The sequence below is a fragment of the Hemibagrus wyckioides genome, linkage group LG02, assembly GCF_019097595.1.
Source record: "Hemibagrus wyckioides isolate EC202008001 linkage group LG02, SWU_Hwy_1.0, whole genome shotgun sequence".
Taxonomy (NCBI): Eukaryota; Metazoa; Chordata; class Actinopteri; order Siluriformes; family Bagridae; genus Hemibagrus; species Hemibagrus wyckioides.
The window spans coordinates 5,022,745-5,094,833 of NC_080711.1; the positions used below are offsets into that span (position 1 = coordinate 5,022,745).

The 72,089-nt window shown below is 40.4% G+C and overlaps 2 protein-coding genes and 2 long non-coding RNA genes across 5 annotated transcripts; 3 read left to right on the plus strand and 1 right to left on the minus strand.

Moving 5' to 3' along the window:
- Positions 1 to 19,873: 19,873 nt before the first annotated feature.
- arf2a (ADP-ribosylation factor 2a) lies at positions 19,874 to 32,435 on the minus strand. The gene is made up of 5 exons (XM_058412940.1): positions 32,303 to 32,435; positions 23,761 to 23,918; positions 23,011 to 23,121; positions 22,771 to 22,895; positions 19,874 to 21,621 (listed from the first exon to the last, which is right to left on the minus strand). Exons 2-5 carry the CDS (start codon positions 23,906 to 23,908, stop codon positions 21,460 to 21,462), a joined length of 546 nt encoding a protein of 181 aa, XP_058268923.1. The 5' UTR covers positions 23,909 to 23,918; positions 32,303 to 32,435; the 3' UTR covers positions 19,874 to 21,459.
- A 7,710-nt stretch (positions 32,436 to 40,145) lies between these two features.
- LOC131365096 (uncharacterized) lies at positions 40,146 to 42,853 on the plus strand. Its single transcript, XR_009206558.1, has 3 exons — positions 40,146 to 40,246; positions 40,429 to 40,507; positions 40,632 to 42,853. It is a non-coding gene; the product is annotated as an uncharacterized LOC131365096 (long non-coding RNA).
- Positions 42,854 to 42,904: 51 nt separating this feature from the next.
- LOC131365086 (uncharacterized) lies at positions 42,905 to 47,252 on the plus strand. Of its 2 annotated transcripts, none has more exons than XR_009206556.1 (6): positions 42,905 to 44,715; positions 44,806 to 44,946; positions 45,046 to 45,151; positions 45,601 to 46,208; positions 46,332 to 46,508; positions 46,953 to 47,252. It is a non-coding gene; the product is annotated as an uncharacterized LOC131365086 (long non-coding RNA). The 2 variants fall into 2 exon arrangements; XR_009206557.1 differs by lacking the exon at positions 46,953 to 47,252 and adding an exon at positions 46,604 to 46,694.
- A 15,492-nt stretch (positions 47,253 to 62,744) lies between these two features.
- Positions 62,745 to 69,195, plus strand: LOC131369968 (myosin heavy chain, embryonic smooth muscle isoform-like). Its single transcript, XM_058416900.1, has 8 exons — positions 62,745 to 62,807; positions 64,969 to 65,021; positions 66,906 to 66,996; positions 67,182 to 67,659; positions 67,748 to 67,934; positions 68,171 to 68,261; positions 68,457 to 69,027; positions 69,116 to 69,195. Exons 1-8 carry the CDS (start codon positions 62,745 to 62,747, stop codon positions 69,193 to 69,195), a joined length of 1,614 nt encoding a protein of 537 aa, XP_058272883.1.
- Positions 69,196 to 72,089: the final 2,894 nt, after the last annotated feature.

The following is a 72,089-nucleotide window of genomic DNA, read 5'->3' on the forward strand; positions in this document are numbered from 1 at the left end:
CTCTAACCTTTCCCCTTCTCTGTCTCTTCTGTCAGTACACACACAATGGTAACACGCTGATGAGATTCAGCACACTGGGGCAGGAGAACTGTCTGTAGTGTACTGCCGGATATTACAGTCATGCAGCACATTAAACACACACATACACACACACACATGCATGCAGTTCCTGTTCAAGCCAGGCGTGAGAACAGCAGGAAACTTCAAGAGGTGTATTGATCTCACCTCCGCCTCCTCACGCTGTGCCCCACACACACACACACACACTCACACTGATACTTTAACAGCTTCCAGCAGCTCGTTGCTGCATGTTAATGACGATACACGTGAGAGAGATCATACGTGTGTGACGTGTGCCACGGCGTGTGTGACTACACACCAGCAAACGTGAATCTTCTTCATTTTTAATTGCCATTATTTAGAATTTACAGATCCTGGATTCTGATTGGTCTGAATGTGATGATTCATTTTCTTTACCACCCACATCGAAAAATAGTTCCTGCTGCCTCACAGGTTTATATATAGATTGATGCATATTAATGCTAATATGTTATGGTTGCTATAGAAACAGATGTTTCACATGGAGGTGAATGGCGGTTGTTTGACAGAAAGAAGTATGTGCCATAATAATAGGGGAAAAAAATGGATTTAGGAAATAAAAACATGTAACGGTCATGTGCAGCTTTTTACATCTATGGAAGGAGTCTCCAGTTACAGAGTGTAAGTCAGTGTGTATTTTCGGTGTTTTATTAACAAAATTATTGTCAGTGCCTGGCATCAGAGAATGGAAATGAAAACTGGGTCAAAACCAGGAAACATGGAGACAAGACTAGAATTTCCTCTTGGAAAATATTTTAAACTACTCAAAACTTTAAGACAGATGATGTGATGGAACAATGTGATGGTTTTTTCGCTGCTTTAACGTAACTGACCCGTTAAAAGAGCTTACTTGTTTCATGAACATTCTACATCATCAAATATAACCATGAATGGATAAAAATACATTTCTGAATAAATAATGCAGTGTAATTGTTGAGAAGCAGCTATGAATAATGGGAAGAAAAACATTACATGAGGTTCTCTTCAAGCTGTTTGGGATTTTGTCCAGCTTCTTCCCATCAATTCTGGGAAAAATAGAGTTTTATATGATATCTGATCAGCGGCCTTTCTGTGTGGAGTTGTGTGCATTTTACCCCCGTGCCTGCGTGGGTTTACTCCGGGTACTCCGGTTTCCTCCCACAGTTCAAAAACATGTTCATTAGGTTGATTGGTAATTCTAAATTGCCCATAGAAGTGAGTGTGTGGTTGTCTGTCTGTATGTGTGGCCCTGTGATGGACTGGCGACCTGTCCAGGGTATACCCCTGCCTTTCGCCCAATGTGCGTTGGGATAGGCTCCAGAAGATCCCCATGACCCTAATTAGGAATAAAGCGGGTATAGAAAATGGATGGATGGATGATATCTGATCTCCTCTGGTGATTACAGTGGAGGCGGATGACTGACCGCACCCGTCTCCTGCCTGAGCCAGTGATGCTTTCCATTAGCGCCACGATACTGTCGAATATTTCTCCATCCCTCCTCTCATCCGATTCACCTCGAAAAAAAAAACATATATAAACGTTTCAAAACATTTTCTCATACTACAAGATTCTTCCATCAGCGTATAAAATTCATTATTTAGCAGATATAACAAACTACTATCCTGTATCGATCCGCAGGTACAGATATATTTCTTTTCTGTCTAAATATTAAAGCAGCTATATCTAGCAGACATCTCGAGCTCTCCTAAAGCGCCGAGCGGATCTCAGCACGACGGCCCAGAGCTCTCGGTTGCCATGGCGACTGGGTTGACGGGGAGCGGTTGCTGTGCGTTTTTTCGGGATGGCGGGATGAGCGTCGATAAGAAAAAGGAAAAAAAAAAAAAAAGAAAAGAAAGGAGACGTTTCAGGAGGTTGATGTGAGCGATGGGGATGAAGGTTAATGAGTAGTGAGATGTGAAAGCTTTATTTTTTTATTGTCGCGCTAAAAACAGGAGAAGAACATTTTAGATGATGTGGTAAGACTTTATACGCTCGCCTCAGTTTCTGGAATTAATGTGAAGGGGTGGGGTCATGTTTATGTTATAGAGAGAGGATGTTAATCAGGTCAAACCAATGATAAGGTGAAATAGAAATAGGAAAAAAATAAATAAATAAATAAATCTCTAATTAAAATTGAACTAATGGTTGTTTTTTTCCTGTTAGATTTCCCATTCCATTTTTCTTGCTGTATCTAATTATTTTAATGATGAATTAATTCCATGAAGTAAATTTCTATCAAACCCTCTCAACATCATTGTGCATGCTTTTTAATACTGACCATTATATATATATATTTTTTTTTTTTAATGAAAGACTTCGGTACCCGTTCCGTTCGCCGCATCTGATTTTAATAAACATTGTTTTGCCTTGCTAATGATGAATGTTAGATACGGCGTACGCTTTCAATTGCATTGCCCAACTCTTTTGCTCCTAAATTCAAAAGAGACGGCCTGCTAAATTGAGCACAGAAAATCAGTCATCCGCTGCTAATTAGTGAACAAAACATGAAGGTTAATGAGAGAGAAAGAGAAGCAGCAATCTGCACAGTACCGGAGCAGTAAAGTACAAACATAGACGTTTAAGAGGTGGTTAAGAATGCAGTCAAGATTTTTATGAGGAACGGTGTGTTAGTTGGTTGTGAAGAAGCAATGGACTCACACACACACACACACACACAATCTATACAGTCTCTAGAGTGTGTCTCGCGTGCCTGCCTGTGGTTACATGTGGGAGTAGACATGTGATGGCTGATCTGAGGAGACGGGTAGTCGATCAGAGGCAGACCATTAAACAGGCGGGAGAAGTGAGTACACACACAACCACACACACACACACATACACACACTCACAAAAGCACACATGCACATACACATACTCACACGCATACACACAGAGGCACACATATACACATATACACATGCATACACATATTGCCACACTGATACACACACACACACACACACACATGCACTTACACAAACAAATGCATACACGTTGGCACACACAAACATACACACACACACACACACACATACATACACACAGACCTATGCAGGCCCACACTTACACACACACGCACACACACACACACACACACAGAAGCACACATACACATAGTCATACTCACGCATACATACATAGGCACACGCACACACACACACACAAGCATGCACACACACACATACACACTAACCCGCACATACACACATGCATGCACTCACACAAACACATGCATACATGCTGGCACACACAAACACACACACTCACCCACACACACAGACCTATGTAGGCCCACACACACATATATGCACACACACACACACACACTCATACTGAACACACTCATACTGCACTCATGCAAACACACACACAAACACACACACACAAACACACACAGACACACACACACATCATATTAAATTTCCCTGCTCAGATTTCTTTATTTCTTCACAGTATTTATGATAGTTATGATGACTCTTCATATCTACCTTCTAGAATTTTTTTTATTGGTTTCCACAAAAGCACTGGACGCGACAAAGTGACCAAAAAACAGAAAGCTGAAATATATGAGCTTTCTAGAATTATTATATCAGTGAGGCGAGTATATCAATAAGCCAGTGTTTGAATGTAATGAAGAATGAAATGCCGTTAAAGGAAAATAATCAGTGATGCAGAGGGGTGATGGAGGCTGGAATTACACTGCAGTTACACTTACCACCCTGAAGCTGATTATTTTCCAATTACAGCATATCCTGAGCTGCTTTAGAGAAACTTTAGAGAAAGTGTAATATACATAATGTACAGTAGTTCATAATGTAATAAAAATAATATAATAGCAGCTACAATAGGAGGCTAAACAATAATCCTACTCTAGTTTATTTACTCGATTGAGAACAGCCATAACATCCTCTGGCCTGGTAGAGCCGCATGAATTTTTTATGCTTTTATTCTTGTTAACATTAAATATTATTTTTAGATGTTTTATATATATCTATATATATATATATATATATATATATATATATATATATATATATGCCTCGTGACCCTGTGATAAACCATAGCGGCTTAATCTGTGTCTATTTATTTTAATAGAACTTTAAAACAGCCAGAACATTAAAACCAATATGATAAAAGTTCCACTTGTGAAGCCGAAGCAGCTCTGAATTGTGAGGCATGAACTCCATAAGACCTCTGAAGGTGTGCTGCGGTATCGGGCACCAAGATATTATCAACAGATCCTTTAAGTACTGTAAGTAGGCAAGGTTTGGGCTTCCATGGATTAGACTGTTTGTCTTGAACATCCTGAAACATGTCTGGATGCTTGATTAGGTTGAGATCTTAGAAATTTGAAGGCCAAGTTAAGTCTTTCTCATGTTCCTCAAACCATTTCTGGACAATTATAATCTAACCTATCTATCTATCCCATCATTCATTCTCGTGTCAAGTTAAGTAGCCTTTATTTTCTCACATATACATTACTGCACAGTGAAATTTTTTCTTCGCATATCCAGTCCCTGGAGGTTGGGATTAGAGCGCAGGGTCAGCCATGATGCTGCACCTATGGGGGGATGGGGGCCTTGCTCAAGGGCCCAACGTTGGCAGCTTGGTGGTGCTGGGGCTTGAATCCTGATCTTCTGATCAGCAGTCCAAAGTCATAACCACTTCAGTGTGTATGCAGTGCACATGCCCATGTCCACATGATGTCAAAGAAAACAAGATTCATCAGACCAGGCTCTTGCTCTGTGGTCCAAATTTGATGCTCACATGCTCATTGTAAGAGCTTTCGGTGATGTTCATGGGTAAGAATGGGCACTCTGACCACTTTGCAGCCCCATACACAGCAAGCTGCAATGCACTGTGTGTTCTTACTCCTCTTTATCAGAGAACTTTTCAGCAATTTGTGCTACAGTAGATCTTCTCTCCTGAACCATTTTTGGGGAAGGTACTAATCACTGCATCCCGGGAAACAACCTAAAGACCTTCTGTTGGCTCCTGGAGATGCTCTGACTCAGTCATCTAGACATTATTCATGTTTTATTCCCCCGCAACTTGTGATACGTTTTAACTGACATGCAGGAGTTGAATATCATGATGCATAGAAAAGCAAGACAGGATGAGAATAATACACTCTGTGAACCAGGATCCCTGGTTCGATTTTGAGCCTGAGCTACCGACTATGCAAATGTTCTCTTTTGTGCCTATGTGGGTTTCATCCATCTCCCGAAATCATGCCACACTAAATTGCCAGTATGTGAATGTGTGTGTACAATGGTGCCCAGTATATTACTGGTTTGCCGTCCAATAATGACTTCTCACCTCGTGTCCGATGCTCCAGAAACAGGCTCTGAAAGTATCCAATTATTCACTGGATAATATGCAGTCTTAGGCTCCAGAAATAAAATCTACCACATTAAATAATGAAAGAAGCGTTAAGAATGTTCCAGAGGGACAAGCAAAGAAATCAGGAATAGTGTAAGATGTTTATGAAAAGAACCACAAATGTTATAATAAAGGGACATTTCTAAATTGAAGTGAAATCTTGAAGTCTCCAAGGTGTGACTCAGCATAGTAGTGCCCAGTTTCAGTCCCAGTCCTTTCCATTTAGTTTTAGACAGATGAAAAAAGATTACCAAGGCAACCGAGCCGAGGTGAGCCGGAAAGTCTCTGTGGTCAGTGATACACTGTCTTATCTCCAGTCACGTCCACGTTTGTAGAATAAGTGGCATTTGGTGAATTGCCAATCGTGGCAACACAGACATTCAATTCCGGTAAGCATGGGAGCGCATTTGCTGCTTTGACCCCACCAATTTCGCTCTGACCCGAATCTGGACTCAGCCCATTTTGGCTTTTTCCTGATGAGTTTATTGCATTTCAGTTAGAATTGATTAGATTTTAAGACATTTTTTTTGGGACGCTATTGAATAAATGTGAACTAAAATGAATGTGTAATGTGTAATACCTGGCTCTAAGGATTCTCAAATCTGATTGGTCGATATTGATTTTCAATCCACAGGAATCCATTTTGCTTTATTTTACAGCTTCGTGGTAACATTAGAAGCTGCGTTTTTGTTGTTTTTGTTGTTTGACTTGGGAAAGAGAGAACGGTGACTGTAATATTTATAATAAATGATAGCATGAGCTAACTTTCTTTACAGATGATCCGCAAGATTAAACAGAACTCTAAACAGATAAAAGCTATGATGCGTCCTTCTTTAATACATAGAAACTGTAAGCATTGCAAATTGCTGTGGTGAAAAAGGAATAATAATAATAATAATAATAATAATAATAATAATAATAAAGATTTGTTATAAGAAAATAACAGTTCACTCTCTAAGAGTTTTATTGCTTAATTATCAAAATCTTGTCATAAAACTCCTGTAAAACAGTTTCCAAGATATTAAGCAACATAAACAGTTTTGTAATATTTTGTACTAATACTCTTAGAGTTTCCACCCCCTTGCTTCCTGTCACTGCTGTTGTATACAACTCTGACTTAATAGGTTTCTCTAGAACGGTGCATTTTTCATACTTTGGAACGAGCGAATTATGCAGAAATGTTGTATAATCTGTGGAATTTGTCGTTAAATGATGTATTATAGGGGAGGCAGAGGTAGCGGGATGCAAACAAAATATATTAAGAATAGCTTCTGATGGATGGATGGACAGGTGGATAGATAGATGGATGGATTGATTGGCAGACTCAGGAGGTGGGGAGATTTTGCCCTCAAGAAAATGTGCCCTCTAGTGGAAAGAATGTAATGATGTGCAATAGTGGCAGCCTTTCAAATGAAAAGAAAAAGTGATGCACTCTAGAGAGCCGTTATGTGTGAAAAACATGACAGCATGATGAAGTGCCATAATGGCTGCTCTTCCAATGGAGAAAATGTGATGCAGTGCCCTATAGGGTTCCATACATGCTAGAAAAACGAGATGACGTGCCCTTTTGAGTCTACCTGTGTGTGAGAAATGTCCTCTCCAGAGTGCCTCTGTATTAGAAAATACAAGAGTTAGTGCTCTCCAAGCGCCCTTTATTTATTTTCGCCCTCGCCACACAGACAGCCTGTGTAGGCTACTTTAATGAGTTAACTTTAAGATGAAGATTTTATCACTGTGAAGGAAATTTGTACATTTCACTCTACAATTTAAACAAACAAAACCTTGTGAGCAAAGCTGAACCCACTGGGTGAGTAAATTCTCAAAAATAAATCCCATTCTAAATGATATATAACATTGATACGAGACAGAGTTTATAACGAAATAGGAAAAAATGGCTTGAAATATTTCCTCTAACCCTCTAACAGTCACATCACACTGATCATATGCAGACGGTTAATGAGAGTAATCCTAACGGTATAAAAACTAATTAATATTACAGTCACAGTGACGTCTAGTGGTGAAAGCCGGTATTGTTTTTCTTTTCTCTTTCTGAAACGTTTTGTTTTTGTTTGAGAGCTGTGAAGATGAGCTAGAATGTCCCCATATATTGCTTACTTGACAATATCCACAGTTTAACAGGGCATTGTTGAAAATGGTGGACAACTTGAAGAACAACTTTGATGATGAAGCACAACTTCTTCATTCTAGTTGCATTTTTTGCAGGTAGGACAAACACATAGAACGCTGTTTTGAAGTAAAGGAACACTGAGTGAGCATACACCATGTGGAGGAGTTAAGAATCTCCAGACTCAAATCACAGACCCTCAGAATAGGGTGCCTCGCACCTCCTGGGTTAAGGATTTGATTTCTTGCCTCCAGCCTTTGTGAGTGGAGTTTCCTTCCCAGTTATGCATCTCATGTATGATATGTTTAAGTTTGGCTGATTGGCATCTCTCAGTCATCACCTTCCTCGGAAGCTTCAAAAAGAGCTTCACTGAACGGCGCATTTTAGAAAATATGATTATTAATCATTGTGAAATGGTTTCCAGGTACAAAATGCAAAATAACGCAAAGTCTTCATGACAAATGTAACTTTCCTTATCTGTCTTGTAGCTGTCTAACAAATTGCAAGGATGTGGAGAAAAACCTGAGAGGATGTGAGAGGTTTGGCAGCTGCACAGAGTCACAGTCCCTGATGCAAACCGCTAATGCTATCCCAGAGCAGCACTCGACATCCTCCAGCTCTGAGATTCAGGACTCAGAAAGTGACGAAAGATCCACATTCTCGAGTCTCCTGATCTGAACCCTGAATGTATGTTAGAATCCTCCATATGGAGAAAAACCATTTTGAAGCAAAACTTTGCAAGCTATGTTTAATCTTGTGTAGCTAGCTAACTCATAGCTCAGTAAAATTAGCTGTAGGGAGACAGATAAGAATGGTACACCATGTGTAAGAACATAAAAAGAGCAGTAAAAGGGTTTTTTAGCAGATATAGAAATAAAGACGTGTAATTCTTTTATTAGTTACTCATATTCAAGGTGCTTTACCATTCTCAAAGAAAAGATAACATAATATAATAGCTGTTCATAACACAAGCCTCATTCTTTACTCGCAGGAGAGGTCAATGAGCATGAAGCGCTTTTGTACTAATTCAATTTCAATTAAAAAAATGATTGTCTGTTCAACCACTGCATTTAACAGTACCCTAGAGTGAGCTACCCAGCTGGGGGTTTTATTCTGTTGTTATCTGCATTGTATATTTTCCATTTGGTTGTGCAAATGTTGTCACATTTCTGACATTCCGCTGGGAAAAAAATCCAGATTTGTTTTTGTTTACTGCTAAACACAAGTCCTGACTGGCTGTAGGCGTGCTGGATGGGCCGTATGTTCAGTGCCTATGTGCTGGAATTCCTACTTGGATTCTGATCTCATATACGATCATGTGAGAGCTCAAAAGGCCTAGCTGTCATAGTGCTATAGTGGAAAAGCATGAGGTTGTGCTATAGCAGATGCTTGCTGCAGTTTCTGTAGTTGCTTTTTTAGTTGTTTTTTTTTAAGGAAATGTGATTTTGCTTCTGGATTCATTCACATCATGGAATACAGCTGGACTGTTCACCATCTGTTTATGCTACCTGTGTAAACCAGTGGATGGATGGATGGATGGATGATTAGTTGGAAGATGGATGGACTGTCGGATGGATGGACGTTTGGTTGGATGTATGGATAGTTGTATGAATGGATGGATGGATGGATGATTAGTTGGAAGATGGATGGATGGACTGTCGGATGGATGGACGTTTGGTTGGATGTAGGGATAGTTGTATGGATGGATGGATGGATGATTAGTTGGAAGATGGATGGATGGACTGTCGGATGGATGGACGTTTGGTTGGATGTAGGGATAGTTGTATGAATGGATGGATGGATGGATGATTAGTTGGAAGATGGATGGGTGGACTGTTGGATGTATGGATAGTTGTATGGATGGATGGACTGTCGGATGGATGGACGTTTGGTTGGATGTATGGATAGTTGTATGAATGGATGGATGGATGGATGGCTGTTCTGATAGATGGTTGGTTGGATGGATGGATGGCTGTTGTGATAGATGGTTGGTTGGTTGGATGGATGGATGAATAGATGGAAGGTTTGATGGACGGTTGGATGGACGGAAGGATGGATGCATGGATGGATGGATGGATAGATTCATAGATGGTTGATTTGATGAATAGTTAAATGTTTGGATGGACAGTTAGTTAATAGATAGATGGAATGATAGATGGATGGATAAAGAGTTGATTCTTTATTTTTTATTCATTATCATATCTTAGTGGTTCAGGGGCTAAAAAATGACTAGCCTCCTTATAGCTGGAAGTGGTGACAGTTGGACAGATGGAGAAACATATATAAACATTTCCCTCAATCATCTCCAAACCTTCACAACCAACCTCTAAATTATAATTAAGTGTTTATTTGTCATGTATGTACATTACATATACATACGTCATGTATACATTACTGCACTTTATTTGTCATGTATACATTACTGCACAGTGAAATTCTTTCTTCGCATATCCTATCCCTGGGGGTCAGAGCACAGGGTCAGCCATGATGCAGCGCCCCTGGAGCAGGGTGGGTTGGGGACCTTGCTCAAGGGCCCAACGGTGGCAGATTGGGCTTGAACCCCGATCTTCCGATCAACGACCCAGAGCCTTAACCACTTGAGCTACCACCGCCCCATCACATCACACACATTCTCATCACACACATTCTCTCATCCCACTGTCACCGAGATCCTACAGGTCTTCAGACAGTAATCAAGAGTTACGTCCCAAATGCAATCCTTATCTACAGTCTCCTCTCAACACATCTGATTCAGCTCATTATTTAACAATCAAGCCCTTAATGAGCTGGAGGATAGAATTATAAAAAGCTATAAACTTAAACATGCGGTGCATCAGGTGCATCGGTGCGTATGTGTGTGTTCTCTGCGCTCGATGGCTCAAGGGGTGTGTTCAGGTCCGTGAGGTTAATGTAGCGTTAAAGTGGAGTGCTGAAATATGGGCACACAAGGTGAAGCTTCCAGAACCAAGGAACCTCACAAAAGGTCAAAAGCAATCAAGTTGAGTCATGGAAGTCCTGTGATTTCTGTACTTAATGACATCTGATTTGAACAGTTAATTACCGACTTTATTAGGTGCTTTAATGGGGGGATCACCAAACAGTGCTGGAGTCATCAGGACTAGAATTGATTTCCTTTGCTGTAGGGTCTCCTTGAACTTTCTGGGTTCCTGGAGCTTCACATTGATTTATGTTGATCTCTTACTTATAGTTTAATGCTACATTAACTCTTATGAAGCTCAATATCTCTTCTAACATGACAAAAATAAAAACCCCTCTGCCTCGAAGCCTTTGTCCGCTGTGAATATTGTGCAATTAAATTAATTCTAAACGAGTCTCATGTACATCAAATGAGTGATACTAAGATATTATGATATTCATTTTATTACTCTTATTGGAAGTGTGTTCTTTTCTCTTTATCTATCTATCTCTCTTTCGTTCACTTACTCTCTCTCTTGCTCGTCTCTATAAATAAGTAAGGTGCTGTTTCCAAGGTAACATCTCCTTGGTGACTGGACCACCTGAAATCTTGTTGTGTAGAAAATGTGCAAGATGGGAGAGAACTTTAGGGCCACCTGATAAGCTCAGATTTTCTTTTCCTTGCACACTGACACACAGTGCTGCTCTCACAAACCCTAAACAACATAAATCTAAGGAATAAATTCATTATCATGGCCCGCTCTCTCAATCAGCGCTGTTTTTTTTTAGTGTGCCTATCCCCATCAGTGATCCTCGTTAAATCACTGCATATGGCTAAAGCTTGCATCTCGAAGTGCTCTCGAACCTGGCAATAAATACTCAACAGACCATCGATAAAAAACATAAAAAGCCCTGAAGTGACAGCATGAAGGAATAAAGAGTCCTAAATTACAATGTTTTATTTTTATTTAAAGGGAAAGGAACAAGGGATGGTAGCGTGTAGCATCGTCGCCTCACAGCTCCAGGATCTTGGGTTCGATCCTAATCTTGGGTTATTGATTATGCACCTGTGAGTGGGTTTTCTCCAGGTTCTCACATTTCTTGCCACAGTAGGTGGAGGATTGTTTTGTGCATGTGTGTGTTATATACACTGACCAGGCATAACATTATGACCGCCTGTCTAATATTGTGTTGCCAAAATGCAACAAACTGTGATGCACTGTGTATTCTGACATCTTTCTATCAGAACCAGCATTAACTTTTTCAGCAATTTGAGCAACAGTAGCTCGTCTGTTGGATCGGATCACACGGGCCAGCCTTCGCTCCCCACATGCAATGACCTTGTCGCCAGTTCACCACTGTTCCTTCCTTGGACCACTTTTGATAGATACTGACCACTGCAGACCGGGAATACCTCCACAACAGCTGCAGTTTTGGAGATGCTCTGGTCCAGTCTTCTAGCCATCATAATTTTTCCTTTCATCAAACTCGCTCAAATCCTTACGCTTGCCCATTTTTCCTGCTTCTAACTTTGAGGACAAAATGTTGACTTGCTGCCTAATATATCCCAACCACTAACACGTGCCATGATGAGGAGATCATCAGTCTTATTCACTTCACCGGTCACTGCTCAGAATGTTATGACTGATCGGTGTACCATCGTCCCATTCTCATCCCAGATTCGCAATCAAGATAGACCCTGGATCCACAATGACCCTGACCAGGCTTACGTGCTTACCGATGATGAAAAAACAGACAGACTGTTTGTTGGCTAAAAATAGTTCAGGAGGCCGTTTACTTTGTCGTAATCTCTTCGATCATCAAGGTCATCTCGAATATCAAGCGGTGATACCGCTTCAGAAGAAGAAGAAAAAAATTAAACTGTGCTTTCTTGTTTCTTGTCACTGAAGTGATACAAGGGTACACACTTTGTACCTTTATTGTAACTTAAAAGCTGATTTTGAAGATACATTAGATGAGTTTTAGAGGGAAACTATGTTTTCTTTCGCAGGAAAAAAAGTTGTGCATAAAAGACCTACCCATGAGATACGTCTAGTTTGATTTTGTCCTTTGGATGAACTCTTAAAGGATGTCATTTTTGGAAATAGATAAAACCAAGAATTTATATACAAGTTAAAAAAAAATCCTTAACATAAAGCACCCGTGAAATTACTTAACTACACTGGGAAAAAAAAGGTTCCTCGTGGTTCTTTTGATAGTGTATAGGAACACAAAAGAAAGAGTACTTTATTATCTATGCACTCTTATGGTAAACTTTTTTCTCATTAATGCTTAACCTTCTTAGCTTCCTAAAGTGGCTTTACTTAATGATTCTGTTTCTGTTGTGAGTTTCCAAAGGTCCTTCTAGAGTTCCTACTCATTATAGATATCAAGCAAGAGCGTTTATTATCAAATATTATAATAATATTTCTTTGGGTTTATCAGATATGTAATTTCAATTGCTTCTTTAATTTTCAAAACCCTACAGCTTCAGAAAATAACATTTCCTTGGGGATTTTGTTGGATACAGATACGTGGAGATTGGAACAGTTAGAGATTAGGAACAGTTAGCAAACTGCTCACAGCAAATCCTTTAACAGATGGCAGGGTCAAAAACAGTCATGGGTCAATCAGGGAACCAACTGGTTCAAAACAGATGGAACTTTATTCAGATAATAAATCAAGTTTGTTAATGATCAAGTAAAAAAATAGTTTAAGGGATCTGTGAATAGTAAATGATATTTCTTAATGTGGTTTCATTTGGAATCATACAAAGAACCTGTAAGGGTTCTCTCATCAGAGGGACAAAGCAAATGACCACTGGGGTTCCAAAGGGTGATAAATGTAACCGATTTTAAGCTTATTGCATTTAGAGTGGAATGAAATGGTTCCTATCTTCATGATTAGGGTTCTCTCTGATAGGGGAACACTTTATTATAGGGTTCTAAATACAATTTCTTGGTTTAAATACAAGAAAAAAGCACCCTTAAGGGTTCTAGATTGAGCTGTTTTTTTCCTGTGTGCACAAAAATTCATTAAATAAATTAATATGGGATTATAATAAGAGAGACGAGCGTGGAATGAACTTCATAAATAACAAATAAGGATCTAAGCCTTAAGAGCTGTGCTGTTATGGGAAATTAATAAACGATGCAACATGTAGTACAGGTCAATGTGGGAGAAATGCATAAGCTGGACCATTGTGAAAAGTGTGTAGTAGGACGCCATCTAGTGGTCATTTGACGCTTTATTACCAGGGCATTGGTCTGTGAGTGGCTTCAAGGTAGGAATAAATTGAGTTTTAAAATGAATCCTAATCAAGATTTAAGCAGGTGTTAGGACAGTTTCTCATTTCTTGGTTTATCACCAAGTATGTAGACAGAAATCCAAATTTTGATTTCGATCCCTTGGGAATTTTAAGGCGGGAGGGGGGGGGTAGTTTGAGGGACCGTCTACAAGAGCAGAATGTGAGTCACAAGTGCTGAAGAAAGGCTTCATGATGAATCAGCAGATCCAGAGGCTTAGAAGCAGTATAGGTGTGCTAGGATCTGGCACTGTTCTTGCAGGCCGTGTAAAAACTCCCTGCCGGGTGTGTCACTCGCCTGATAATGAATATCTGTGTAGCGAAGACCAACAAGAGACATCAAACTTCGTAATTATATCGTTACAGTCAATCAATACAGAGCCGGTAATCTTAGATTCATCCCAAAGCTCAGTGGTGGGGATTAGAGAGAAGGACTGCCAGAGGAAAGTGAAGGAAGAAAAGGATGTAATAGAAGGAGAGCTTAGGAAAAGATACTTTAATGCTATCAAGATGGCGCAGTGGGTAGTGCTGTCACCTCACAGCTCCAGGATTCGATCCTGAGCTTGAGTAACAGTCTGTAGGGAGATTCATATTCTCCTCGTGTCTGCATTGGTTCGTTACGAGGTTTGCTGGTTTTCTCACACTTCTCACACCAAAAAATGATTAAGAATGTGTTCAGATTGAAATTTTATTAATACGTAAGCATACACAATCATACACAACATGCTGTGAAATGCTTTCTTCCACTGTCTATGAATTCAGAAATGGTTATATTCATACGTTGTTCAAAATCTCCTGATAACACAATTGCACTTGACCATATAGTTTACTGTTAAAGAAATAAAATTGTTTATAATCACGCTATCTGGTGCCCAGATGAGGATGGCTTCCCTTTTGACTCTCAAGGTTTCCTCCTCATGTCGTCTCAGAGAGTTTTTCCTCACCACCGTCACCTCAGGCTTGCTCATTAGGGATAAATATACATTTAAATTGACAATTTGATCATTTATAATTCATAAATATGAATTTTTATATTCATGTAAAGCTGCTTTGAGATAATGCACATAGTTGAAAACGTTATACAAATAAAAATAAATTGACTAAGAATCAAATTGATTTTTAAAAAATTACAATAAACAATATAAAAATTAAATGCAGAGTAGAGAAAAGGGAAAAATATAGAGTAGATAAATAAAGATACAGCCTGACTCATATATGGTATTCGATTTGATCAGTGTGTGTGCGTACAACACAAATTACCGAAGATGAATGAGTGAATAAAATAAAGACTACAATATGAGAGAATTTAATATCAATTGCAGATTGCAAGATTTGTTTACAGGATTGAGATTTGCATTTAATAAACTCCTGCATGTTGGTTAATGAGAGCAGTAGCTATATTGTTTACTTCACTTATGCCAATGAAAAGCAAGACACACTCCAGTGTGATTTACTGAGCGCTTTTATAATTCGGTTCCTGTACGACTGAACGTTGCCGATATCAGTAATATAAAACAATCTAATGACAATTCTCATAATGTAGCACGGTGTATTTTGCCCAGAAACTTCACTCTAGATTCAACTGTAGCTTCATGACAGATTGCTCTCTTTGAAAAGGCCAGAAATCCTGCGTGTTGTCTGATATTCACACAAAAGCCACAGTTCACCAAGCTAACCCAAATCTGTCAGCTGTCCATCAAATGAAAGCATCAGGAGAGACACTTGTGTATGCGTGAGAGTGTGTTTGTGTGTGTAGCTGGAGGCGGTTATATTATGAGCCCGCTGCAGATGACTGGGCCTGAGGGGTGTATTTCTGTGTCTCATAACCCCTCTGCTGTGTGTCAGGGAAAATCTGAGGTGATCTAAGATAGAAATACCCACCCAGGAGACACACACACACACACACACACACACAGTCATACGTACTGCACTAATAATGTTTATTCCACATCACTCTCAATTCTGATTTGGTCAGAAAGTGTTGATTCATTTCCTGTAACAGTAAATCTGACAATAGTTAGGCAATAGTACACTGTAGTACACAGGAAGTTGCGGCAGAGCTTTATATAGAAACTCTATAGTTATTCAATAAAATGAAAGATATATTAGCTTATAAGGCAATGTTTTCTGTAGGCCCCGTTTAAAGGTCTTTCAAAGAAAATATTCTAAATCTTGGATCATTTGGAAAATAGAACGACGCCTGTGGAAATAATAGTGGAGAGAGACCAGAAGAAAAATGGCCGCCATTTTGAAACTGTATAACAGGCTGAGTCACTACTGTGTTGATAAAGAGAACCTGCTCATGTCTTTTCTCAATAAACTCTGATTTTTTGGTATCCTAAACCCCCCTTTTTCTCAGAAGTATTCGTTTTTGGTTAGAAAAATTAAAAAAAATGGATTTTCCGGACATATGAAATTTGACACTGGTCTGTGTCAACAGATATGAAAGCACTTGCTAACAATGCTGCGAATATAATACAGTGCTTTGGATTTTTTTTTGGAAAGGTGTGGTCATTCAATGCACTTTGAAACATGGTTCACAGATTCTTCTGCACAGATTTTGGTTTCGCTGACTGTGTGAAGATTTTTTTGCCAACGTTAGCAATTGGGGGGGGGGGGATAAGAAGTCGCCATGAAGAGAACCTATAAGGCAGTAACACGTCGGTGCCACCTTGTGGTAAATTTAAGTATTGCAATGCAACTGAGTAGATAGATAGATAGATAGATAGATAGATAGATAGATAGATAGATAGATAGATAGATAGATAGATAGATAGATAGATAGATAGATAGATCATTGCAAAGTACAGGTGCATAGCAACGAAAAGCTGTTTACCACCTACCACAAGTGCAAATGGTAGAAATCATATATATATATAGTAGATACATACACTATATTGCCAAAAGTATTCGCTCACCCATCCAAATAATCAGATTCAGGTGTTCCAATCACTTCCATGGCCACAGGAGTATAAAATCAAGCACCTAGGCATGCAGACTGTTTTTACAAACATTTGTGAAAGAATGGGTCGCTCTCAGGAGCTCAGTGAATTCCAGCGTGGAACTGTGATAGGATGCCACCTGTGCAACAAGTCCAGTCGTGAAATTTCCTCGCTCCTAAATATTCCACAGTCAACTGTCAGCTGTATTATAAGAACGTGGAAGTGTTTGGGAACGACAGCAACTCAGAAAGTGGTACGAATGAAGTGGCCACGAAGTGGTAGGCCACGTAAACTGACGGAGCAGGGTCAGCGGATGCTGAGGCGCATAGTGCGAAGAGGTCGCCAACTTTCAATCAATTCAGTCAATCGCTACAGACCTCCAAACTTCATGTGGCCTTCAGATTAGCTCAAGAACAGTGCGCAGAGAGCTTCATGGAATGGGTTTCTATGGCCGAGCAGCTGCATCCAAGCCATACATCACCAAGTGCAATGCAAAGCGTCGGATGCAGTGGTGTAAAGCACGCCGCCGGTACTTGTCAAGCAAGAACGGTACTTGTCTGACTGCATTGTGCCAAGTGTAAAGTTTGGTGGAGGGGGGATTATGGTGTGGGGTTGTTTTTCAGGAGCTGGGCTTGGCCCCTTAGTTCCAGTGAAAGGAACTCTGAATGCTTCAGCATACCAAGACATTTTGGACAATTCCATGCTCCCAACTTTGTGGGAACAGTTTGGAGCTGGCCCCTTCCTCTTCCAACATGACTGTGCACCAGTGCACAAAGCAAGGTCCATAAAGACATGGATGACAGAGTCTGGTGTGGATGAACTTGACTGGCCTGCACAGAGTCCTGACCTCAACCCGATAGAACACCTTTGGGATGAATTAGAGCAGAGACTGAGAGCCAGGCCTTCTCGTCCAACATCAGTGTGTGACCTCACAAATGTGCTTCTGGAAGAATGGTCAAAAATTCCCATAAACACACTCCTAAACCTTGTGGACAGCCTTCCCAGAAGAGTTGAAGCTGTTATAGCTGCAAAGGGTGGACCGACGTCACATATAACCCTATGGATTAGGAATGGGATGTCACTTAAGTTCATATGCGAGTCAAGGCAGGTGAGCGAATACTTTTGGCAATATAGTGTATATATATATATATATATATACATACATATATATATATATACACATATATATATACATACATATATATCTATATATATATATATATAGATAGATATATATATATATATAGAGGGAGTTTGCATGTTCTCCCCTGCGTGCCTGCGTGGGTTTACTCCGGGTACTCCGGTTTCCTCCCACAGTCCAAAGACATGTACATTAGTTTGATTGGTAATTCTAAATTGCCCATAGGAGTGAGTGTGTGTGTGGTTGTTTGTCTGTGTGGCCCTGCGATGGACTGGCGACCTGTCCAGGGTGTACCCCTGCCTGTCGCCCAATGTGCACTGGGATAGGCTCCAGCAGACCCCCGTGACCCTAGGAGTCCTAGGAATAAGCGGGTATAGACAATGAATGAATGAATATATATATATATATATATATAGAGAGAGAGAGAGAGAGAGAGAGAGAGAGAGAGAGAGAGAGAGAGAGAGAGAGAGACTGTGAGCCAGACCTTCTCGTCCAACATCAGTGCTTGACCTCACAAATGTGCTTCTAGAGGAATGGTCAAAAATTCCCATAAACACACTCCTAAACCTAGTGGAAAGCCTTCCCAGAAGAGTTGAAGCTGTTATAGCTGCAAAGGGCGGGCCAACTCCATATTACATTCATGTGCATGTAAATTTGAAATGGCTCAAGAATTTCCGCTCTAATTCATCCCAAAGGTGTTCTATCAGGTTGAGGTCAGGACTCTGTGCAGGCCAGTCAAGTTCCTCCACACCAAACTCACTCATCCATGTCTTTATGGACCTTGCTTTGTGCCCTGGTGTGCAGTCATGTTGGAACAGGAAGGGGTCATCCCCAAACTGTTCCCACAAAGCATGAAATTGTCCAAAATGTCTTGGTACGCCGAAGCATTAAGAGTTCCTTTCACTGGAACTAAGGGGCCAAGTCCAACCCCTGAATTCACCGATATGGAGGGGTGTCCCAAATATAGTGTATATTTGAAATTTTATTGAAAAGTTTGAAATTAACACCCGCCAACCCGGCCAGATGCGGGTAAAAATCAGCTGTGGTGTGTAATGCTGTCAAATAACTTGCCAATTTGGCGTGTTACTTTCCATAAATTATATACACTCTTGGGGAAGTTCATGTAGGCCAAATCTGCACAGATTTAGTGCAAATACTGAACTCATGAATCATCATAATATATTAATACTACCTAAATGGCTTACATGAACATACCCGTCGCTAAGCAACAAATAACGGGGCGCTGGTTCATATGCATTAAAGCAATAGCAAAGACTCAAAAAATTGAATAACGTGGCAGGGTTAGAGCATTTGGTTAGCAGAAAAGACTGTTCTTAGCCTATTTTAGCAGACCCTACTGTAGGATTTTGTTTGTATAATATGATATTCAGATTTTATAATAAATTTATTTATACATAAAGCTGTGACATAGTTATGTAGGTAATCAAACCTTGGGGCTGTCCTGTGTGTGTGTAACGTGCCATGAATTACATGCGAATCAATACAAACCAGTTTTGTAATAGAGATCTCTTTATTATAGTGCATTTCTCAGATGTTACAAGATGGGTTAAAAAAAGCTAGAAACAAAAAAAGAGAAAGGAAAATCTAAGAAAAGGGGGGGAAAATAAAATAAAAACAATAACCATATGCACACTTTATTTTTGCAGTTTTTTTTTTCTTAACATAATTCTTCAAATTAAAGCTTCACATCAGAACATAGGGTAGCTAAATGAAGAGGCTAGCTAAAATACATCTCATTTACTTGCCAGACAGATGATGCGTCATTCAAAGAAATCAGTTAATGTCATCCATTACAGTAGACCTACAAGACAAGATCATTACAATAAAAGGCCCAAAAAAGAAATAAAATAAAACGAGTTTTGAGAAACTCTGATTAGTTTTGGTGTGTCCTATGAAGAAAAACAAACACAGAAAGAAGTGAAATATCTGGGGGGGGGGGGGGGGCATCTAGTTGTGGATCTGATGAGGGGGCACATTCACCCGTTCCTTTCTTAGAGGTCAGTGCAGGGTCATGACCTTTGGGTTGTTGGTTTGTAAGCAATGTAACATTTGCAGAAGCCTTTGGAATAGAGATAACAGAGGAAAAGAAACTGTCAGTTTGTCAAATATCACTGTTGGTAAGCTGGCTATGATGGATGAAAGATTTCTTTTTTTCTCTCCAAAGGAGCTGAGTGATATTCTGAGACAAAAGAAAGATGGGGGGGGGAGATGGAGCGTAAAAAGCAGAGAGCGAGCGGTTACACAGACAGGGTGACATGAATTTGCACGGATGTAAAGACCACACAGCCGACTGTCCAGAAAAGGCCGCCATTTTGTGTTTGACGCCGTTATCCTTGTTTTGTTTTTCCTTCCTCCCCCCAGTCTGCTTTCATTCCATCTGATCCAGTACACTTCACGCCCTCTATGATTAGTTACAGATTATTGATCTGCAGCATTTATAAGATGGTGGTTGTGACGTTACAAGGCTGAAGGTGGGGAAGAACTAATTAAAAAAAAGAAAGAAATGAAAATCAAGAGTGGAAGCAGCTCTAAAACAGCCTCACTACTCCTTCAGAGGTCTCCACTCGGTCTCAAAGACAGATGCTGACCAAACGTTGCCCTGGAGCATTAGTTCAGTCAAAAACGCTGTCGATGGTTTGCCAACCATGGATTAATGCAGAGTCACTTAATTAGGACTAAATGTAAATCATGCTATTATCATCCACTGACTGTTAGCTACATTAGAACACGAGGTGAAATATTTCAATATCTAGAACCGAAACCGCGTACTTCAGTCGAAATGCCGGGCGCTTTTTAGGAAGCTAGTCAGGCCTCAATATGCCTCAGGAAACAGCGATGTTCATGGCAACCTCATGAGCCTCGTTTCTAAAATAATGCAAAGAAGGATCTAGGATGGAAAACATTATTTTATTGTCTTTTTTCTTGCTTTTTTTTCTCCCAACCTGATGCAGGTTACAATGAGTTTCATCATAAGTGGGGCAAAAAACGGTGACAGCGACTCGTAACATCTTAGACATGCATGACTGTTTTTTATCATCAGAGGATGGAAATCAAGACTTATTTCAATATATTCCTTTATTCTGTGTGTAAGTAAATAAAACATTCAGCATCCTGGGTCATTCTTTGCTTTTGTGAAAACCGGGGAGATGAGGGATATGAAGAAACAGAGAGAGAGAGAGAGAGAGAGAGAGAGAGAGAGAGAGAGAGAGAGAGAGAGAGAGAGAGAGAGAGAGAGAGAGAGAGAGAGTGTGAGAGAGAGAGAGAGAAGCGAGCTGTACGAGGAGCATGTGCGTCCAAAGGCACAGCAGGGCTGCCCCCACTCTCACTTCTCACTCACACACACTTCCATTCTGGTATGTGTGTACACAAGTCAGCACTGGGGAGAGCCTCTAAAGTCTACAGAACCAAACAAAAGAAGAAAGGGATGGATAAAGTGGGTGACCGAGAGACTAAATCCAGCGCCGCCATTCTCACCGCACACACACATGCACGCGCACACACACACACACATCTCACACACACAGAGCGCAGAGAGCTGGGTGGAATGGATCATTTAGCGTTTTTCAGCTGGTTGGAGAGCCAGTCAAGGCCTTCGTAGAGCCCGTCTCCGCTGGTAGCGCACGTGGCCTGGATGTACCAGTTGCGGTGCCGCAGTGAGTGCAGACCCAGTTTATCTGTGATCTCTGCTGCGTTCATAGCATTAGGCAGATCCTGTTGGAGTGGGGAGGAGGAGACACATAAGAGAAACTTTAAAAGCTCCATTTTGATAAATATGCTGAAATGAAAATGTCAAACAACAAAAAAAAAGCACTGTGTGAAGTCACATTCCAGATGGTAAGGAAATGAAAAAAAAAGAGAAAGACTTGTTTGTGGCATAAGTCAGCTTGTGGGTGTATTTTTGCGCAGGATGAGAAACCAACAACAACAAACTGAACTATTTGTTTGTTATGTTCAGTGTGTATTATGTACATCATGTAAAGCAGGGGACGTTTACTTCTAGAGCAGACCTGGGCGCGCATATATATATATATTACATGCACACACACCTTTAGATATATATAAGTATATATACAATATATTGGAAAAATAATTGTCCTAGAGCATCAAAGCGCTATATCGGACCAAGGCGAGTTTATGTCGTAGCGGAGCGGATTACGGAAACTGTCCCTAGATAAGTAACTAGAGTTTTCTAAAATGAACTATGAACTATAATGAACTACATTATAGACATTATAGTCATATCCTCATGCAACAGGGTCAGAAAAAGTAGAATTTTTCTAGAATGTCAACGACTTTTCATTTTATTTATTTTAAAAGAAAAGAATATTTAATGTTTAGACATAATGAAGCATTGATGCTCCTCTTAAAACAAAGATCTAATCGTTCAAAACTAATGGCGGAAAAAAAACCCCTAATCTGTTGATATTAATATATTATTTATAGTCATGAATTCATCTGAAAAAGTAAAGCTTTAAAAAAGGTACGGTTGCTAGGTACAGTCAGGATAGTTGCTTATCCAGATATTTCTGAATATTAGTTGAAAGCACCGCGTGTATTTACAGAAGAGTGTGTTGTGTATGCGTAACCAATGAGCAACAAACAGCGCGACTTAGACCCACCCATGAACACCTATAGTTCTTGATGATTGGAGTCATTTAGCAATGGGTTTATAATCAGTTGGAAAAAGTGCTTCATGGGTTTGTATTTAACACTTCATTAGTGTGAAATATTTGGTGTAAAACACTGCCAAGAGTGTGCAATTATACAACTGTGTTACGAGGAACAACTCTGGAATGGTAAAAGAGCTAGCTCAATCAGCCAAAGCAATGGATCTGAAATGTCCCTCTCTCCCTCTCTTACCTGTTTGTTGGCGAAAACGAGCAACACGGCATCTCTGAGCTCATCTTCAGCCAGCATCCTCGTCAACTCCTCTCTCGCCTCGTTCACTCGCTCCCTATCGTTACTGTCCACCACGAAGATCAGACCTGACACACAGGCAAAGAATGAAGAATGAGACGTGCAGAACAAATCATCCCTTCATTTCAAACAAAGTGCGTGTGTGATATTTTTTTTTCTTTTCTTTTAAATACACAGACTAACCTTGTGTGTTCTGGAAGTAGTGCCTCCACAGCGGCCGGATCTTATCCTGACCGCCGACGTCCCAAACCGTGAAACTAATGTTTTTATATTCTACTGTCTCTACGTTAAAACCTGCAGAAGAAGATAGAACGTCAGAGAGAAAAAAAGAAATGCACATGCCAGACTCTACACCCTGAGCTGGGAGGGACCAACAGAATGGTGCCTTACTTTATGGAAATGTTCACATCCAAAAGGCAAAAAAACATGAATCAAAGATATATTACAGAGATAATAGACATAATATTCAAAATCAGAGTTCTACATATCGGCAGACACTTACTTTAAGCCTGCCTGTTTTTTTTCCCCTAAACTTTGCATACGTGTCATAAAACAATCTTGTTGAACTCGTTTAGTGGCTTTAAACAGCACTGAGCATTATATATACACATATACACTCACACGAAACCATTGTGAGCATCGTTCTAGACACTCTAATGAGTAGGATGCCATTTTGGATACTATGAAGGTCCACCACAATCACATCTTACTCAAAGAACAAAAACAATTAATGTGAATGTTTAGGATATTATTTGTGGACCCGTGTTACTAAAATGCCTTCTGGCACGACTGCATAACAAGCTTTTATAATCCATTTATAATCCCATTCAATTAAATATAAACGTAAAATATGCAACCAATGTACAAATTATGCATTTCTATTACAATAAATACAAAATGCATTAATTGCAGGATAAACAGTAAGTGCCTCACCGATAGTGGGGATGGTGGTGACGATCTCTCCCAGTTTGAGTTTGTACAGGATGGTGGTTTTGCCAGCAGCATCCAAACCCACCATCAGGATTCGCATCTCTTTCTTCCCAAAGAGGTTCTTAAAGAGGCCTGCAAACATGTTCCCCATGGTGGCAGATCTGAACGAGACAAAAATACGAGCTTAGAAAAGCAGACATCATATTGCACATCATATATATCATAGGTTCACTCTGTTTAAAACAGAGATGTCTGAACTGTGACACTCTTCCACAGGTTATTTAGTGACTGGCCGAAGCCTAAGAGGTGTCTCTAAATGAGGACAATGAGGAATTGACTGCTGTAGTTAACAGAAGTAAGATGCTTCAGGAAGTGGCTTCACACCAAAACAAAAGTGATGTTAATCTCCAGTCATAGTAGACCGAGAGTTTACCATAACACGTCATTTAACACAGCAGATTCCTCATCAGATAAATATCAATACCTTTATTCTAGGCTCACTCTGCTGTGTAGGACTGTAAAGACAAATCTCCCAACAGTGGACGAGAAGTGTCCTAATTTCCAACACATATGCACTTTCCTTTTGGTCCACTGTCCATGTGTACAGCTGTGTCTGATAAATGATGAAGCAAACAAATATCCAGCTATGTGAATGCCATATTCACTAAGCACTTCATCTTTATCTGAGGGCAAGCCAGCAACAACAGAGGCAAGACTTTACTCATTAAACTGAGATTTAACACCTGTAAAGAAAATTCTTGTTCTTATTTACACTGTTGTGGATTTGGCACATTGTCGGCGGCTAGTCACGTGTATCCTCAGTCGGATGCCTCAGCTTAAAATGGAGTTCCATCTATTACTATCCATTTTTTCCCCCTACGTGCCTGGCTAGCTCTGCTGCCTATCTGGGCATTTTCATAACTTCACCACTCATGATAAATCCTGACAACGTAAGAAATTTAATGCAAATCCTTCTAAGAAAGAACAATTAGAGAACTGTTATGAAATGGTCAACTTACACCATAAAACCATGACATTTATTATTACGTTGTGAACACCCACGCTCAAGAACGAGTGATTTGTCACTCGATAATGGCAGATAATGTATGTGCCTGCTGCTAGACCCTATGGCTAATAGCATTTTCCTCTTCATCAACCACATCTTCCATGGAGGCTTCATCAGACTTTTTATTAACCACTTCTCTGCTGCAGAATATTGGTAGTAGACTGATTTTACTCTAGTACTACTAACTATTTACCAAAGATGACGCGTTAGAAGCTTTCCTCAAAAATTAGGAACGTTAACTTGAAATGGAAAAGCAAACCAGCTTACTTTCGTTATGCTACGAACAAAGACTACCGAGTGTCAAAACCCCTTGGTGTGGTTAGGGAAATAAAGACTACAGCTCAGCACTGCATCACTGATCTGACAGGAGGGAGGAGGAAGAACAATGAGGTCAGTGATGTGGTGAATGTAGGCCACTGCAGGTAACCAGAAACCTGACCGGCCTGTAAAAGGAGACACCAGAGTTCTGAATTAATCAGACAGAGGGATCACTTATCTTCTGTCGAGTACATTATGAATCCAGGTACAAATCAGCCACAACACGGCTTCTACATGAAAGCAAAAATAATACCTCTTAAAAAAAATCCACCATATTTTTAAAATCATGCCTGGACCTTACTGGAGAACGTACTGAAATCAGCTCGTTGCTTTTTTCAGTTTACCGTGGGTTGCCCTCGAATAAAAACCGTACATGAAACAAAATCACGCTTTTATAAGAGTGCATGTAAACAGGAAGCACCACTGCAGGAAGTCATGAGGGCGAGAGATTTGTCCGAAACAGCGCCCTGCTCCCTGCACAGCGTCCTAATTTTTATTCTCGATTACCAGAAATGAACAAAATGCTTACAAACAAAACAGGGAGTAGGATACCCATGATGCACTGCAAATTCAACAGGGAATACATAGAAGGTAGTGTTTCAGACACAGGATAGTCTGTTCCCAGAAAAACAGAAGAGGTCTCCACAAAACTGGAAAAATTGGAAATAAATAAACAAGATCTCAACATTTAAAAGAAACAAACAAACAGCCTATACACAGACCTTATAAATCTGACTGTATGATTTAAATGCCAAGTGCAGCTGTGTATCACAAAGGTTACGCTGCCTTTACACTAGCGCCTGGTGGCTCATGTCGCTTGTGGTTTGTCTTGTGGGCTTGCACTCTCAAGCTTTAAGTTCTGAGATGAGGGGGTAGAATGGCAAGGCAGATTCATTTACCATGGGACATCTTATGCACAAGTCAAGCCAAGGTACCAGAGGGTAAAAAAATAAAAATAAATAAATAAGACTATTAAAATATAACTGATGAGATAAAACCGTTTGATGTGCAAGCTTTTTCCTGTAATTTAGCAATGGTCAATTCCCACCCACCAATTTGAAAGGATGAAAGCTATTGTGTGATTCCTCCAAAGAAAATAATGGCTGCTCCTGATGCGTCATGAGACAGCAATGCACACAGCAAAGTGCCGTCCACCCTCTTCTGAATGCACAAGCTCAGACGACCAGGACTGGCTACTGTTACTGTGATGGGAGAGAGAGAGTACATCATCCCTCCTAGCCAGACAGCACAGCCGATTGACCTCTTAGACTGAAAAGTCGGAACTTGACGGAACTAGACCTCATCATGTTAATACCTGGACTAGAACTCGCCGTTGCACTGTAGAGACTAGAACTCCCCATGGTATTTTTGGAATGAGACCCCATCGTGGTATCATAGGGACTGGAACCAGTTGCGGTATTGTAGGGACTAGAACTCACTGTGGAATCATATGGACTAGAACCCACCGTGGAATCGTAGGGACTAGAACCCACTGTGGTATCATAGGGACTACAACCCGTCGTAGTATAGTAGGGACTAGAACTTGTGGTATAGTATGGACTAGAACTCGTCGTAGTATAGTAGGGACTAGAACTTGTGGTATAGTATGGACTAGAACTCGTCGTAGTATAGTAGGGACTAGAACTTGTGGTATAGTATGGACTAGAACCCGTCGTAGTATAGTAGGGACTAGAACTTGTGGTATAGTATGGACTAGAACCCGTCGTAGTATAGTAGGGACTAGAACTTGTGGTATAGTATGGACTAGAACCCGTCGTAGTATAGTAGGGACTAGAACTTGTGGTATAGTATGGACTAGAACCCGTCGTAGTATAGTAGGGACTAGAACTTGTGGTATAGTATGGACTAGAACCCGTCGTAGTATAGTAGGGACTAGAACTTGTGGTATAGTATGGACTAGAACCCGTCGTAGTATAGTAGGGACTAGAACTTGTGGTATAGTATGGACTAGAACTCGTCGTAGTATAGTATGGACTAGAACTCGTCGTAGTATAGTAGGGACTAGAACTTGTGGTATAGTATGGACTAGAACCCGTCGTAGTATAGTAGGGACTAGAACTTGTGGTATAGTAGGGACTAGAATTCGCCGTGGTATCGCGGGGACTAGAACACACTGTAGTATTTTTGGGATTAGAAAAAGGTCCCAGTAACATTTATACACTTATGAACTTTTCTTCAGTGTTTAAATGAGTCAAACATGCCTAAACGTAGACCAAATAGGCTAGTGGCTGTGGAAAAAAATCTGGAGATTGCAGTATTGCATACAAAATTAAAAAAAAAAAAAAGGAAACAAGAAGTGAGACTGAAGACAAATGCATACGGTTAAAATTAGATTGAAAGTTGCAGAGATGCCTTTTTAGTGGCCAAACTATCACACGAGTTTGTCATTATTCTCACTACACACCATCTATTCCTTCGAGGTTTGCAGCACTTTCAAAAAAAAAAAAAAAAAAAGAGAGAGAGAGAAGTGACCCTTCATACCCACAGGTGAGATTAGATTAGGTTACAAAACCGGCCAGTACAGCAGAGTAAATAAGTAAACGGCCATAAGTTCAAATAATTACATATTTCTGTGCAGACGGAACGATTGCTGATAAGTCCCTCACCACTCTGACTCAGATGAAGCACTATGAGAAACAGACCGGTCATCGGGCAACACTGATTACAGCTTTAAGTCAGGACAGGACACGGGAATATCCTCTAACCTCCCTGCCATCCATTCTTTCATCATACAGCTCAGCATACAGTAACAAGCCTTTAAAACAACAAACACAATGAGAGACAGCTTTTTGAAGCTGTGGTTGTGTATTCACAGATAGTCCGATTAGAAATATTATATAAATACTATAACACGTTTAGTTTCCATGATCTGCTACATGATGGCTGGTTTTTAATACTTACAATCATCAGTTGCTTCGTAACATGATCTCACCTCTAAATTTATGCTCGCAAGAAGTGTGACTAGTGTTTGTGACAGGCGAGCACAGTACATACTTAGAGGTTCTCAATGTCTATGTGTAATGACTTTTTGTTGAAAGCCGTGATCTGCTAAGAATAAAATTTTTCTACAAGCTAGGATGAAAATATAAATTAACAAGAAAAAAAAAATACATCGTAAGTAGCTAAAGTAGGCTAACATCTGGTATTGTCTCTAGTGCATTAATCAATGTCCTCACGTGTCTAAACCATTCAGAGGGCGCTATGGACATTTTCCAGTCTCTATTTTCTCAAGCCGGCATGAATGCAGAGCAAAGCACTTTCATTCAGCTAAACTAAAGGTCACTTAAGATACAGGAAGGCCACACGATCTCACAACATGGTCACATATCCAGTAATACATTCAGCATTTAAATATGCACGGCCTGGTGTATGAAGTGAAAGAAATGATTTCTGTTCATTTTAACAATTGCTCAACAATTCCAGTATTACCAAAAGTAATTGTCATTATCACTGTATCCTTTCTTTTCTGCTCTTAACTGCTCGGTTTCACATTCCCAACCCACGCAGTTAAAATGTCTCTTAAGTGACTAAATCTTGCGCTTATTCATCACCTGGTTTACATCTGCAGCACACAGAGGGCCGAGAGCGCAAAACAGCAGCACAGCTATGAGGAAGTGCACTGGAACACTGACTCATACTGGAAACACACACACTCACAGGCAAGAAGAGTGTGAGACGTGTAGATTTGTTTTAACACATGCAGACTCTGAATACTAAGAGATCGGCCTACACGTCGGTCCACACCCTACAAGCACATGTAAAATACGGAGGACTGAGTGAGTGGACCTGGGGGAAGCTGGCTCATTTATATACTGCGAAATGCGACGTAAAATAAGTGCTAGACGTTTCCAAAGACACTCTGGCGATTTTCCGATCCTAGTTGGTAGAGGCATACAATCAGGTCCTGAAGTGTCGTTACAGTGGTAAAAGACTGAATGGCAAAAATTTACACACATTGTTTTGTTAAAATATAAATATTTTGATAAGTTTGTTTCTTATACAGATGGCAATGTACTTCAACTAAAGATTAGAATCATTTAATACTTCACGTTTCAGAATAAGCAAGAATTAACAATGAAATCTTTATGAAGAGTTTGAGGGTGCCAATAATTCTGGAACAGGGTGTACATGAGGAAATAAGCAACAATAAATGATGATAAAATAATGAGTACATATTTCATTTCTAAAGGGTTTCTACAATTTCTTTTACATTAAACAGTCATGTAAAACGCTTTGAGTCAAAAAGTACTAATGTTCTGTCCTTGATTTAACACTAATTTCTAATTGAAAATGTATGAAAACCTTTCTAGCAAGGTTTTTTTGTTCACAGGTACCATGAGAAAACGCCGCTGTTTATCCTGCTATGCCACCATCCACTCCTTTCAATCATCAACGACAATGAACTGAGCCTCATGAGTAATTCACAAGGTCCACGAAGGATTAATTATTGACTGTAAAGGACAAGAGAAGGGAGGCACAGCAGGTAATAATGAGTCTTCTGCAAACGTCTTGGTAAAACCTGTAAAAACAAGGCTGACTCCCTCCCGTGACAAACACAACCGCCGGCACGACGCTCACACAACCAACAGACAATCCCACTGCTTATCTTTCCCTCTAGTGAAGCTTTGTACGGATTTCCAGTCGAATGGAAGCGCACGAGGATCTACGGATCGCTAGACAAGTTAACAGGATCGGGACCGACATCTACACCTAACGGTCTTCTGCAATTCAGTCGAGCGCGACGCAACCGAAAAGCAGACGTGTAAATTCTGCTGCTCGATCATCTCTTATGAGAAAAGATAAGATGGACTGAAAACATTCTATAGAAGGAAGGCAATTTATCGCAACGAGTCCCGGATTTCCAGGAATTTCACACGGGGCAGATAAAAGGAACGCTCCACTGACAATTCTTTCATGGTACTTCAAACTTCATAGCAAATATCCGTGATCGGTCATCACCGGTGCACTGCACCTGCGCCCGATCTAGAGGCCATCTAGTTTCCAAACATCTTGTGTGCTCACATCAGAGTAGACAAAAGCATGTGCAATGTGATGTGGCTGAAGCTCTAGGATATGAGAGCTTAGGGCCAAGCACATGACACCATTTGATATCACAATGTCGAGGTTGCGTCACACACTGGGACTAAGATAGACTAAGACCAGCGTATCAAGTAGTGTTTTTCAGTTGGCCATGCAGCTGGCAACCGACTAAGCCATGCGCACACAACACACTCCTGTTAAGAAATGTAGGGAGTCAGAAATTTTCCGTCAGATACAATGCAACACAATAGACCAATACGATAGAGCAGGGTTTTTCACCCAGGGAATTATTCCAGCGGTACAAACAGCACTCAAAACCAATGTAGTGAAAGCATCTGCTTACTAAACAACCAGCTGTGGATCAATGACTGCAAATTTTTTCACTTATCCAACAACATGCATTTACATCAGTTTAAGAGACGGAAGACTTTTCAGATTTTATTTAATTTATTTTTGATTAAAAAAAAAAGTCCACGTGAAAAACTGAGCGTTTAAAGACGACTGACCCAAGTGCCATGATCTAATCTGTACCGCTGAACTAAAGTGGTAACTCGAAGATACAGTGGGAAAGTACATACATAAACCGAGCATCTGTTGCTATATAAAGCAAAACATTGAAGGTTTCAGGATATCATACACAAAAACTGTATACCTTTATGGCATAAAATGTGGAAATCCAATCGTTTATATTTATAGTTTAACCGGCATTCCTCGGCATATTAACTTATGCTAATGGTTTTCTACATCATCCATAATGGTGTTCAGTTAGCTCTTCACCATACAGCAAAAAAAATATTCAGTGACCTCGAATATGAATGAAACAGGTCAGATTTTGCTTTTTTGTCCCTCACTAATTTCCTACCATGTTCAGTGTCACATTAATGAGATCCTGGAAATTGATAGTGGAGGACCAGAGGTGTCCCAAGTCCCAGTAAGCAGTGTTACTGGGACTTGGACACCTCTGGTCCCCAACACCTCCACTATTCATTTCCAGGATCTCATTAATGCAAAAAAAAAAGCAAAATCTGACCTGATTCATTCATATTCGAGGTCACTGAATATTTCTTTCTTCCTTTTATTGTGTAATGTCCCACCGTGACGTCAGCAGGTGACAGAAATGCTCATTCACCAAAGAAACAACTCAACTACAACACCGGGTCACTAACTACCACCAAAAAAAATCAGTCACCACAAATATATATATATATATAAAATAAAAATATATATATATATAAAATGCTTTCCAGCTAAAGGAGCTTCGCTTTAATAATCAAAAACTGATCTCAAATCAGCAGCTGATTAATCCCGTCAGCATTATTTCAAAACACAGAGATTATATATATTTTTATATATATATATATATATATATATATATATATATATATATATATATATATATATTGTTTAATGTTAAAGACAGGTGTTTTTTTATTGATAATAACATCAATCTAGCTTGCAGTAACGCTTTATGTCCCTCCGTAATGCGGCTGTGAAATCGACGTCGTTACAAACCCGCACATCGGAAACACAAGGCCTACACCTCACCAGCTCGCGAACTAATTAAATTAGCCTCGTTTCTTGTTCCTTTTTCTCTCATTTCAATGCCAATTAATTCAATTCGCGGTCTTAAACGCAGCCCGAACAACGCAAAAGCATTTCCTGTCGCTTTTTTTTATTTCTCCGTAGATGTCCGAGTTTCTTTAGCCGGTAATATCCACCGATAAACCTAGCACCGGAGCTAATCAGAGCAGCTCGTTAAACAACCTCGGTAAATGAATTCATAGCAAAGAAATCCACACAGGAAAAAACAAAAACAAACACGTCGAGTAAATAACGCGCTACACGTTATGCCACCTCACATATTAGCCGTCTTTGCTATATAGGTTTAGCAAGTCAAATATTAGCTTAGCTAACAGGCTAGCAAAATACCTTTCCTAACGTAGCTCAGCTTGAAGATGTCTATTAATAATGTACACATTTTCCCCTTTTTTTAAGAAAACCCCAAATACCAGCCTTTCGTAAATTGCCTCAGGAACAAATGTAAGGCGAGGGAAATTATTTCGCCGTATTTTTTGCCTGTTATCATTTTTTAAAATTTACCTTTTCAGTGCTGCTTTCCAACAATATCCCTGTTCTCCTCGTCACCGCTAACGACAAAATGGCGTCTTTCAGCGGACTGAATGCAGCCGCGCCATGGGCGTTGTCCAAAGTTAGATTCAAGCCAATCATTTCCTTCAAAGTGGCCAAGTTGTCCCGCCTACAACCAATGTCATCCAATCAAATGCGACAACCCGGATTTTTTTTTGTGGGCGTGGGTTAAAAAACCGCTCCAACTACCCAGCTTCCGAGTGTAACATCCGAAACAGTACACTACCGCACTACTTAGACTGGCTATGGAGTATGCAAGTATGCAGTTCAGACAAAGCCAGGTTAGATTTGAAGGCTCAAATCTGTTGTTTATAAATACGTTTTTTTCACATAGTGGGATGAAAAATCCCACTGGAACCTATCCTACGGGACAAATGTCGGGGTGGACAGGATGGATACAGTCACATTCACACAAAACAGACAACTGAGAGACATCAGTCATCCTACACCACATCTTTATAGTAGGGGACAAAACCAGGGGAATGTGGAAGAAACCCCAGAAGCACATGGAAACACATGACAGAGGAGGGAATGATGACCACTAAGCCGCTGTGCACAACTATATACTCATACTCAACTCCTCCTGCTGCATTTGGCGCATTGGGCAGCGAGGTATCTCCAGCGAGATCAATTAGTGAAGGCATCTTCTGCCTCGTCCCAGGAGATGTCCAGGGCCCTTAAGTCGTCAATGAAAGTCCAGCTCCATGTTGTGCGAGGGCGGCCTTGTTTCCATCTTCCTCATGGTGGGGTCCAAGTGATGGCAAATTTATACAACCATATACAGTATCTCACAAAAGTGAGTACACCCCTCATGTTTTTGTGAATATTTTATTATATCTTTTCATGTGACAACACTGAAGAAATGACACTCTGCTACAGTGTAAAGTAGTGAGTGTACAGCCTGTATAACAGTGTAAATTTGCTGTCCCCTCAAAATAACTCAACACACAGCCATTAATGTCTAAACCATTGGCAACAAAAGTGAGTACACCCCTAAGTGGAAATGTCCAAATTGGGCCCAATTAGCCATTTACCCTCCCTGGTGTCATGTGACACGTTAGTGTTACAAGGTCTCAGGTGTGAATGGGGAGCAGGTGTGTTAAATTTAGTGTTATCGCTCTCAAACTCTCTTATACTGGTCACTGGAAGTTCAACATGGCACCTCATGGCAAAGAACTCTTTGAGGATCTAATAAAGAATTGTTGCTCTACATAAAGATGGCCTAGGCTATAAGAAGATTGCCAAGACCCTGAAACTGAGCTGCAGTACAGTGGGCAAGACCATACAGCAGTTTTACAGGACAGGTTCCACTCAGAACAGGCCTCGCCATGGTCGACCAAAGAAGTTGAGTGTACGTGCTCAGCGTCATATCCGGAGGTTGTCTTTGGGAAATAGACGTATGAGTGCTGCCAGCATTGCTGCAGAGGTTGAAGGGGTGGGGGGTCAGCCTGTCAGTGCTCAGACCATATGCCGCACACTGCATCAAATTGGTCTGCATGGCTGTCGTCCCAGAAAGAAGCCTCTACTAAAGATGATGCACAAGAAAGCCCGCATACAATTTCCTGAAGACAAGCAGACTAAGGACATGGATTACTAGAACCATGTCCTGTGGTCCGATGAGACCAAGATAAACTTATTTGGTTCAGATGGTGTCAAGCGTGTGTGGCGGCAACCAGGTGAGGAGTACAAAGACAAGTGTGCCTTGCCTACAGTCAAGCATGGTGGTGGGAGTGTCATGGTCTGGGCCTGCATGAGTGCTGCCGGCACTGGGGAGCTACAGTTCATTGAGGGAACCATAAATGCCAACATGTACTGTGACATACTGAAGCAGAGCATGATCCCCTCCCTTCGGAGACTGGGCCGCAGGGCAGTATTCCAACATGATAACGACCCCAAACACATCTCCAAGACGACCACTGCCTTGGTGATGGACTGGCATGTCTCCAAATCCTATTGAGCATCTGTGTGGCATCCTCAAACGGAAGGTGGGGGAGCGCAAGGTCTCTAACATACACCAGATCTGTGATGTCATCATGGAGGAGTGGAAGAGGACTCCAGTGGCAACCTCTGAAGCTCTGGTAAACTCCATGCCCAAGAGGGTTAAGGCAGTGCTGGAAAATAATGGTGGCCACACAAAATATTGACACTTTGGGCCCAATTTGGACATTTCCACTTAGGGGTGTACTCACTTTTGTTGCCAACGGTTTAGACATTAATGGCTGTGTGTTGAGTTATTTTGAGGGGACAGCAAATTTACACTGTTATACAGGCTGTACACTCACTACTTTACACTGTAGCAGAGTGTCATTTCTTCAGTGTTGTCACATGAAAAGATATAATAAAATATTTACAAAAATGTGAGTGGTGTACTCACTTGTGAGATACTGTATATATACACTATAATATTTATTATTTTTATTTTATATCTATGTCTTTCTTCCACCACATCACCTTTAAGAAATGACTGTTTGCTTGCTTTCTAACATGCCCCATCCCTTGACTGTCGCCAATGCAATAAGATAATCAGTTATACACTCCACCTCTCAGTGTTTTTTAATGTTATGGTGGTCGATGTATGTGCCAAGTGCATATCTGATTATAGACACAACAGTTTTTTGTTTGATTGACTGCCTGATATAACTCAATTCTCTTTATTCACTAAACATTTGTCACTATTTATTAGGTTTCCCCACAAATCAGCATCATTACTTATGTCTCTACTAGCAAAGTTTGATGTCATATATATACGTTATAGGACCTACGATATATAATTATAAGCTTTCCGAACAGTGTACAATATAACGTGCGTTTGGTTCAAGCCTAAGAAAATTCAATTCTCAAATGATTTTTAAACAACTGAGGCCTAGTAAAATCTGCTACTCTACATCACCCTATGATGCTTTAAGCTGGGTCCGGAGAATGACCTGGCATTTATTGTCCATGAGGATCACACTGGCTCTGTGCAAGACCCGCATCACTATCCAGTCTATCTGGGGCTGCTTCCAGAATATTGTCCAAAAAGCCAATAAGTATTTTCCAAGAGACACTTCTCTATAGCCAAAAAACACACTCCTAACAGAAATATGTGTTGTATCTCTGGCATGAGCTTGCAGTCTGAAAATATCTAAGGGTATTAAAAAAGACATTTTGGCTATAATCATCACACTCTCAGATAGAGGTCATAGAGGTTGTAGAATGGAACAGACATGAAAGAAAGTTTTACCAAAGCTATTATTTGACTTTATACAAATTTCCAAAGAGGATCATAAAATGATCCACCATCAGACCTGCACAACTACACTAAAAACATGAAAAGTATTAGGAACATTTACAGATTTAGTGCTCAATTAAGAATTATCATCAATTGTATTAGGATTCACTGCTCAAAAATACTATTTACAGACTTAAAACTTAAAAACATCTTCTTAAAACATCTTCTACAGTAAACATATACGTACCATGAACAATAACGTCTATGCAATGCAACTGTATGATGTCACGCCCTCTTCATATATTGATCCTCACTGTTCACATTAGCATTTCTAGCTGATATTTTTATATGGCTCTCGACTCCTGAGCTGCACTCAGGGTTAATTATGCCGTGGCCTCAATATAAAAATCTGATCACAAGACAAAACAAGAACACTGAAGTGAATCTCAGCTAGGATTCATGCATATTATTTATTTAATCCAATCAATCATACATAGTAACTACTACGAAAAGGCTTGTAGCTGTGGGAGTAAAGCTACATTCACATGTTCTGCATGTTTCCACTGTACTGTGAAGTTGTCAGTAGGTGTTCCTAATACTGGTTGCCATAGTGCTAATGTTTAGCCATCTAACATAATTCCATGTGTTGAGAATTCAGTTTTCTTGCAACATTTTGAAGGGAAATTTGGCGTTTGTGTAATAAATCTTCCCAGTGTATATATGCAACATATCATATATGATACAGGAGAAGGAGTGTGTGATCTTTGCTACAGATCAAGTGCACTCTACTGTCTTCACTCCCATTGGTTGAGTCGCTCCAATACACTATATTGCCAAAAGTATTCGCTCACCTGCCTTGACTCGCATATGAACTTAAGTGACATCCCATTCCTAATCCATAGGGTTCAATATGACGTTTGTTCACCCTTTGCAGCTATAGCAGCTATATCAGCTATAAAGTCTTTATGGACCTTGGTTTGGTCACTGGTGCACAGTCACGTTGGAAGACGAAGGGGCCAGCTCCAAACTGTTCCCACAAAGTTGGGAGCATGGAATTGTCCAAAATGTCTTGGTATGCTGAAGCATTCAGAGTTCCTTTCACTGGAACTAAGGGGCCAAGCCCAGCTCCTGAAAAACAACCCCACACCATAATCCCCCCTCCACCAAACTTTACACTTGGCACAATGCAGTCAGACAAGTACCGTTCTCCTGGCAACCGCCAAACCCAGACTCATCCATCAGATTGCCAGATGGAGAAGCGCGATTCGTCACTCCAGAGAACGCGTCTCCACTGCTCTAGAGTCCAGTGGCGGCGTGCTTTACACCACTGCATCCAACGCTTTGCATTGCACTTGGTGATGTATGGCTTGGATGCAGCTGCTCGGCCATGGAAACCCATTCCATGAAGCTCTCTGCGCACTGTTCTTGAGCTAATCTGAAGGCCACATGAATTTTGGAGGTCTGTAGCGATTGACTCTGCAGAAAGTTGGTGATCTCTTCGCACTATGCGCCTCAGCATCCGCTGACCCTGCTCCATCAGTTTACGTGGCCTACCACTTCGTGGCTGAGTTGCTGTCGTTCCCAAACACTTCCACGTTCTTATAATACAGCTGACAGTTGACTGTGGAATATTTAGGAGCAAGGAAATTTCACGACTGGATTTGTTGTACAGGTGGCATCCTATCACAGTTCCACACTGGAATTCACTGAGCTCCTGAGAGCGACCCATTCTTTCACAAATGTTTGTAAAAACAGTCTGCATGCCTAGGTGCTTGACTTTATACACCTGTGGCCATGGAAGTGATTGGAACACCTGATTCTGATTATTTGGATGGGTGAGCGAATACTTTTGGCAATATAGTGTATATGTGTATAGTTCTTTTCTCACATCTAGACCATCCTGTATGTTTACTGCTATCACAGTATGTACAGTACCATGTATGGTACATTCAATATAAAAATACATAATCTAAGCCTTTGTGATATGTCCATATAAATAATTGTGTGCATTTTATCGTTATTTAAGTTTATTACTGTGAAGCACCAATGTTATACATCAGCACTTTCATATCAGACCAGATACATGTACCATGCTAAGAACCCTGTTTTGCAGACTCCGGGCAGTTTAATAAAAGATAAAATTTTTTTTTATGAAAATACAATTGTTTTTAATTTAAACTATGTTTAATATCAAGTTTTATTATTTTCCTGTTTCCTGTTCAGTGTCACCCAAATGAGGATGAGGTTCCCTTCTGAGCCTGGTTCATCACAGGGAGTTTTTCCAAGCCACAGTCACCGCAGGCTTGCTAACTAGGGATAAAATAGGAATTAAATAGTTTTTTTCTCCTTTCTCTGTTTCTCTACTTTTGTAAAGCTGCTTTGAGACAATGTCCATTGTAAAAGGTGCTAAACAAATAAATTGAATTGAAAAAATGTAATTAAAAATTTTGAATTGAAAAAATTGAATTGAAAAAGCTAAAAAAACATTTTTTAGAACCAACCTTAAACACCTAATAGAAAGACTCCACCACATAAAAGGTACAATGGCATTTTATTAATTAGGGGGAAAAAAGAAGTAAAAGCATTTGCAAATGCTGTCAGTGATAATAAAAAAAAAACTTTTAAGACTTGATTAAACAACAGCAATATCATTATCATTATCATTATTATTATTATTAGTAGTAGTAGTAGTAGTAGTAATAATAATAATAATAATAACAATAATAATGTTTGCATTTTTTGTTTATACCATAAGAGCATGCAAGTCTGTCTGTTCATCACTCAGTGGCAATGATGAAAAAACTGAATGATGTAGATGTGTTAAGTGTTTTAAACAGTGCTTATTGACTTATATAAGGAAGAAATGAAAAGATATGTCATGATATGATATGATATGATATGATATATGATACGATACGATACGATACGATATGGTATGATACATGACATGACATGATACAATATGATATGATGTATGATAGGATAGGATATGATATGATATGGTATGGTATGATACATGACATGACATGATACGATATGATATGATATGATATGATGTATGATAGGATAGGATATGATATGATATGATGTATGATAGGATAGGATATGATATATGACATGATATGGTCCTTTGAAGGGTGACAAAAGGCTTTAAAACCTAAAACCTAAACAAAAATCAGAAAACAAAAGCTGATCTACGTTACACCAAGGCACAGAGTATCGAACATCTCTCGTAGTAGAATCAAACTACTGTTCAAAAAGAAATTGTTAGTAAGCCATGTGTTATTTTCTATATTTGTCTAAATTTATTGGAAATATTACTTGGAGGAAAGTTTGGGTATTACCTAATAAATATATTATTACTATTAAAAGTAAGGAGATTTCATCTAAGATACTGCACAAATTTTACCCTGATAAGCATGTTTTATTGATTTACTGATGATATAGATGTCAATTGTTCATTTTGTTTATTACACCTAGAAACGGTACCTCATATTTTTGTCAATGTACAAAGAAGTTATGGCGGAAGGTTTCTAGATTTATAAATGATATAAATAGATTTATAAATGAAGTGTTGTGCAATTTTCTTTTACTACATGAGCATGTACACTACCGCTCAAAAGTTTGGGATCACTCAAAAATTTTATTGTTTTCCAAGGAAACACACACGAAATTAGTCTGAATAGAAAATATAGCAAAAGAACAGGACATGCTGACATGTCAGAGATAGAAATAATAAATTTGATGGAAATGATGAATGTTTTCTTCAAACTTTGCCTTCATCAGAAAAACCACATTTTGCAGCAATTACAGCCTGGGCATTCTAGCTGTCAGTTTTTCAAGATAATTTGATGAGACTTCAGCCCATGCTTCCTGGAGCATCTCCCACATGATGGATTGGCTTGATGGAGTCTTCCTCTGTAGCTGAAATCAAGCTGAAATATGCAAGTGATCCCAAACTTTTGAGCGGTAGTGTAATACTTAGGTTTTTGAACTATGATAAGAATTTCAAAATGAAGCTTACATTATCAATAACTTGGTTATACTTGTCAAGGTTCATATTCATCGTTGTAAATTCAGCAAGCAGAAGACCCATTTTTCTGTGGTATTTAAGAAATTAGGTAATTAAATAAGCACCATTAAGGAGAGTACAAAAAAAGCTGTAAAAAATTTTTATGTACATTTATGTTATTGTGATTAAGCAAGGCCTTTTATTTATTAATTTATTTACGTATTTATTTATTTATTCATTTATTTATTTATTTAGATATGGTTTTAGATATTTTTCTGTGTATACCCCTGGCACCTTTGCTATGTACTTGCTGTTCAAACATTAAAAAAACTATTGATGCGTATTTGTCACGCTATAAAGCGCTGTCAAGGTAACAGATACTGGAATGTGTTCTAGATAAGCTTTTTTCCATGTGTCAAGTGCTTCAGTACTTGAATCAGGTGAGGAGGCTTTAAACAAGAAAAACATTGTGAGCAAAGCTAAACTTGATTTTCACCCGCTAGGTGATTCTGAACCGTTTTGTTTGAGAGCAGTGAAAATAAGCTAGAATGTCCACATATATTGCTAACTACCACTTTTCCACAGTTTTACAGAACATTTTTGAAAATGGTGGACATATTAAACAACAACTTCGGAGAAGTACGACTTCCTGATCCACATGCATTCTTTGCAGGTAGGACAAACACACACACAAAAAGTGATCGTTTAAGGCTCAGTTAAAAAACTCAAAATGTGTACGGGCATAGTTTTTAAACAATTAATACAAGAAACAGTACAATACTGTAAAATGAATAAAATAAAATGAATTTATATAAGCATAGAGTCATGTAGCCCTAACTGAGGTTTTAACTCCAGATACGCCCAACTTCGTGCCTCGAACTGATGGTGACCTGAATGATTCTATGGCTGCAGCTTTTCCTGGCCCTCTTATGAGGTGAAACCCTCTTTCTGCTTTCATTTAACACTCACAAGTTGTAAGCAGGAATATTTTAAATCATATTGAAAGGAGTGTCAAATGTGTGCACGGTAATCCTCATGCAGTATTCCCACTGTTGCAGCAATACAATGCAGAAAGAGGACCTGATTCAGTTCATTCAATGAAAAAGCTGACAACAAGGAGCCTTAATTATTTTGGCAGATGATGGACTTGTTCTGCCTTCACAGTGGAGTAAGTGTGTGTCTCAAATCTCTGGAGGCGGAAGGAGTAGAATTGCAATTGCACGGAAATGGATATTCAAAAACCTCCTGGATCAGGTTAGCAAAATAATCCGCAGAGGACTTTACTTACTATCCCATACGCCACGTAGACTTCGGGTTGATGCGAAAAATAGTTGTCGCATTGCCGAAGGAAGCCGCAACAGCGGTTAGCAGAGCCATCTAATTTTTCCGGGAGGGCCATTTGGGGAATTTTCCCGCACGTTGTATGTGCGGAAGCCGCGGGTTATACGGTGGGAGCAGGTGCGGCTTGAAGCTGCTGATTAGCGTTTTGCAGGGCTTTGACTCACTGCACTGTTATCGCCTGTAAATCTGCTGGATTCGTGGGTGGCAAAGTATACTGTCTCAAATCGCCGGAGGCGGAAGGAGTAGAATCAATTATGCAGATTTATTAAGATCAAAAACAGCAGGCAAAAACGTAATCAAGGACGTAGCAAAGATCAACACCAGAAAAACAGTAGAACGGCAAACAAACCCAAATCACTAGGCAAAAACAGATGTCGAGAAGCAAAGCTAAGGTCATTCACAAATATGCAAATCAAGGGCAATAGTAAACAGCTATGTACGTACACAGAGTAAACAATACTTCGCAGAGAACAGAGAGTGTGTGCCTCGTTTATGTCCGTGGGGAAACCATAATCCTAATGTTTAAAACTCGGGAGAGGGCTCCCTCTGGTGTTTGACCTCCAGCTGAGCCGTGACAGAGCCCCCCCTCTAGGAACACCTCCAGGTGTTTGAGAACACAGCCGGCCATGTGGACGGGAAGCAGGCTTGTCTGGGTGAGAGTGGTGAAATTCCCCTGTCAGAGAGGGGTCTAGGATATCAAGAGTGTGTGAACTTGGTACACAGGTGACCCATCTATATCCAACAGAGGGGGAGGTTCGAGCATATGTGGGTCAGCGGGGTGGGATTGATGTGCCGGCTTGAGTAGGGAGACATGAAACATGGGAGAGATTCTGTATGAGGAGGGGAGTTGGAGACAGTAGGCAACAGGATTGATGCGACGAATTATCTTAAAGGGACTGATGAATCTGGGGCTGAGTTTACGACATGGGAGTCTCAGTTTCAGGTTTTTTGGGGATAGCCAGTCCAGTTGTCCTACCCGGTAGGTGGGATGCGGACGTTGGCGATGGTTCGCTTTGATGGTCTTCTTACAGCCCTTTGCAGACATACAGGAGCCCATTCCCAGGTTTCTTGACAGCGGCGATGTCCATAGTCTCGTCAGACCATGGGAAGAGTGGTGGTTGGAACCCCAGAACACATTAAAAAGGTGTAAGACCTGTGGACAAGTGTGTGAGTGAATTCTGTGCATATTCAGCCCAGGGAAGGAACTCACTCCAGAGATGTTGTTCCTTGCTTCAATAGGCATGAATAAATCTACCAATGTCTAGGTTCAATCGCTCAGTCTATCCATTTGATTGGGGGTGGTAGCTAGAGCTTAGACTTACGTTTACCCCCAGTCAAGTGCAAAAGGCTCCCCAAACCTGGGATGTCAATTGCGTGCTGTAGTCTGAAACTATAGTCCTCTTGCCTGTCTCCATGGCCATGGGGAGCCCCTTCTGAGGGATAAGCTTGCACGTCTTGGAGAATGGTAACCTCAGAATGGTAACCTGGTAATCTGGTACCCTGAATTCGGTAAATCTGTCATGACGTCGATGGAGATTGGACTGCACAGATTGTACAGGCTTTTACGAAGTTCTCCACATCGTGGTCCAGTGAAGGCCACCAGAAATGTTGCCGTATGAGCTGCACTGTGTGTTGAATACCAGGGTGTCCAGAACTGAGGGCTTTGTGGATCCATAAGGCATGACTGTGTACTCATAGTGTCCACTGGTAATGTGAAATGCTGTTTTCCATTCATCTCCCTGTTTAATCCTAATCAGTTTGTACACACTCTGTAAGTCAAGTTTGGTAAAGATTTTAGCCCCTCGTAGCTGTTCTAAGGCGGCTGGGACTAGGGGTAGCGGGTATGGATACTGAACTGTGATGGCATTGAAGCCCCTGTAATCAATGCAGGGACGAAGTCGACCATCCTTCTTTCAAAGAAGAATCCAGCCGCCGCAGGTGAGGTGGACGGATGAATGTAGCCGGCATCAAGAGCCTCCTCAATGTACTCCTCCATTGCTTGACTTTCAGGTAATGATAAAGGATAAACACGACACTTGGGTGGCATGGAATAAGGAAGGAGCTCTGTGGCACAGTCCCACGGGCGATGAGGTGGAAGGCGAGTGGCTTTCTCTTTACTGAATACCTCCCTTAGATCATGATATTCCTTGGGCAGTGATATTTGGGTGGTAATTCCTGGACTCTCAATGAAGGTTATGCAACAAGATCGAGGCACGGGGTTGTTAAAGCAGTTCTGAATGCAGCGAGATGACCAGTGTGTTAGTTCTCCCTCTTTCCAGGATATGCAAGGATCATGCAGTCAGAGCCACAGAAGGCTTAAGGTGATGGGGTTAGCGGGAGAAGAGATGATGAAAAAGGTGAGCTTTTCCAGGTGGACAGTCCAATTTGTAATTTCAGAGGGGGTGTTTAGTGTGTTAAATATCCCTCCCCAATGGGTTGGTAGAGTGCAGCGAATGGTGGGAAGGTGTAATCTCTCCACCAGCCCATGGTCAATGAGGTTGATGCTGAGACATGCTGAGAATTAGTGCTGAGACATGCACAGAGTCAGGAACAATGCGTAACATGGCGGTGATAGTAACTTTACATAGAAGGTTGTTGTCTCTCACCTGTGATGAGGATGGACACACGGGGTATTGGTAGACCTGGTGGCCGGGTTGTCTGCAATAGAAGCATTGGCGTTCCTTTTTGGGTACACGCGTATGACCGAGTTGCATGTGTTCAACGGTGTTCTCCTCGCGATAAATTGTGTCGAGGTGTTGGAATGGACGATTTTTGGCGCGTGAATTGGGGTGGTGGTGGTTTCATGACACGCCATATCTGCCTGTAGAGTTGGGTGGAGGCCTTCACAAAATACCGCTAGCAATGCAGTTTCATTCCACCCTGACTGCGCAGCCAGTGTACGAAACTTGATCGGGTAATCTACGGCTGAATCTGAACCCTGGCGTAATTCCAGCAATTCCTGGCGTAATTCCAGCTATTTAGCAAAATAATCCGCAGAGGACTTTACTTGGGAATCACTATCCCATACGGCTGAGGCCAGTCAAGCACTTTGCCAGTCAATAAAGACAAAACCCTAATATTCAAAACTTGGGAGAGGGCTCCCTCTGGTGTTTGACCTCCAGCTGAGCCATGACAGTGTGTTAGTTATTGCACGCATGGTATTTGATTTTGTAAGCAAATTTTTTTGTTAGTGAAAGATAAATATGTGGAACATTATGATATTTCTTTTGCAGAAAGTGATAATGGCTCATGTTGCTACAACCCTCTTCAAAAGCTATGGCTTACTGAGGAAGAAGGCATCAAACGTCAGCCTATCACACATCAGGATCAGCATCTGTCTGTACATGACTGTGCATTGTTTTTGCAAACATTCTGACTAAAACAAAAATTTCTGCTGCAGCTGAGTGAATACAAGACCCTGAGCGACTGGTGTCTTCCCCAGATGATGAGCACAGAGAAGCCGTTATTAAGATGGGAGATAAACACCACAGTAACTTCATATTTCTGAAAATGCTGTAATCATGTCTTTAACTGTTTTCTCAAATATTTGACTGCAGCAATCTGGGAACTGACGCTGCCAGTTTGACCTAATCGGATGCTTTGTTTGTGTGTGTGTGTGTGTGTGTGTGTGAGAGAGAGAGAGAGGTGTTTTGTGTTTTTCCTGACTTGCTAGTGACACATTTTTCTATTTACACCAGTCTGCCATTTGGTCTGACGGTCCTGACAGCAGTCATTGAGAGAACAGAGGTTTACAAATATGTGCTGTCGCTGATCTCAGGCCTCGCACAGCCAAACTTCCAGGTTGGAATTCCTCTTCTTTTGTGTGTCATAGTTACTGACCGGTCAAATTTAAACATAAATATTAAGAATGATTGACTCTGTCTGTCTTAGATGTTCAAGTTGTGTCATGCCAGCAGTTTAGTCCAGGCTGAATTTCCTGATGAAGCCCTTCAATACTGTGTGGCCAACACCAGGGCAGTCATAACCTTCCCCAACAGCTTCAAAAGGAGCTTCAGTGAACAGCTCATTTGGGTAAATAAGATTATTAATGATTGTGAAATGGTGTCCAGATCTGAAATGCAAAATAATGTAACGTCATGACTAATGTAACTTTCCTCATCTGTCTTGTAGCTGTCTATCAAAGCACAAGGATGTGGAGAAGAACCTGAGTGGATGCGAGAGGTTATGCAGCTGCGCCAAAGTCGCTGATAAAAAAGCACTCGACATCTCCCAGAAGGTATGTTAGAATCCTCCATATGGAGAAAAACAGATTTTAGCAGATAAAGGAATAAAGACTTGTACCTTACCATTCTCAGAAACATAATATAATACAGTTTAATAGCTGTTAAAAAAATCGTATTCTATACTCTCAGGAGCGGTCACTGAGCAAGACCCACTTTCTTGCTTAATTCAATTTCAATTAAAAAAATGATTGTTTATGCTTGCTTCAGCTACGCTTGCTTCCACTTGTAATAAAGATGGGAAAGAGGTAAGTGTTCTCCCTCACGCTCATGAAACAAACTGCACATGGGTAGATTTTGTTGTGTCGCTTCCTGCGTGTCAATTCCTCTTCCAAATGTTGATAAGATGAATGGAGTTTATTTGTATCTGTCTGTGTTTACATGCAATGAAAATGGCTGTGGAAAGAAATGTTGATAACTAATTATGTTTTGTATGTGTGAACAGGTTGCCATCAAAAAGGAAAAGGATCACTTCATCCAGCCCATGCAGATTGAAAGCAAACTTTGTAGTAGTTTTTGCTCATTTACTTAGGGTCCAGTTCAACTGGCTGCAGATCAAATACACAGTAAAATAATGTGACTGTTTATTTATTCCTGCTAACATAAAGGAAATAAATCCATCTCTGCTTATCATAGTTTAGATGCATTCACACCAAACCCATGATGACCATGTCTGTTTTAATTTTAGCCTGGAATGACGGGCAAGGTGCAAGTGGAGCTGACGCTAATGAAGATCGTGTCTGAATCACCTCAGTGTAGCAACATTATTGAGCTCCTGGAGTGGTTTGAAACGCTAGATCGAATCGTCTTGGTCCTGAGAGACCCAGCCTCTGTGTAGACTTCCATGAATTCACTGAATGTCAGGAAGGTTGTCTGACTGTAGATCAGGCATGAGACATCATGCTGCAGGTGATTCGAGCGGTTCGGCACTGCTGTGACCGTAGAGTGCTACACCGTGACGTCAAAGCCCAGAATCTGCTCAACACCGACGCTCTGGAAGTCAAACCGATTCACTTTAGCTGCTGCTGGGCATCCCATACAGAGATTATGCAGGTAATTTGGAAATAGAGATGCAATAGAGTCAAAGGGAATGAGCCAGAGAGAGAAGAGCCAGCAGAGGACGTTGTTTGACATTTTTCATGTCTAACATTGCTAACTTTTTCTTTTCACATTCAGGCACGCTTGCATTCTGTCCTCTGGAGTGGGTGATGTTCAACATGTATTTGGGCATTCCTGCTACCATCTGAGGTCTGGGAATTCTGTTCTTTGAGCTGGTCTGCAGAGACTATCCCTTTGAATCCGAGACCGACCTTGAAGATGGGCACCTGGAATTCTCACCAGATATGTCTCAAGGTGAGTCCATCACATTTATACCTTTATGATACAGCTGTAAATCTCACAAAAATCCCCAAAATGACTGAACTTGAGTCTCATCACTGCACACACAGATTTCATTGATCTGGTGCTGTGGTGCCTGGAGCTCGAACCTGAAATTAGGGGAATCTTTTGAGGATATCATCAACCATGAGTGATTCACGGAAAGAGTTTAGGACAAACTCTAGGTTAGACAGCAAGAATCTAAAGCACGCTAAACATATGAAATATGAGCTATGGCATGCTGTAACAGTCTAGATTATGTGATTGTACTGGATCAGTATTGAGTTCTGTAGCACAGCATGATTTAACATGATTATGTAATAATACTAAGAAAAGATGATTAAATGATAGAAAAACACATAAAATAAGAAAACGCTGTTTTCTATCAGTCTGTTTTAATCTGTTTGTTTTATTTTGCAGATGCTGGAACCAATGACCTGGAAAAGCCAACCACAAAACATAAAGAAATAAAGAAATAAAGAAAGAAATAAAAATGAAATTAAAGAAATGCAAAACATAAAACCAAATAAAATAAAAATGTAGAAATCTTTGCAATTGTCAGTTGTTCATTTGTTCAGAGCTATTAGGCGTCGTATTAATAAAAGTTATTATAAAATAAACAAGATTTTGATACTGGATTTACTTCCATCATGGATTACAGCTGGACATCTTTTCATGATGTTAAACTGAAAAATCCACACATACTACCTGTTGGAGCCATTATATCGATTTTGTATATTTTGTTACATGCTGTCTTGAATAAAATACTTGTCTGTTAGTTGAAAGATGGAGTTAAGTTTCCTTTTTTTGTCTACAATGCCAAATGGACAGTAAATAGATTGGCATATCCAATTTTTTTCTGAAGGTGTGAAGAATGTTTTATTTTATTCAAGTCAGAAACTCAGTCTTCAAAATCAGACTTCTAAATTTGCCTGCATCCCTACAAAGTTTAAATAAAAAAGTTTGGAGTCTGGATGAGCTTTTTATGGACACCGATGACAGAAGCAGATCAAATTGGACAAAAAGTCAACTGATCTGAAATCAGATGATGCTTATTTATGACCCTGTCATTTGTTGGATTTTCTTTCACTGACTGTGGTTTTCGAAGGACAATAAACCTGCACTTGTGTAAATAAAAAAGAAACAGCACACGTGATAAGGTAATAAGGTAGTTGAACTTTATAAAGCAAGAAAAAGATATAAAAATATCTCAACACTTGAAAATGCCAGTCGGTACTGTTCAAACTCTGCTAAAGAGGTGGAAAATAAGCAGTTCTGTTAATACTAAGCCACAGTCAGGTAGACCAAGAAAGATTTCACCCACTACTGCCAGAATTGTTCAGGACACAAATAAAAACCCACAAACAACTTCGAGAGAAACAAAGGCTGCTCTGGAAAAAAGTGGTGTTGTTTCAAGAAGCACAATAAGGAGGTACTTGAACACAAATGACCTGCATGGTCGATTTGCCAGGAAAAACGCATTACTGTGTCCATGCCACAAAAAGGCCCGCATTCAGTACGCCAGACAGCACTTAGACAAGCCTCACAGTCATTTGGAGTGATGAGACCAAATGATGAACTTTATAGTCACAACCATAAAGGCTATGTTTGGAGTCCAGGCCTACGGTGAAAAGTACACCATTCCCACTGTAAAGCATGGTGGTGGATCTCTTATGTTTTGGGGCTGTGTGAGCTCCAGTGGCACAGGGAAGTTAGTAAAAATTGATGGCAAGATGAATACAGCATATAATCAGAAAATACTGGCAGACAATTTGCATTCTATAGCATGAAAGCTGCGCATATGATGCTCTTGGATGTTTCAACTTGACAATGATTCAAAGCACAAGGTCAAGTTGACTCTCCAATGGCTTCAACAAAAAAAAGGTGAAGGTTCTGGAGTGGCCATCACGGTCTCCTGACCTCAATATCATTGTGTCACTTTGGGATGATCTCAAACATGCAGTTTGAGCAAGACAACTGTGATAACTCTGGCATATGTCCAGACCCAGAAAAGACAGCAGCAGTCCAAGGGTGGCCCACTCCTATGACAGTCCTGGAGGTAAAGCCTTTTTTGGCCTTGCAGGCTAATATAGTCGTTTTATTTCTGGGTTTTCAAAGATAGCCTAACCTCTGAATACGCTCTTGGTGGGAATTTCTGTGGACAAGAAGTCTGGGGCATGTCGGATTGAGTGGACTGCTTCATGCCAGGTTGCTTTTGAAACTTGTCTTACACTCCAGTCTTGGTATATGCCGTTTTTTCTTTACCTTTTTTTCCTGTATACAGATGCCAGCCATCAAGGTTTAGCTGCTGTCTTGTCACAAGTGCAAGGAGGATCAACGCATGTGATTGCTTATGCCAGCCAAAGCCTCCACCTTGCCGAGCGAAATGATGCGAATTATAGCTCCTTTTAGCTAGAGTTTAGCTGGGAATTTTCTCCTATAAAAGAGCAGTTGTGACTGGGACATGAGGTGGCAGCACTGTGTGATAGAAACCGGAACCGGTCTAACAAGAGGGGCAAGTCAGACGGGTGGATGGCGGCTTCGAGAGTCTGCTGCAGGTGCTGTGAGGACAAGAGCGATCACTAACTTCTGCATGTGACTACACCAGACCAGATTGCCGGGTTGCTATCCGGTTATGCTGCGAGTACAATTGGTTTCTATTTGGCAGTGGTCCTATTAGTATGTCCATCAATCACCCTTAAAGGACTTTATTGTGGATTGAGAGTAAAGAGACGATGGCTGTGATTTCTGATGCCCAGCTGAGACTGCTTTAAATTTACAGGAATTTTTAGGACTTTGGACTTTGATTCTCTTTTAATCCTTTCCTGATTCATTGATTGTAATAAAGAATTGTTGTGCTTGAATTTTTGTCAGGTGTTGTTTTCCACTGTTCCTTCCCCTGACAACAAACCTATTTAAATAGTGAGTTCCTAGGGTCTCAGTTTATACTCTAGGTGGCGTACTCATTTGCAACAAAGCTTTTATAAATTTAATTTGCTGTCATCACCCCACTGACACAACCAAAAAAATTACAGAAACTGGAAGCATTTTGCCAAGAAGAATGGGCAGCTATACCACCAGAGAGAATCAGAGAGAGACCTCGTGCACATTATTACAAAAGCCTGCATGCCATTATTGATGCAAAAGAGGAAAATACACTATATTAAAAGGTATGCAAACTGTAGAACAGGGACGATTTCTTCATTTTCTTTATTGTCATGTTTTGTTTGACGATTGTGCCATTCTGTTATGCCTTACACATGAACTTGAGGCCTATAAGAAATAAAATAAATTTGTTTCACATTCTCACTCATGGTTTCTTTAAAAAATGTAAATGTCCAGAGCAAAGCTCATGGAAGTTATGGAGAAAGATTCAAAGATGGACATTTTCAAGAACAAATAAGTTATGATGTCAAACAATCTTTGCATTTCCAAATATAGCCTCCTTGGGATAAAAAGAAACTTTGACAGGAATGTAAAATTCCAGCAACAATATACGGATTTTCTCAATGATATGTTTAACCAATGATATTCTTAAAAAGTTCCAGAGCATCAATTGGATCAATGTGACGTAAGTACATTTCACATCTCATAAAGGCAAGTTACGTTTTGTATTTCACTGTGGAGCAGAATACAAAGGGACATCTTCGACTGTAAACAAATACAAGGCCCTAATTTGACAAGCTCATTAATTGGAGTTCTTCTGAGGTTCAGACAATACCATGTTGCTTTCATGACTGACATTAGAGCAAGGTTTTATCAGGTCAGAGTGGCAGCGGAAGGCAAAGACTTTGTAGGCTTCCTGTGATGTCCAGGTAAAGATATTACACAAGATGCTTTCCTTGAGGAGAACTGCAAAGCGCAATCAGCACTGCTTTAAGAGGTAACTGACACTGTATATAGAACTTCTACATGGATGAAGGAGGCTACCATCTGACACAGTGGGTCAGCAACAGCATTGAGGTCTTACAAGCCGTTGCAGATGGTTCCAAAATTCTCAATTTGGATCTAGATTAATTACCAGTGAAAAGGGCATTAGGACTTCATTGGTGTGTACAGTCTGACAACTTTGATTTCAAAAACTGGCTGCAAAGAAAGAATGCCAGCTATGTGTGGCATGTTGTCAGTGATTAGTTCAGTGTAGCATATCTTGCGTCACTGACAATTCCAGTCAAACTTATTCTCCAGGAGTTGTGCAGGACAAAACATAACTGGGATCATAAGATTCCAAAAGATCTTGAACAGAGGTGAATTGAATGGATTACTGACTTGGGGCAGCTAAGCACTTTCAATATTTACCGATGCAGGGGCGTCACTAGGGCTCGAGACCCAAATGATTTTAATCTAATCCCGATGTTTTATCCCGAATTTTGTCCAGAAGTTTAGGGGAAATGTGATAGGAATTAAGTAAATGATGATCATTTTAGTTGAGCACTGTCACCGTTTACATTCCATGATTTTGACTGATATCTCTCCTGCACACACAGACACACACCTGCACACACACAAAAGGTGTTCGACTTGAAGCGGTCGAATATGCTCTAGAATCACTCTCGCGATACTGCGCTGCTTTAAGTCGAACACACCTATATACACTCACACATCACGTGACTAAAATATCTTACAGCCCTTGAGCATGACAGCAATTTAAAAAAATTATCTTTTTGGCAGAACACGAAGAAAGGTACTGTTTAGTTTTTTCAATACCATTCCAACAAAACCCTGTTTTTTGACCCTGTGGTCCTGTTCACTTATGGGTCACAATTTGTCGGTCAGACCAGACCAAAAACGAAAACCATAACAGTTTAACACAACTATTATTTCAATGTCAATTTGCTCTTTTTGCTCAATTTGTTCTGTTTACATATATATACAGTATCTCACAAAAGTGAGTACACCCCTCACGTTTTTGTAAATATTTTATTATATCTTTTCATGTGACAACACTGAAGAAATGACACTCTGCTACAGTGTAAAGTAGTGAGTGTACAGCCTGTATAACAGTGTAAATTTTTCCGTCCCCTCAAAATAACTCAACACACAGCCATTAATGTCTAAACCATTGGCAACAAACATGAGTACACCCCTAAGTGGAAATGTCCAGATTGGGCCCAATTAGCCATTTACCCTCCTCGGTGTCATGTGACTCGTTACTGTTACAAGGACTCGGGTGTGAATGGGGAGCAGGTGTGTTAAATTTGGTGTTATCGCTCTCACACCAAGGATTCTGAAAACCCCTGACATATAGGACCCTTTTGAATATTGCCCGGAGTATTATTCCATACACAAGATGTACAAAAGCCTTCTCAGCACTATAAATACTAGTATGGTAATTGACCGTTTTGCTCAATGATGATTCCACCCTCAAAGAAATAGGATAGAAAAGTCACCAAGAGCATGAAGTAGACAAGATACAAGCAGCAAGACAGGTGAGAGAATGGGAGATGACAGAATAAGAGAAGAGAAGAGAGTCTGTAAAAAAAAAAAAAAAAAACAGAAACAAAGAATACATTCAGTAGTGCCAGCATAAAAGAGAAATGAAATAAGAGGTGAAAGTATAATATAGATTACTGTAAAATAATAATAATAAAAAAAATGGATATACACGGCACTGCTTCACACACAAGCTGTAAGAGAGATAATATTGCATGCCATACCTGTGTGAGAGAGAAAATGTAATGAATTTAATGAACTCCTTTTTATAAACAAGACTCTGAAATGATGGGAGGAGTCAGAAAAAACATGGGACTGAACGATATTTTATAAAGTTGCATACTATTTGTGTTAATTTGTGTTTATTATTAAACAATATTACATTAAAATGCCCTTGCAAAACGTGTTATTCTTGCTTACCCCCTCTCCTTAATTAGCCCCTGATGTTTCAGGCTGTTTTCAAATCCTAGAAACGCCCCTGGACATATGTCTGACACCACATGATTTTGGGCAACCTGTTAGTGCCCAACTACAACATTCTTCAGATGCCAGTAGAAGTGGATATGGATCTGTGATCTATTTAAGGCTACAGAATTGTAACAATGCTCTTCACATTTCTTTATGACTTGACAAAACCAGTGTGGCTCCCTTAAAACCGGTTCCATTCCTCATTTATTCCTGTCCCAGCTGATCCACTTGACAAAATGTTCAGAGAACAGCTTCAGCTTGAACTGGAAAATAGTATTCAAGCACATGAAGGTGTACTCTTATTCTAAAAGAAAGAATAAATTCTTATGATGTATTAATGTATAACGGACTGTTTTAATGGATTCTTGAGTAAAAAAAAATGGATTGAATTGTTTATACCTTATGTCATTTACAATTATTAACTGGTATGTTGGAGCCATTATAGTGATTTGTAATTTTTGTTCCAGACACTAGAGGGCATATGAGTAGGTTTAATATATTTGAGTAAGGTGATGGTGAGTTACAGGTGACGCATAAGTGGTCAGACACGCTTTTTGGCCGGCTGTGCTCATGTCCGTAAGAGTGTTACATGTTGTCTTAAATAAAATATTTGTTTGTAGGTGAAGTACTGGGTTTCCTTTTTTGTTGGCAGTGCCAAATGAACAATAAATGGATTGGTATATCTCAAATCCTCTACAGGAAAGAGAGACTAAGATCAGCTGGACAAATACCAACCACTGTATACTTGATCTCTATTTGTACTTTACTGACAACTTAATGTATTGAATAACTTAGGATTTATTTAATTTTACATTTCTTGTAAGGTATTTTTATTTAACAAAGAACACATCTATCTAAATAATGGATAAAGTGAAAAGTTCTGTAAGATTACTCATTATTCAGCACTAATAAATAAATCTCTTTATCACTCAGTAGCAATTATGATGAGTCTCGTCCTTCTCAGTCCTTCTCGAATTTGGAAAAGTGTGAATTTGGTAAGGGGGTGGTTTCATATCTTGGGAAAATGCTTGGGCAGGGTTTGGTGAAACTTTTGGATGCTAAAGTCCGAGCCATTTGTGCGTTTCCTGTTCCCAAGACAAGACGGGACCTTTGATGTTTTTAGGCATAGTTGGGTATTATCGCTGTTTTTGCAAAAACTTTTCTGATTACCTTATTCTTATTCTGATTAACCTATTACCATAGTGTCTTGTTTAATTGGTCTCCAGAGTGCCGATTCTGTGAAACTTCTGCTAACCAGCTCTCCAGTTCTTTCTGCACCTGATATGACCAAACCAATTCAAGTTGGAAGTAGATGCCAGTGGTGTCGGTGCTGGTGCTTTGTTCATCTGATGCGCTTGTCTCTAATTATCCAGGGGTTTAATTTGCTTATCACCCACTGTATAGGTATTTTCATTATAATTGCGGACACTCTGTTGCTAATGTTTTTGGGTTTTTTTTTTTGTTATTGTCTTGCTTTTTGTGAACCACTGTAGTAGGTTCACTCTTGTGTGGCGGGGGGTGTTACAACCCGTGGAGTACGGGTTGTGTTGTGTGTCCTTTCCTGTATTTTGTGCTTACTTCTTCAGCTTGGTCCACTCCGTACTTCAGCCCAGGCTTTCCTGATGATCCAGCTACTACTACCTCTAATCAATAATGGTGACCCTATAAACAGGGACAGAAACCAGTACCAGCAGCGTCATTGCTCACTCGCATTTGGGGGTTGTGTTGTTCCATTTCGTGTTTTTGCTTCTGTCAATCCGGTTTCGATCCTTGCTTGCCTTGACTTTGAGTCTATGGCCTGTTTTGGCTGCCTTATTTATATATACTCTGACCTGTGAATGTAAATACTGCAGTGTATATAGTGCATCCAGAAATACATATACAGTGCATCCAGAAAGTATTCACAGCACTTCACTTTTCCCACATTTTGTTATGTTACAACCATATTCCAAAATGGATTAATTTCATTATTTTCTAGCAATTCTACAAACAATACCCCATAATAACAACTTGAAAGACGTTTGTTTGAAATATTGCAAATTTATTAAAAATTAAAAACCTTTGCCTAATTCTTTGTTTAATCACTTTTGGAACCAATTACAGCCTCAAACTTGGCACACCAATTTTTGGGCAGTATCTCCCATTCTTCTTTGCAGAACCTTTCAAGCTCCATCATGTTGGATGGGGAGCATCAGTGCACAGATATTTTCAGATCTGTCCAGAGATGTTCAAGTCTGGGCTCTAGCTGGGCTACTCAAGGACATTCACAGAGTTGTCCCATAGCCACTCTTTTGTTAACTTGGTTGTGTGCTTAAGGTCGTTGTCGTTTTGGAAGATGAACCGTCACCCCCTGTCTGAGGTCCAGAGCGCTCAGGAGCAGGTTTTCATCAAGGATGTCTGTACATTGGTGCATTCATCTTTCCCTCCATCCTGACTAGTTCCCAGTTCCTGCTGCTGAAAAACATCCCCACAGCATGATATGGCCACCACCATGCTTCACTGTAGGGACGGTATTGGCCATGTGATGAGAGGTGCCTGGTTTCCTCCAGACATGATGCTTGCTATGCAGTCCAAAGAGTTCAATCTTTGTTTCATCAGACCAGAGAATGTTCTGATAGTCCTTCAGATGCCTTTTGGCAAACTCCAGGTGGACTAACATGTGCCTCATACTGAGGAGTGGCTTCTGTCTGGCCACTCTACCATACAGGCTTGATTGGTGGAGTGCTGCAGAGATGGTTGTTCTTCTGGAAGGTTCTCCTCTCTCCACAAAGAAACGCTGGAGCTCTTTCAGAGTAACCGTCAGGTTCTTGGTCACCTCCATGGCTTAGGCCCTTCTACCCTGTTCGCTTGGTTTGGCTGGGTGACCCATTCTAGGAAGAGTCCTGGTGGTTCCAAACTTTTGCCATTTACAGATGTTGGAGGCCACTGTGCTCATTAGGACCTTCAAGTCTGCAGAAAGTTTTCTATACCCTTCCCCAGATCTGTGCCTCGATACAGTCTCAGAGGTCTACAGTCAATTCCTTGGACTTCATGGCTTGGTTTGTGCTGACATGCACTGTTAACTGTGAGAGCTTATATAGACACGTGTGCATGCCTTCCCAAATCATGCCCAATCAACTAAATTTACGACAGGTGGACTCCAATCAAGTTGTAGAAACATCTCAAGGATGATCAGTGGAAACAGGATGCACCTGAGCTCAAGTTTGAGTGTCATGGCTGTGAATACTTACACTATATTGCCAAAAGTATTCGCTCACCTGCCTTGACTCGCATATGAACTTAAGTGACATCCCATTCCTAATCCATAGGGTTCAATATGACGTCGGTCCACCCTTTGCAGCTATAACAGCTTCAACTCTTCTGGGAAGGCTTTAAGAGTGTGTTTATGGGAATTTTTGACCATTCTTCCAGAAGCGCATTTGTGAGGTCACACACTGATGTTGGACGAGAAGGCCTGGCTCTCAGTCTCCGCTCTAATTCATCCCAAAGGTGTTCTATCGGGTTGAGGTCAGGACTCTGTGCAGGCCAGGCAAGTTCATCCACACCAGACTCTGTCATCCATGTCTTTATGGACCTTGCTTTGTGCACTGGTGCACAGTCATGTTGGAAGAGGAAGGGGCCAGCTCCAAACTGTTCCCACAAAGTTAGGAGCATGGAATTGTCCAAAATGTCTTGGTATGCTGAAGCATTCAGAGTTCCTTTCACTGGAATTAAGGGGCCAAGCCCAGCTCCTGAAAAACAACCCCACACCATAATCCCCCCTCCACCAAACTTTACACTTGGCACAATGCAGTCAGACAAGTACCGTTCTCCTGGCAACCGGCAAACTGAGACTCGTCCATCAGATTGCCAGATGAAGAAGCGCGATTCGTCACTCCAGAGAACGCGTCTCCACTGCTCTAGAGTCCAGTGGCGGCGTGCTTTACACCACTGCATCCGATGCTCTGCATTGCACTTGGTGATGTATGGCTTGGATGCAGCTGCTCGGCCATGGAAACCCATTCCATGAAGCTCTCTGCGCACTGTTCTTGAGCTAATCTGAAGGCCACATGAAGTTTGGAGGTCTGTAGTGACTGACTCTGCAGAAAGTTGGCGACCTCTTCGCACTATGCGCCTCAGCATCCGCTGACCCCGCTCCGTCAGTTTACGTGGCCTACCACTTCGTGGCTGAGTTGCTGTCGTTCCCAAACACTGGGGCCATCTAGCAGGCATACGATTATGTCAGCAATTTCCCGTCCTTTGATTGGATAATTGGAGTAGTCAGAGGCAGCAAACCGCACAAACTAAATAATATATATATTTTAACTAACAATGGCTGACAGAGGACAAGAAATTTCCGCGATTTGGTTGCGGACATCCTTACAAATGCATTTCAAGGTGGACTTTTCAAGAAAATCCTTTTGATTCTTCAAAATAGTTGGTAAGCTTTTTCAAGAACCATAGTTGCTTCTCAGGTTTTCTTTTACACAAAACAGTTTGCCTTCAATCCAGATCCCCGGGGTGGACTGTGTTTTTTTTTGTTTGTTTGTTTGTTTTTGTTGCAGTGAAAGGAAACTTGTGAGACTGAATTGTGTTAATTTGTTTTTTTGCTATATGTAATGTAATTTTATTCATGTTTGCTACAAGAGCCTGTGACACAACACAGTTATACAGTGTTTCTATATTCTCTGCGTCTCATTTCAGATGCTGCGTCCGCCGGAGATTGTAGTTTGCTGCATACGTCATCAAGAATGTCTTTTTTGAGAAAAGTAACCATAATAAAATTGACTATTCCTTGTGAGATGTGAAATACTGTAGCCTAATTTCTTTTTTACTTTTTTTATTTAACGGTTGATTAGTATCTATTGCCGTGGCGTCATAACGATGCTATAGAGGTGGATTAATTCAGGAAGGACACCAGTGAAATCCACCGTCCGCCACTGGATCACATGTACAATCAGCTTCTTCCATAATACTTTCTGCATAATGCATCCTACAGTATATGAATTTTAATTTTAATTTAAGTTCTTACTTGGAAAACAATTTTACGGTGGTGCACAAATTTCTGAGCTGTTGTTACAGAACTAGCCTATTTTGGAGTAAAAATAATAAAGATTTACCAAATTGACTTGATTTAAATATGTTTGTTGATTCCACACATTTCTTGGGTTCTTGTGAATTGAATTAAAACTGTGTTGATATAACTCAGTTTACTTCATTTGATTTTGCACAGTATGATTAACAGAAATTAGTTTTAACTCCACACACACTCACCTGAGCTGAGGTTTGACATATGCCTGATATCTGGGAATGGAATTGTGTAGACAGTTCTGGGAGATAATTTGACCAAATAATACTGATGACAGACTTTGGCTCAGTCATTTCAGAATGACGAAAACATTTATTTAGTAAAACAGTCTAAAGTTTCTCGTACCCTTTAAGGATCATGGCTGCTCAAACTGTTTGAAAAATTTGTGTATATCGTTAATGTTTTCCATCAAGAATTTTTTTTGGCCAAAAATTATTTTAAAAAGATTTCTGGCCCTGTCTTCTAACCCATCCAGCAACTTTATGTGCTATCCTAAAATTTGTGTAGAATGTATGTAACAGTTCCCTGAGAAGGGAACGAGAAACTGCGTCATGACGCTATGGGAACGCTTCTCTGAGGTTGTGGGCGGGGATGCAGTCCAAGACCGCTCCGGTTAGAATTTTCGGGTTCACTCGTAGAAAACCCTAAGCCGCACTGCTGCCTCTAGAGCTGAATTCAGGGAAGAGATGCTAAAGAACCACACAGACAGTGATTGAATAGCAGAACTCTTTGAAATTTAATGAGATAAACAGGGAGTATTTATACAGAAGAAAGGTATAATCTTCATTATTATCTATAGGTAAACAAAAGACGTCAGCAGAAACAGACGTGGTGGTTGACGTGTTCACTGACAGTTTTGTGAGTTTATTACGAAAAGGCCTATCTAAGATACGGAAGATGGAACTATCACAGAGTGTCTGTGTTCAGCACATGTTTCCAAAACAGAACAAAGAATTTCTAGGACAAAACAAAGGATATCTGGGAAATAAGATGAGGTCATAAACAAACGGTGACACACACTCACACGGCAGCCGAGGACAGAGCGTGCCTAGATATAGAATATATCAATGCCCTCTTAGGTCCCAACGGGACCTGTGCATGCTCCTATGGAGCATCATAACAGTCTTACTGTCAACTGGGCCATCCCACAGCACCAACCCCACACGACTGTCCCCCTTTAAGACCACGCATGCCAGAGGTCAGAGGGTGGTCATGTCCAGCAGAAAGCAAGACCTACTTCATTGTACTGATTGGAACTGCCACAAAAGTATTGTTAACTAGGGCATCTACAGATCACCTAACACAAGCAGAAATGCACTTAAGGATACACGGTAAGAAAAGAAAAACCAAAACAATGATCACAACAACGGGTATAATGCAATACCCCAACCATCCCAAAGACAAGAAAGCCATGCAAACCAAGAGTCATCAGCTGGCGGCAGACTAGCTACAGCCTTTCTCATATATTGAATAACATTGGTGATGTTATGAAAGTTATCAGGAATAAAAACAGCATGAGGTGTTAAGCATCTTACAGACACCTCCACGCTCTGCAGTCAAGATGGATCCAATATCATCCTGTTCTGAAGAACCACGTCTCTCATATCCTTTAATTCGCCATTGACTAGCTGCAGAGCTTGTTCAGTATCATTCACTAAGGATAAAAGCATATGTGTCAAGCCATTCATTTTATTAAGTGTGGCTGCGGTACCTCCTCCGAGGAACACGGACCATCTTACCGCTGCACCTGGTGAAGTCCAGGGGTCAGCTAGGGTATACCCTTCAAAATATCTAGGTACATAACACCTACTCCGGTGATAAGACACAGGGGACTCAGAGTTGGGATTTTGCCAAGGGTTCCGTGTGTGTACAGAGACACTAGGGACAACAAAGGCTGGGTAACAGCACCCTGTCCAATTCCAATGGCAAGGTAATATTAGTATAAGCTTTACTTCCACATACCCACAAGACAGTGTTAGTTGTTGTCAGAAAAGTAAATGGACATTTCTGTCCAGTGATGAGACCATCATTAGATTGAGGGAAACCCTTATTAATAAAACAAAAAGGATTGGAGCCCTCTTCCGAAACCATCACATCCACACGAGTCTTGCACTCAGAGTTAGAGGGATAACTGGTCACTAGCATTCGAACAGAGACCCAACTTTTTTGGGACAATAAATACCTGAGAATTGCCCAATAATACATCAGGTGGAGAGGTGCACTCTTCCCCAGGGAGACCATGACATGTATTCAGGCTGGAGTTACAGCCAGGCACTGGATCGGTCATGTCATGTCCTGAGCGAAAAGCAGCAGTTATCTGTAGCAGCCAGACAATATCAGGGGGAACTAGACAGAAAGAACTGTTCTTATTGATCTCAACTGCAGTATTATTATCTAAAGGAAATGACAACCATTGAGTACCAATGTGATTAGAGACCCAACAAGATGCATCATGAATGTCGGACAAAGTGCGAGCGATTTCTAAAGAAAAAGCACAGGCTAAATTTCCACCACACTGCTGCTGAGGTGTAAAACTACTAACATAGTGGCATAAGGCCCCTACTAAAAGTATAATCAACATTTTTCCACTTATTTTCTAAGCAATGGCTGAGTTAGCCTATCAGGATCACAATGTGAGCAAGTTCTTGAATGACCAAAGAGTCTACAAACCCAGTGTCTAGGAATGTTATTAGTTCTAGACCTGGTCGGATCATCAGAAATGTGTGAAAGCTAATACATAGGTTTCTATATGTGTATGTGAAAAGGTGAGATGAGATGAGGCCCCCTAAGGGCTGCTTGATTGAAGTTATTCTCCTTTCTTACTGCACACTGTTTACATTTTTCAACTAGTGCTTGAGTGTAATCGCCGACAATCACCTCCAGGTCACCTGAAAAGGAAACACCAGGATTACCTTTAGACCAAGGGGTTGGAAATGGCCTGCCCATAATTCTCTAAAAAGGGGATTTCGGATGTGGTGTCATGCGAATTTCACAAAGAACTGAGGGCAGGAGATCCACCCAGTTTCGGCTGTTGGTTTGTAATAACGCGAGTGAGTCTATCTATTCTATTCTTTCTTTCTACTATCCCTGAACTTTGGGGATGGTATGGAATATGAAAGTTCCAGTCAATGTTGAGATACTGACAAAGTTTCTGGGTCACTTTGGAAATGAGTGGTGTACCATTATCATTGTCAATTGATTGTGGGATACCATACCTAGGTATGATTTCTTATGCCAAAATTTTAAACAACAGTATTTGCATTTTCCTTTGCACAGGGAAAAGCTTCAATCCATTTTGAGAACTTAACAATCACCAAAAGATATTTTAGGTTTCTCACAGGTGGCATGTGTGTACAGTCAATTTGTAAAGCTTGAAACGGCGCTTCTGCAGGGGGTAACGCATCATGTTTCGCAGTTTTACCCTGAACATTGGCTCTGGCACAAATCAAACATGCATCAAGTAGCAACCAGCCCGAAAGCGAGGTGTCAGTCGAAAGAGTCTTGCGACTTCATTATATTAGGAAGCCTGTATTAATGAACAAAGGTGAATATGGTGATATGAATCTACTTGATTTTAAAACTTTGAATACATTCAAAATCGATTGGCTAAGACGTTTCCTAAATGATCCTAATTCTATCTGGAATGCTATCCCCTCTTTTATAAAATAGGTGGTCTGAGGTTTCTTTTGGTCTGCAACTATGACGTCTCAAAGATCCCCATCAAACTCTCCAACTTGCACAGACAGATATTACTTTCCTGGTCTCTCATCTTCAAGCATGATTTCACTCCACACATACTATATCTGGAACAGGAGCATTGCTTACAAAAACAAATCTATTTTCTTTGAAACCTGGTTCAACAACAATTTTACATCAGTTGGTCAGTTGTTGAAACGCAATGGTCAGTTATAATTGTACAGAATTTCCCTCAGCTCAATTAATTTGTGTATATCCAAGGGAATACTCTATTGTTCTTGATGCGGTTCCTTCCGGTGTGGTTATGCTGTTAAAATGATTTACTGTCTCAGCTCCTGTCGTTTCAGATATTGATCCCAGACAAACTGATGTAGGAAAGATATGTTTTCCAGTCAGTCACTACAACAATAAGAAAGTTTCAACAACTTACTGTAAACTGTTCCTCATGTTAAGTCTTACTGGGATGGTATCATTCATAACTTGCTTTGGACAAAAATTTGGACTCTACCTTACAAATATATTTTAACTAATAAAGTAAGAGAAATCTCTTTTAAATTGCTTTATAAACACTACACAGTTAAATCTTATCTTTCCCTTAATTTTAAAAAGGACATAGACACCAACTGCTCTTTCTGTAATTCCTGTCCTGGGACAATTGTACATTTATTTTGTACTTATACTCAAGTGGTTTAAGTCCAGAATGCAGCCACAAGAGTCCTTACCAGTTCAAGAAAATATGATCATATAACCCCAATATTATCATTCCTGCACTGGCTACCTGTTAAGGTTAGAATTGATTACAAACTAACCTTACTTACGTACAAGGCTCTAAATGGTTTAGCTCCCACGTATCAAACCAGTCTTCTGACACGTTACAATCCACCACACTCCTTAAGATCACAAAACTCTGGACTTCTGGTAGTTCCTAGAATATCAAAGTCTACAAAAGGGGGTAGAGCGTTTTCATATTTAGCTCCCAGGAATAGTCTTCCTGACAGTGTTCGGGTCTCAGACACAGTCTCCCAGTTTAAAAGTAGATTAAAGACATATCTCTTTAGCCGGGCATACACATAATTTCTCCCATAACCTTGTACTCTAGTACATCTGATCAAATGCACATTATCATCTAGTGCTGCTAATACCGTGAACAGCGGCTACGCTAATTCCCTTCCACCTGTTCCTTTTTCTACTCATCCCGAGGCATCTGGAGATTGTGCCAGCTCCAGTAGACAGAGGCCAACCCTGCGAGGATCCTCAGGCATCCAGAGATGGACCAGCTCTGGATTCTGCTTGGTGAGGATTTGGGTATATCAAAGCAACACTCCCAGCCCTATGTGGACTTCGAAGACGACGACAACCTCCTAATTAATACACACACTAACATTCTACATATGCTGTATCTGCATCACACAAATGACTGTACATGACTACAGAAAGGATATTGAAGTTGATGCAGTATCGGATCACAGGTTAGGGGATAATATTTGAGTTTTAACCTGTTGTTGTTGTTGTGTAGATGAGCGCCCCCCCGCAGTGAGATCAAGGAGATGGAGAGTATAAGAGAGCAGAACCATGGCGCAGGGGCCGAGGACGACTTCCTGTTCGACATGGTGAGCTTCTTCACCATGTTTGTTCACTTTCACTAAGAATGAATATTCTCTCCTACTCTCTCTCTCTGTCTATCTCTCCCCCTCCCCCCTCTTCCTCCTTTCTTTTCTATTCTTTTCTTTTCTCTCTCTCTCTTCATCATTCTTCCTCCCTCTTGAGCACGTAATGGAGTAGGACGTGGTTTAGGAGGCTCAGGTGGATTTTTGACATAATTGTTATTAATTTGCGCTTTCCAGTTTTAATTTCGCTGTTACTCTTCCCCGTTATCAGTTTTGTTTTTATATTTGATTTTGGAGGTGGTTATTATGTCCGGTAAGAACACCAAAACCCACAGTACAACTCAGACACAACTAAGGCCTAATCCACAGGTCATGGCCTCACCTTCACGTGATTCACCACCGCGCGCTGACCCCTCTCTTCTCCAAAGAGTTTCTGTAATTGACACTGGTGCGTTGAAGCTTGAGATATTGTCCTCTTTGAGGAATGAACACTGCTAGCCCTAGAGCTACCAGAAGCTAACCTGAACTGATTTCTGACAGGATATTTCCATTCACATTCATAAATTTCAATAATATTCCAGAATATTGCTAGCCAGAGAGCTAACAGAAGCTAACGGAAATCAGAGGATATTTCCTTCCACATTCATAAATGTGAATAATATTCATGAATACTGCAAGCCAGAGAGCTAACAGAAGCTAACCTGACAGGAGTTCTCAAGCTATACTCAAATGTTAGCAATCCCATAGAGTTAAACTGAATAAGCAATCCTCATGTTGCTCATTTTAGCTAACTTGCTATTTAAACTGAAACGAACCTGACAGGATTTCTGAGAGAATTTTTTTTTTTTTCAAAATCTGGACATTTTCATAATCTTTAGGGCTAGTGGAAACGCTAAGCTGATAGGAATTCTTTATTTATATTTATAAATGTCATTAATCTTCACAGCATCAGTACTGGCCAGCTATGGCACATAAGCTAACCTGCTAATCGGACAGTCCTCTGCTTACACTGTGCTTTTTTTTATCCTAATGGAAGGGTTAGTTTTAACAGGAGGTCATCTAATGTTCAGCTAGCTCTCACAAGCTAACCTGAACAGATTTCTGACAGGATATATCCATTCACATTCATAAATTTCTATAATATTCATGAATACTGCTAACCCTAGAGCTAACAGAAGCTAACCTGAACTGATTTCTGACAGGATATTTCCATTAACATTTTAAATGTTCATAATATTCATGAATACTGCTAGCCAGAGAGCTAACAGAAGCTAACCTGAACGGATCTTCGGACAGTATATTTCATTTTAACATTCATAAATGTTCAAAATATTCATGAATACTGCTAGCCAGAGAGCTAACAGAAGCTAACCTGACAGGAATTCTCAAGTTATACTCAAATGTTATATCCCATAGAGTTAAACTGAATAAGCAATCCTCATGTTGCTCCTCTAACTCACTTTAGCTAACTTGCTATTTAAATGGCTAACTGAAGCGAACCTGACAGGATTTCTGAGAGAATCTGGACATTTTCATAATCTTTAGGGCTACTGGGAAAGCTAAGCTGATAGGAATTCTTTATTTATATTTATAAATGTCAAACAGCAGTGCTGGTCAGTTGTGACACATGAGCTAACCTGCTAATCGCACAGTCCTCTGCTTACACTGTGCTTTTTTTATCCTAATGGAAGGGTAGGTTTTAACAGGAGGTCATCTAATGTACAGCTAGCTCTCACAAGCTAACCTGAACAGATTTCTGACAGGATATTTCCATTCACGTTCATAAATGTTCATAATTATTCATAAATGCTGCTACCTAGAGAGCTAACATAAGCTAACATGAACAGATTTCTGACAAGATATTTCCATTCATATTCATAAATGTTCATAATATTAAAGAATACTGCTAGCCAGAGAGCCAACAGAAGCTAACCTGACAGGAATTCTCAAGTTATACTCAAATGTTTGCAATCCCATAGAGACTCAATTTAGCTAACCTGCTATTTAAGTAGCTAACTGCAGTGAACCTGAAAGGATTTCTGAGAGAATTTTCTTTAAATCTGTACATTTTCATAATCTTCAGGGCTTAAAGTTAGAAAATCCTCAAAAGTCTCTTCAGTGGATGAGTACTGCGAATTAACTAGAACCATTTTCTCTTTCCCAGAATTCTACAGAAGAAGAGGACGACTTCCTGTATGGTGAAACAGCCCCAGCAGTGTGGGCTCTCCTCCCTTCACCTTCCTCCAGCAGCCGTTCTGACACACACACACACACAGAGACTGAGACGATCTGCTTCCTTCACCCTTCCCATGAAAAGAATTTTCTGAAAGGATTTATGACAGGACATTTTCGTTCACATTCATAAATATTCATAATAATCATTAATACTGATAGGCAGAAGCTAACCTGACAGGAATTCTTGAGTTGTGCTCAAATGTTAGCAATCCCATAGAGTTAACAGTCTTTATCTTTATTTTGCACCACTAAATCGCGTTAGCTAACCTGAAATGTTTTCCTCAGAGGATTTATAAATATTTATAGGTGTTCCCCATTAGCTTTATTCAGTGTTCCTAATTGTTAACAGCTAATGCTATTAAAATTGGCTAACAGAACCTTAACCTGACAGGATTTCTGAGAGTTTTTCTTCAAATCTGTACATTTTTATAATCCTCCGGACTAGTGAAATCCAGCTGGTAGTGAACTACAGAGTCTCACAAGGGTCTGGGGACCGCACACCAGTGCACAAAGCAAGGTCCATAAAGACATGGATGAGTGAGTTTGGTGTGGAGGAACTTGACTGGCCTGCACAGAGTCCTGACCTCAACCTGATAGAACACCTTTGGGATGAATTAGAACGGAGACTGTGAGCCAGACCTTCTCATCCGACATCAGTGCCTGACCTCACAAATGTGCTTCTAGAGGAATGGTCAAAAATTCCCATTAACACACTCCTAAACTTTGTTTTCTATATAAAGTGCTTAAAAAATGAAAATATATCCATCACTGCAGAAGAAAATATGAAGTACTACAGCGGGACAGCCTGCCTTGGTTATTCATACAGAATAACTCATGTGTGCTGGACATTCCTGTGTCCTGGGAATCAGTTTTAAACAAATGACCAGCGAGGATCTAAACAGATTGACTAAGAGAAACTTGCTGCTCTACAGATTCAGAGGGAAAAAAAAGTTCAAATTCAGTCAATATTTCAGTGTTTAGTTACTAATGCTTTGGTGTGTGATGGGCAATTACAGTATTTGTGCAGTAATCTTATTCTACTTTACATAAAAAAAATGAAATGGAAATGTTGCTTGGTGACCCGTCAAATATCAGCAATAAAAGTTGAGCTATGGGGTTATTGTGTTGTTGTATAGCCATACACGACATAATTAATATAATAACAGATTTATTCACATACATAATAAAATCCTTCATTGCTACGAGCTAACATTGGATTCATATTAAAGAAAATGGCCATTATGATTATCACAAGGTATTATCACATTATGATTATTACTGCCCACCACTGCAAAGAGACAGTACGCATGGCCACCCCAGACACTACAGAGTGACCAGAGCTAGTCTAGGTGTAGCGTGAGAGATAGCGTGAGACGGTCACATGACCGAGGAAGGGTCATAGGGTTATGTGACCGATTCCACCTGCGTGTGTAAAAAAAAAAAAAAACAAGTTTCTGAACCCCAGTCACAAGGCCTTGATGACATCATGTGTGTTGCCATGGCGAGTTCTGTTCTTAGAATCAAACATTCTCTTACACTCACACACACTCACTCAGTCACTTGCGCATCAACTTACAGTTTCGTGTTAAATAAAACCGTTTTACTTTAGTTTCTCAGCAAACTGATTTCAGTTCCTTAGAGAACAATCCAAAAAGAAATATCAGGTAGTTTTTTCTTTAAAGAGCTTCACTAATATTTCGGAGTATTTTTAGCAGAAGACCTCAAGGTACCTGAGCAACTTTTCTGGACAAGTAAGTAGTAAGAACATCTTTATATTTCTACATCTTTGTGTGCTGTCCTTAAATGAGTCCTAATTCACCTTAATTAAGAAACATAACTACATTATGATGTAAATTCTACTTTCAGCATGCTCATGGATGAGATGAACAGAGAAGTTGACCACTTAGCAGGCTTTGCAGTGGTTGAACTGCAGGACATCCTCTCCCATAAGCTGAAGGTAGGTTCACTGGACATTCCCTCACTGGCTTTGCATCTGAAATCACTTGTTTCGTCTGTTAACTAAATCATGTGTGCTACTTGAGCTTTGGCCTTCTTTAAACAGGTTTTATTCTGGTCTTGACTGAAACTTGTGCTTGTGTCATGGTTAGCTTTAGCAATCTCTCTCTCTCTCTCTCTATGTAGCGTTTCATGGAGAATGTATTGACAGAGTCACAAAGTCTCCTGCACCTTTCGGAGCATCTGAAGCACAGGGAGATGCAGAGGGTTGAAGAAGAGAAGGATGATCTTATTCACACCCTTCAGCATCAGCTGAGTGTCACAGAGCAGCAGAACCGTGTACTCCTGGAAATGCTGATGGCATGCGAGGCACGAGTTCAGGAGGCAGAGAAAGAAAAGCAACAGGAGGCTGAGAGAAGGAAAGACTGTGAGAAGCAGATGAGGAATATGAAACTCTCCATTGAAGGCTTAAACAACCAGCTAGAGCTCACGCTAGACGACCTGCAGGGGCAGCTGAAAGTCTCAATGGAGAGAGAAGAGAATCTCACAAGATCTCTAGAGAAAGCCACAGCCAGTCACAAGGCTGAAGTACAGCAACTCCAGCACAGTCTATATGAAGCCAAATCAGAGACCAGAGAAATGGAGATGAAGCTTCAAACTGACAGTAAGTCAACAATTGACTTTTTACTGAAAAGATATGTGTTCAGTGTCTCTAATTGATGACATGATGCTTACATAAATGTGTTTTTCAGTCATAGATCTGGAAGTAGAGCTGATGGATGCACAAGCCTTCATAAGGAGAGAGCTGCAGAAATCACAGCAGACAGAAAAGAAGTATGAGGAAACAATGAAGAAGCTCACAGTCACAGAAACACCGCTGGAATGTGACATATGGGTTGAGGAGACAGAAGATCCATGGGAGGTTATGAGCGATGAAAAGTACGTTGAGAACACAAGAAAGAAGTTGCATGAATGGTTGATTTAAATAGATTTTAAATTAGTCCTAATTTCCCGTAATTGTATTCCTAAATGCTGTTCAGAGACGCACGTTCTTCATTTTTTTCAATATAATAAAGAAAACATTACAACTGTAAAATAAAATATGTAATCAGTCAATGACCAAAAAATGTAATTTAATAAACATAACTACATTATGATGTAAATTCTATTTTCAGCATGCTCATGGATGAGCTGAATAGAGAGGTTGACCACGCAGCAGTCTCTGGAGTTGTTGACCTGCCGGACATCCTCTCCCATAAGCTGAAGGTACGTTCACTGGACATTCCCTCACTGGATCTGCATCTGAAATCACTTGTTTTTTCTGTTAACTAAATCATGTGTGCTACTTGAGCTTTGAGCTTCAATAAACAGCTTTTATTCTGGTCTTGACTGAAACTTCTGCTTGTGTCATGGTTAGCTTTAGCACTTTAGCAATGTCTCTCTCTCTTTCTCACTGTGTAGCCTTTGACGGAGGACGTATTGACCAAGTCGTACCATCTCCAGCACCTTTCTGATCATCTGAGCTTCAAAGAGCTGCAGATGTTTGGAGAAGCAGAGACTGGAGATCAGGTTGATAAGACCCCTCATCAGTCTCCACAGGAGGCGCTCCAAGAGAAACTGTGCACCTCTGAGAACATGGTCAAGTCCCTCCAGCTGGAGCTTAGCTCCTCTCAGCAGCAGCTGAGCGCCACAGAGGAGGAGAACCGTGTACTCTGGGAAATGCTGATGGCATGCGAGGCACGAGTTCAGGAGGCAGAGAAAGAACAACAAAAGCAGGCTGAGAGAAGGAAAGACTGTGAGAAGCAGATGGGGAGTTTGAAACTCTCCTTTGAAGGCTTGACCAACCAGCTAGAGCTCACGCTAGACGACCTGCAGGGGCAGCTGAAAGTCTCAATGGAGAGAGAAGAGAATCTCACAAGATCTCTAGAGAAAGCCATAGCCAGTCACAAGGCTGAAGTACAGCAACTCCAGCACAGTCTATATGAAGCCAAATCAGAGACCACAGAAATGGAGATGAAGCTTCAAACTGACAGTAAGTCAACAATTGACTTTTTACTGAAAAGATATGTGTTCAGTGTCTCTAATTGATGACATGACGCTTACATAAATGTGTTTTTCAGTCATAGAACTGCAAGTAGAGCTGATGGATCAACAAGCCTTCATAAGGAGTGAACTGAAGACATCACAGAAATGGATTTGAAGAAAGAATAAAGAAGCTCACACTCACAGAAACACCGCTGGCATGTGACATATGCTGAAAGAGAGAAAGCGTTGAAAAGGGCGTTGGAAGGAGTTGCATGAACAGTTGAACATCAGGCTGCAGAGGACTACAACTGACCTGCAGGGGAAAACCCAGTTTTTATTTATTTTTGTTTTACACTTTTTATATATTACTTAGTTTTATTCACTGTAAAATAAAAATGCAGTTCAAAACAGACAACCAAGTCTCTGTTGTATGAATGAATGAACAAACCATAGCCTTACAGAGAAAGCTGGTTGTTGAACATGGCACCATGATCAGAGGGCTAAAGAAATCACTGAAGTATGAAGTAAAGCACCTCATTTATGACGTGTCCTGTTTTTTTTCCACTGATTCATTTTGTCCTAAATTTTCAAAATCTTCTGGTGAAATGAAGGAACATGAAGGAACAACAAATGTTTCTGGACTGCCTTAAAAAGACACAGGAGGAAGGACTGGACATGGAGGTTGAGCTCTCCCAGTGCAGCCAGGCCTCAGCGGGGATGAACCCGGGGTGAACCCAGGGATGAAGCACTTGAGGAGAGCAGTCAAGTGGGAGCTGAGAGAGGATTAAGGATGAGATTAATGAAAATAACAAATGAAATGAAAGCAAAGGTCCATGCAGCTCTCCTTTTAATCCCAGTATAAAGCAAACAAGAGCACATTTTTACTTTTGTGACCCTCACCAAGATAAAGCAGTTTTGTTGTCAGCAAAGAAACATTTCAGTGAACTTACTAAGATGTAAATGGATAAAAATAAATTTATGTTAAAATCATTAAAATACTCTTTAGCATAATAACAGGATGTCTGACACAATACTACAATAGACACGCATATAAGTAAGAACAAAACACGTTCTGTGTGAATGACCAACACATTAAGCACACAAATATGGCACATGACAAATCTGCATTAAACTGACCGTCCTGAAGTTTCTCCTTCATCTGTGATTCCATGCTTCCGGTTTATGTGCTCGTTCATCATTGTCGTGTTACATTTCGCGAGGAATCTATTATGAAATGCTCCCATGCCTTAGAGGACTTGGGTGACACACTTTTATCCGACGCGCTTGTACTCTCCACCATTCTCACGACGTGCGCCTGGAACAACGCTGTGATTGAACGCGTGGTGACGTGCGCCGGCAGAATAACCGATAAGGTCATTCGTTGACAACGACTTTCATCATCGATTATTACCGATTTAATCGATTCGTTGTTTCAGCCCTATTATCATGGATTCTCATAAAAATCCCATATTGCAACTGCAACAGCAAGTCAACAAGTGTCAGGCAAAATGCTGAACAAAACTAAATTTATTTTCAATAAAAGTGGTTGAATAAAACAAAAACAAATAGTATCAATATGTCCATACAGGGATATCATTAATGCATTGTGCATCCTTTACTGAATACAGTTAAAGGTCTCTCTCACACACACACACTTCACTCACCCCATTCCGTTGTCAATGCAAAAAGACAGGGATTCTCATTGCCCCCTTGACAGTGAGGGAACTGCAGAAACCGCAGAGACTCCTGGATCCCTCGAGCTGCGTCCGGATGCGTCCCAATTAAACAGCCGGAAATACCACGAGAGGAGCAGAGAGCCTGATCGGTTCAGTTCCAAACTCGACTCTTTAAACTAAATCCTTTAAACCTCGACGGTAAAAACGGGACAGATGCATGCTGAACATCTCTCAAGCATCACACTGAGCAGTGCAATACAGGTGGGGTGGAAGTGTGTCAGATGGTTTCAGATACTTTTTACAGTGGAAAACAAGACTTTTGTGTTCCCTTCGCCAGATGCAAGCAGCTTATTGTAGTGAGCAGATTTAGCTGAAGTCAATGCGTTTTTATAGAGGAGCACATGCTCGCTGTACATTTCTCTGTGTACAGTAAGTCCAGTTCTTTTGTACAGGCGTTCCATTTGAGCGGACGAAGCTCAGGAGTAAACCAGGGTGCAGACTGAGCAAAAGAGACAGTTCGGGTTTTTAGAGGTGCAATAACGTCCAGGAGGATCTGTAGTTCAGAGTTGTAGTAAGATACCAGGTCATCAGGGGTGGATAGATGGTCACTGCATGGAAGATTATTGATTGCAGTGGACAAAGTGAAAGGATCGATGTTTTTTAAGTTCCTGAAGGACATTGAGCGCTGCTGAGGAGATTTGTATAGTGGAACATTAACAGTGAATGAGATTAATTTATGGTCTGATATACAGAAGGCAACTCAGATGCAACACAGTCAAAAGGTGTAACACCTGAGCAGCAAACAAGGTCCAGTGTGTGGCCTTTTGAGTGAGTCGGAAAATTAATGAATTGTTGTAAACCAAAGCCATCAAGGCATGACAAAGTCCTTTGTGAGCCCATTTACAGTGTCATCCACATGAATGTTAAAATCACCAAGTAGGATAACGTTAGGAGAGAGTGTACAGAGAGAGGATAAAAATGCAGAGAAGTTCCAGAAAGTCGTTTTGTTGTTGCCAAGTCTCGACCAAATAAAAGTCGAACTTAAATTATGTCTCATTTAATTCATTCTATTGATTGTAATGTTACAGGTGACGATACTAATCAATATAGTTCAATTCAATTCAAGAGTTTTATTGTCATATGTACTGTTACAATAAGAAAAAAATTCTTACTTTGTGGTGATAAAGTGTCCGTGTAAAGTCTAGTGTTTAAATTGTCCATGATTATCCATTATGAGTGTATGATGGTTCAGCAGGTAAAGTGCTTTTCCAACATGTATTTTCACTACAGAATGCATATATGTATATACACATACAAATACATAAGCATTTACACTTATATTGTCAAAGGTTTTGGGAAACCTCCAAATCATTGAATTCAGGTGTTCCAATCA

What these genes read in the sequence shown, in the direction of transcription:
- arf2a (XM_058412940.1), bottom strand. Translation starts at nt 23,908, where the DNA reads ATGGGGAACATGTTTGCAGGCCTCTTTAAGAACCTCTTTGGGAAGAAA. An exon ending in CACCACCATCCCCACTATCG is followed by an intron (nt 23,122 to 23,760) that starts GTGAGGCACTTA and finishes CTTCTTCTGCAG; the next exon opens with GTTTTAACGTAGAGACAGTA. An exon ending in CTACTTCCAGAACACACAAG is followed by an intron (nt 22,896 to 23,010) that starts GTTAGTCTGTGT and finishes CCTGTGTGTCAG; the next exon opens with GTCTGATCTTCGTGGTGGAC.
- LOC131369968 (XM_058416900.1), top strand. Translation starts at nt 62,745, where the DNA reads ATGGAGAGTATAAGAGAGCAGAACCATGGCGCAGGGGCCGAGGACGAC. An exon ending in ACGACTTCCTGTTCGACATG is followed by an intron (nt 62,808 to 64,968) that starts GTGAGCTTCTTC and finishes TCTCTTTCCCAG; the next exon opens with AATTCTACAGAAGAAGAGGA. An exon ending in TCCTCTCCCATAAGCTGAAG is followed by an intron (nt 68,262 to 68,456) that starts GTACGTTCACTG and finishes CTCACTGTGTAG; the next exon opens with CCTTTGACGGAGGACGTATT.